The sequence below is a fragment of the Cryptomeria japonica genome, chromosome 1, assembly GCF_030272615.1.
Source record: "Cryptomeria japonica chromosome 1, Sugi_1.0, whole genome shotgun sequence".
Classification (NCBI taxonomy): domain Eukaryota; kingdom Viridiplantae; phylum Streptophyta; class Pinopsida; order Cupressales; family Cupressaceae; genus Cryptomeria; species Cryptomeria japonica.
This window is the reverse complement of record NC_081405.1, coordinates 210,550,660-210,622,748: the sequence shown is the minus strand read 5'-3', so window position 1 is coordinate 210,622,748 and position 72,089 is coordinate 210,550,660. Positions and strand designations below refer to the sequence as shown.

Sequence of the window (72,089 nt, the reverse complement as noted above, 5' to 3'; positions counted from 1 at the left end):
GTGCCATGCTGATCTAGACAAGATAAACTTGTCAGTGTAACCCTGGACCTATTTGCTGGTAACAACAAATATGCGAATGCTAATGTACCAATAAACAAAACTCCAAAACAAAGTGTTGACACAATGTCTTCGACATAACCAAGTGTTTTCCATATCATTCCAAGTGCCAATGATCATTATATCTTGCCGGTGTACGAGATACCGGTGACTGTGCATGAGTCACTTGCTTGCCGGTGAATGTTGCTGATTCTCCAAAGTGCTAGAGTTGATAAGTGTTTAGTAGGTGTTGACATCAATGACAAAACCATACCAAAATACCAACAATCTCCCCCTTTGGCATTGATAGCAACACAAGATGGAAAAACCATCAAAGTGCCAAAATAGAAATGCCAAATACCAAAAACCAATAATTTCCAAAAAGAGATCATAACCAGAATTCAAAATATAGATACAGAGAGTAATAATCTCTCCCAAACAACAATCTCTCCCCTGGGAGCAACATGTGTTTTCCTTATGTTTTTCAAAGTTTTTCCATACCAATCTCTCCCCCTTTGACATCAAATGCCAAAGTTACAATAAAACCAAGTTCATATACAAAATACCATTCAATTCAATGTACCAACTACTCCCCCTGAGAAGTAGCTTCCCATCAAAGCTGGAAAAATGATTTCTCTGTTAATTTTGTCGGTTGATGACAATCATCAATTGTCTAAGTCTCTACCAGTGGTGGTATGACTCCAAGCTGATCTCTAAGATATTCACAAGTTTCCTTAGGCAAAGGTTTAGTTTTAATATCTGCAATTTGCTCTTAAGTATTCACATAAACTAGTTTTATCTCCTTTGCTTCAACATTTTCCCTTAGAAAATTTAGTTTGATAGAAACATGTTTGGTTTTAGAATGTAATACCAGATTCTTAGATATATCAATTGCTGCAGTGTTATCACAATATGTAGTAATAGGTTCCTTGCATTTTTCCTTTATGTCTTTCAACATTTGCTTAAGCCATAGTACCTATGTACAGTTAGTTGCTGCTGCAACATATTCTGATTCTGCTGTTGATAAAGATGTACAATTTTGTTTCTTACTCAACCAAGAAACTAATCTGTTTCCAAGAAAGAATGCTCCGCTAGTGGTGCTTTTTCTATCATCCACATCTCCTGCCCAATTTGTATTTGTGTATGCACATAATTCAAAGTTTTCATCTCTGGGGTACCATAATCCAAGATTTATAGTGCCTTGTAAGTACCGGAAAATCCTTTTTATTGCTGATTCATGATTTTCTCTAGGATTACTTTGAAATCTTGAAACAATACATACTGCATTCATAATATCAGGTCTGGTTTGTGTCAAATATAGTAAACCTCCTATCATAGATTTGTATCTAGTTGGATTAACAGGTGTAGATTCATCACTTAGTGATAATTTGTCATTTGTTGGCATAGGTGTGCTTACCGGTTTAGAGTTTTTCATCCCAAATTTCTTTAGTAACTCTTTTAAGTATTTGGATTGACTCAAGAATATACCTTTATGAGTCTGTGAAATCTACAATCCTAAAAAGAATTTTATTTCTCCAATCATAGACATTTCAAATTCTTGCTGCATTTTAATAGAAAATTCTTTACATAATCCATCTTCTCCTCCAAAGATTATATTATCAACAAATACTTCTATGATCAAGATGTCATCATTACTTACTTTATAATATAAATTGATGTCCGCATTTCCTTTAGTAAAACCAATCTTTAAAAGATACTTATCCAATCTTGCATACCAAGCTCTTGGAGCTTGTTTCAATCCATACAAAGTTTTTCTTAACCTACAAACCATATCATTGTCATCTGTCAAAGAAAATCCATCAGGTTGTTCAATGTACACTTCGTCTTCAAGGTCTCCATTTAAAAATGCATATTTAATATCCATTTGAAAAACTTTGTAGTTCTTGTGTGCTGTAAAAGCCAAAAATAATCTGACTGCCTCAATTCTATCTACCATTGCAAAGGTTTCATTGTAATCAACTCCTTCCTTCTGAGAATATCCCTTACACACTAGTCTTGCTTTATTTCTGACAACCTTACCATCTTCATTAAGTTTTTTTCTAAAGACCCATTTGGTTCCAATTACATTTTTATCTTTAGGCCGGGGAACTAATGTCCAAGTGTTATTTTTCTGAATTTGTTCTAATTCTTCTTCCATAGCTTTAATCCAAAATTTATCTTCACATGCCTCATTAACAGATGATGGTTCAATTTGAGAAATAAGACATACCTCTTCATTTTCCAATCTTCCTCTTGTCATAACCCCTTTAAACTTGTTTCCAATTATCTGATCTTCAGAATGATTTAGTCTTACATACCGGGGTGTCTTTGTTAACTATTGTTCCTCAGTTACTGTGGAATCCTCAGATGATACCGAGGTAACTGGATCTTCATTCTGTATTGGTGGATTCAGTGTAGGTTCATTTTTCAAAATTTCTGTTGACGGTTCAGAGTCTATATACCTTGAAGTTCCTCTGAATTGTTCATCAATCTTTGCATTTGTACTTTCAACAATTTTCTGCAATCTTTTGTTAAAACATCTATATGCCTTGCTCTTAGATGAATAACCAAGAAATATTCCTTCATCACTTCTAGGATCAAATTTTCCAATATACTCATCTCTTCTGATATAACATTTACTTCCAAAAATTCTGAAATACTTAAGAGTAGGAGTATTACCAAACCATAGTTCATGAGGAGTCTTACCAGTTTCTCCTTTGATGTGAACTTTGTTGAATGTATAGACCACTGTACTGACTGCCTCTCTCCAATATACATGTGGTAGGTTTGCTTTTGATAACATACTTCTTGCTGCATCTAAGATAGTTCTATTTTTCCTTTCAACAACTCCATTCTGCTATGGTGTCCAAGGTGCTGATAGTTGTCTTCTGATTCCATTCACTTCACAAAATGTATTAAATTCCTTAGATGTAAATTCACCTCCTTGATCTAATCTTAAACATTTGATTTTCTTACCGGTTTCATTTTCAACCATTGCTTTGAACAGTTTGAACTTTCCCAATGCTTCAGATTTTTCTTTGAGAAAAGTAACCCAACACATTCTAGAATAGTCATCAATGATTAGCATGAAATATCTATCACCTTGTAAAATTTTAGTTCTAGCTGGACCACATAAATCAGTGTGAATTAAATCAAGAGCGTTATTGGATTTTTCTAGAATACTTTTGAAACTAGCTCTAACTTGTTTTCCAAATTGACATTCCTTACATACTGTATTATGAGGTTTGACAATTTTAGATAAATCTCTAACTGCCTTAGTAGTATTGATCTTCACCATGCAATCAAAGTTTAAATGACAGAGTCTCTTATGCCATAACCAACTTTCATATATATGTGCAATTAAGCATGTCTTTTCACTGTTATTCAAATGAAAGATATTACCTCTAGTCTGATTATCGGTTGCAATTTTCAAACCAGTTCTATTCATGATTTTGCATTTTCCATTTTTGAATTGTAATTGAAATCCTTTCACAACTAATTGACCAACACACAAAAGATTATGCTTTAATCCTTCAACATAGTAAACATTGTCAGTGTTATGCTTACTATCAAGAGATATTGTACCCTTACCTTTGATCAAACAAGCTTTGTCATCTCCAAATCTCACTAAGCCTCCATTGTATTCTTGAAAGTTCAAGAATTTAACTGTCCCCTATCATATGATGTGAGCATCCTGAATCAATGATCCATTCATCCTTTACTTCAACTTTAGCTACCAAGGCCTATTCTACTGGTTGAGTAGTAGGTGCTGATGGATCTTCTGTTATAGCAACAAAAACCCATCCATTATCTGTTGGATCCTCATTAGGATCATTAGTCACACCTTCATCAACAATGTAACAGGATTTTTCTTTATTCTTCTTAAATTTGTAGCTCTGATATTCAGGGTTAGGCTTGTATGTTCTTCTAGCTTCTTCTCTTAGTCTAGCATGTCTATCAGGAGATCTTGAAGCCATATGACCAATCTTATTGTAGTTAAAACATTTAAAGGGTTCTTTACCTTCATACTTACTTCCAACTGGACCTTTAGGCATTTTCCTTGCAAATAGTGCTTCAAGTTCTTCAGTTTCTTTCCTACTTTCTTCAAGTTCTCTTGCATAAAAGGCTTTCCAATCAGATTTGTCAAATGATGGAGTAGATGATGTTGATGCTTTAAAGGCCAAATATGTCTTTATAGTAGCAACAGGACCAAATTCTTCAATTTCAAAAGCTGAAAGTTTCCCAATTAATGTATCCCTAGTAACTAATGTATTAGGCATTGTTCTTAACTCATTTATAGCGGTGACTTTGATTTTATATGCCGGTGGCAATCCTCTTAAAATTTTTGAAACAATTTCATCCTCACTTAAGGTTCCTCCACAACATTTAATACCCAAAACAATTTCATTTACTCTTTCCATAAAAGCAGAAATCCTTTCATCTTCTTCCATTTTCAGATGTTCATACTTGACCCGGAAGCTTTCAAGTTTTGCAATTTTGACTATGGATCTCCTTCATTCAGTGTTTCCAAATGATCCCAAATAGCTTTAGCAGTAGACCTATCTGATAGTCCCATGATTTGTTGATCTGATAATGCGCTCAAAAGTGCTTCTCTTGCTTTGCAACCATTTTCTTCATCTTTAGTCAAGTTGGGTGGAGTGGGCTGACTCTGAGTAGGAGTAGTATAGCCATTCTTTGTAACATCCCAGATGTCTTTTCCAATGAAATTTAGATGTGTCTCCATTCTGATTTTCCATATGCCATAGTTGGTTCCATCAAGTTTAGGACTGTCCTTCCTAAAATAGTTAGTAGACATTGGATCTCTTCAAGCTGTTAAACTTCTACAAAAGAGGACTAGGCTCTGATATCAATTGTTAGGTCTTGGAGACAACTGAGGTGGGGGGGGGGTGAATCAGTTGTTAAATAAATTCAAACCCAAAACAACTTAGCCAACTTAATATTTAATACCGGTAAACTAGTTCAATATGCTAGTAGATAGTTTTAACAGTTAATTGCTATACCGGTAAGGATTAGTGCAAGAAACATAAACACAAAGTCATCCACAACACATAACACCAATATTTGTACATGGAAACCCTGTAAGGGGAAAAACCATGGTGGGAAACCTTACCCACAATCAGATGATACTACTGTAGATAGTAAGTGTACAAAAATGGGGTCTGCACATGCAGAAAGGACAAGCACCTAGAGCTCACTGCTCAATCACAAAATGGGAGTCACACTGACTACAGTTGGATGGTTAAATCCAATAAGAATGTTCTGCACAAAATAGCATCTTCATATGTTGGATTCAGTACTAGTGTAGTTTTGATTGTCTTCACAAAAACCCTTCTTCAATCTTCAAATGATGTATGCGTGTATACCTTTGCTTATTCTCACATATACCTTCACACAATCCTTTTTCACATTCCCCACTTGATCTTACAAATAAGATCTTACATTTATACCATAACCTAAGACCAATTTTAGTAGGTCAGCTCTACAAGATATTACAATAAAACATTTTACAAACAATATAATGTCTGATGCAATAACTGATTGAACATGTCAGATTAATGCATTTACAACAATAATTAATCATCTCCATAGCGTGCCATTCTGATCTGGAAAAGATAAACCTACCGGTGTAACCCTGGACCTATTTGCCAGTAACAACAAATATGCGAATGCTAATGTACCAATAAGCAAAACTCCAAAACAAAGTGTTGACACAATGTCTTCGACATAACCAAGTGTTTTCCATATCATTCCAAGTGTCGGTGATCATTATATCTTGCCGGTGTACCAGATACCAGTGACTGTGCATGAGTCACTTGCTTGCCGGTGAATGTTGTTGATTCTCCAAAGTGCTAGAGTTAATAAGTGTTTAGTAGGTGTTGACATCAATGACAAAACCATACCAAAATACCAACAGATTGTACTCATTCGTCAGAGTTTGTGCAAGGATGCTTTGAATTTTTCTATGACAATTTTAAGGAAATAAACATATGATACAACCAAAACATAATATGGTCAGATAATTGCACCTCACAATTGAAGAATGCAAGGATGTTCTATTGGTTGACTATGATGCATGTGACAAGCGGTGTACAACTTTTTTGGAATTTTACTAAGGCTAGACATGGAAAGGGGGAGCACGATGGTGTAGGAGCATGCATGAAAAGATCCCTAGCTAGAGAAGAATTGAAGTACGAAGGTAGGTGTTGACATCAATGACAAAACCATACCAAAATACCAATTTATTGTACTCATTCGTCAGAGTTTGTGCAAGGATGCTTTGAATTTTTCTATGACAATTTTAAGGAAAGAAACATACGATACAACCAAAACATAATATGGTCAGATAATTGCACCTCACAATTGAAGAATGCAAGGATGTTCTATTGGTTGACTATGATGCATGTGACAAGTGGTGCACAACTTTTTTGGAATTTTACTGAGGCTAGACATGGAAAGGGGGAGCATGATGGTGTAGGAGCATGCATAAAAAGATCCCTAGCTAGAGAAGAATTGAAGTACGAAGGTGGTGCTGAGTTGATAGATATAGCAATAATTGTGTGATGGTGTAACTCTACAATGGGACCAGGTAATGCAAGTATATCAATGGTTCATAGATATTTTTGGTTTATCAGTGAATCTAATATTGAAAACTATCAAGATTGTTGTACAGTTGCAAGATTGAGTGAAATGTACTCATTTAGGAGTTCAAATGCAAGTTCACTAGTAATTTATACTAGACAAATTGTATGTTTTTTTTTTCATGTATGTATTTTTTGTGGGAAGAATGTGAATCACAAGAGTGGGTTGACAAATGGTCTTGTACACTGTTGGTTCCAATTGAACCAGATGGAAGCATCAGTGGATTTCGACCATGTATTTGACCTAGTGGAACCAAGTGATTTTTTTGGTTAATTTTTTTGCAAGATTTTTCTTGGCTCATTTATTTACATGACACATTATTTTTGGTATTAATTATCACTCTATAAAATGCATGTCATGTGTACGCAGTTGTTGTAGAAGAGAACAATAAAGAATGAACAAATTACTTTTTGTGTCGTTGTATTGAGCCTAAAAGAAAATTGACAACCACAATCATTGATGGAGAGGGTATTAAGTACCCAATACGGTCTATTGTTGTGACAGGCACCTGGCTTAGGAGATACCCTATCAAGAATTTGGATGTTTGGTTGTTCGAGGACTTTGAAACACACAGACATATTCTTCATTTCTCCAACCTTCTTGTTGCAACAAATTTTCAATTGATTAAGTATCGTGGTAGACCTCATAACAAGAATTTATGGAAAGTTCGTGAATCCAACCATGAGACAATACTTGACACAATACAGGTTAGAGCTGATCTAGAAGGCTCACTTGATTGATTTTGGGTCATCTACAAGTGTTCAATTATTGGAGCATTACAACGATTTTACAGTTTAGGGCAAAATGATTTTGAGAATTTTGTATATATCATCGACGAATTGTTCTATATTCAATTTTTGTATATATAAATGCCCATGAGCTAATTTATTCATATTTAGAGGCAAAAATTAGTATATTTAAATGGCCATGAGCTGATTTGTATAGATTTAAATGCCAAATTTTGTATATTTAGACGACCATAAGTTAGATTTTGCATATTTAAATGCCAAATTATATATAAATTCCCATGAGATGATTTGTAAATAATTTTTTTTAATATTTAAATAGCCAAGAGCTGATTTGTCCATTTTTAGAGGCAAATTTTTGAATAGATGTCAATTTCTGTATATGTAAATTCTTGTATATGCAAATTTTTGTATATGTAAATTTGTGCATAAATGGAATTTTGTGATGCATTTGTATTTTTGATTATACTTGAAATTTTGTATGATAATTTATGAGTACATGGGTATGCCTACCATATGGCTCTAGATGTTCTAGCGAGCTGGGAGTCACAACCAGAGCATGCTTGTTGTAAACCTACCCACCCGGACGTGCTCGTATTGTTGGTTCATTCCCACAATGAACCGAATCAAATTTAGCCTATCTCGCAACCCTGCATTGCATGCATCTAACGATTTTCACACCAACTGAAAAAATGCTACCATGTGAAAATGCCCCCGAGTCTTCAAAAACCAAGATAGGTCATTGTAGACTAGCCTCACATGACCCTATAGGTTCAAACAAATCAATCATATGCATCATGGATTGCAAGAAACAATCCATCAAAGTTTGACAATTTTTTGGACTTAGGGCACTTGATAGATTGCACTGGTGGGGTATGGCTCTGGATGTTCCAGCAAGATGGGGGTACAACAAGAACATGCCTACTATAAACCTTCCCACCTAGACACGGTCGTGATGTTGGTTCGTGCCCATGATGAACAAAATAAAATTTAGCCTATCTTGCAACCTTACATTGCATGCATCTAATGATTTTCGCACCAACTGAAAAAATGCTACCATGTGAAAATGGCTCTGAGTCTTCAAAAAATGAGATAGGTCATTATAGATGGGACTCACATGGCCCTATAGGTTAAAATAGATCAATCATGTTTATCCTGGATTGCAAGAAATAGTTCGTCAAAGTTTGACAAATTTTTTGGACTTAGGGCACTTAAGAGATCGCGTCATTAGGGTATGGCTCTAGATGTTCGAGCGAGCTTGGAGGAACAACAAGTGCATTCCTATCGTAAACCTATCCACTTGGATGCACTCGTGTTGCTGGTTCATGCCCATGATGAACAAAACCAAATTTAGCTTATCTTGCAACCTTGAGAACAACTAAGTAACTTTGACAACAATTGAGCAACTTTACATCTTTTATCCAAATGATCCCAAACTTTCACAAATGACTCCAAATGATCATTAATGGTCCCAAATGACCTTATTTAGATGAAACAACATAAAACAAGACAAAAACCCAAATTTGACTATTCCAAGCATGAGGGTGCTCCCACACCACTCACATTGACAGATATAAAGGAAAGGAATAAAATACATCTAGTGATCATTACCATTGAATTTCATTGTGATTGAGGCAAGGAGTTTTATAGGGTTAATTCAATTTTTTAGAAAGTGGTGCAGGAGCACCTACTCACCTAGATGCCTCATGAAGGATTTTTACATTTGTTTTTGGTTTATAATAATTTTTCTAGGTTATGTAAGGTCCTAAGGACCATTTTGAGTCAATTAAAATCATTTTATAAGGCTATTAAAGCCATTATGCTCTTGCTGACCTATAAGGTCCTGATAAGGTCAAAGTTGGTCAAAGCATGTAAAAGTGCCCAATATGGGTTGAGATGATGCAATAAGGCCATTTAAGCATGTATAGAGGGTAATTAGATGATTTTGAGTAAATAGGACAATTTATGGAGTCATGTTGTCAAGTTTGGCAAAAAGTTGCAAAGTTGTCACAATGCAAAATTACAAAATTTACAAAAAAGATGTAACCAATGTGCAAATCAGTTTAAAGGTGGTTGGAGTAGGTTTCAAGTTTGTTTTTGGTGTAGTTAGCATATATATGTATAGGGGAGGTTTAATGGATGTTGGTTGGGTGATGTAAGAGTGCACGTTTAATGAAAAGTGAAGTTTTACCTTGCATATTCGTTGTTTCCCAGGCGTAATAGTCTGATATGATACAAATTCATCTATGGAAACATGTATCTTGACATTTGAAACCTTTTGATAATGAAAGAGGAGTTAATCCTATAAAATTTGGCTTTTTTTATATTTGATTTTATTATGTTTTGAAGAAGTTATATCAAATTTAATAAAAACAGTCACAAACCCTTGCTAGGGTATCTAGTGACTTGAAATAATGTAATTTTTGGTCATCCATGTTAGGATAACCAGTGAACAATTGAAAGGGCGGGGTGAATTAGTTGTTACCAGATTATATCCTTTAATCCACTTAATAACCTTAAACCAGATCAAGTACCGGTAAAGCAAAAATAGATATCAGTAAACAACACAACTTAATAATTAAACATATAATCAATGCAAAGCAATCATACCACATAACACCATGATTTGTACGTGGAAAACCCGGAAAGGGAAAAACCATGATGGGGAGCCTACCCACAGTTAGATGATACTTCTACAGAAAGTATGTGATACAATGAGGGGCCTACACATGCGGGAAGGCACACTACCTAGAGCGTACTTCTCATTACAAAAGAGTCTCACTAACTACAGTGAGGCAACAACCATCTCAAGATAAATGGACAACAATCTAATAGAGTGAACTGCTAGAGATAGCATCTACCATGCCTGATTACAATCCTGGTTAAACTCAATACCAGAGGCCTTTGACCTCTTCCTTAAACCGAATTCGAGAACCTATGATCGACCAAATCTCCTTCGCATACGATATTGCATTCCAAGACCACAACACACTTTACTATAATGATATCTTACATCATTTATATCAATCCTAAGACCTAAACCAATTAGGTCGGCCACCTAAAAGATATTACAATAATATGCCATGCCGGCTTAAGACCAAAACAACAATAACCAATCCATAAATCATCCCAAAACATCCTGGTAATGTGTAGAGTACACGTTAACATGGTACCAGTCCATAACCTAGATAGGCACCAAACCTATTCTGGGTCCACCACGTCAAAGCAATATCTGCAAGTAGTTGAAGCATGATCAAAGAACATCTTCAACTTCTTTAAATCCATCTAGAAGCTGCATCAACACCAATAATGCATCCTATCAAATTCCTCAGTGAAAGCTCTATCGGTTAAACCTTAAACCAATGCTGGTAAGGGTTTACAAGAGTGTATGATAGCATCTTCTTACCAAGTCAATACCAACTGACCAAAACATGCTCAAGGAACATGTAACATATAAAATCAAACATACTCCATTGATCCAAACATGTCAGAAGTGTCCAACAGATAGTCTCTTCTGTTGGTAACACTAGATCTTCTACCAGTAACCAAAACCTGTCTATCGTAACCAACCATAACAACTAGTATTGACATCAATGACAAAACATCAATGCAACACATAATCAATTCATCTATAATGCCAACAATCTCCCCCTTTGGCATTGATGGCAACACTAGATGTGAAAAACATATAAGTACCAAAAAAAATGCCAAACAAGTCTCCCCCTGTGGAAGACAACCAACAATCTCGTGAATAACTCTCCCCCTATGAATGATATCTCTATAAAGTTTTGAAATTATTTTTCACATAACTATCTCTCCCCCTTTGACATCAATGCCATAAATCTGACACAAATATCAAAGCAAGAATATAAACCTTTGTATCTCAAAGTTGACTACTCCCCCTGAGTAGTAGCACCACTCATCAATGCCAAAATGAATAGTATCTCTGATAATGCATGCAGGATTGATGACAAACTACATCAATCAAGTCTCTTCCAGAGGGGCAGAAACCCCTAATCTATCTCTCAAATACTCAAATGATTCCTTAGATAGTGGTTTAGTGAATATATCTGCAATCTTTTCTTTAGTGTTCACATAAACCAATTTGACTTCCTTTCCTTCTACCTTGTCCTTCAGAAAGTTATACTTTATTGATATATGCTTGGTCTTAGAGTAAAATACCAGATTCTTACACATTTAAATAGCTGTAGAGTTATCACAATAGATAAATACTAGTTCACTACAATTTACCTTGATATCCTTCAACATTTGCTTCATCAATAAGACTTGAGTGCAATTAGTTGCCACTGCAACATATTCAGCTTCTGCAGTAGATAAATAAATGCATGACTAATTTTCTTGATCCATGAAACTAGTTTCTTTCCAAGAAAGAAATCTCCACCAGAAGTGCTCTTCCTGTCATCGGTATCTCTTGCCCAATCTGAGTCAGTATATGCACATAAAGTGAAATCATCATTTTTAGAATACCACAAGCCATATTCTGTTGTTCCTTGCAAATATCAGAATATCCTTTTTACCGCACATTCATGATTTTCTTTAGGATTACTTTGATATCTTGAAACAATACTTATTGCATTCATAATATTTGGTCTAGTCTGAGTTAGATATAACAGACCACCAGTCATAGACTTATACCTTGTCGGATTTACTGGTGTAGAAGTATCCTTGATAGATAATTTCTCACTTGTCACCGTAGGAGTACTTACCAGTTTTACCTTTGATGTGAACTCTATTGAATGTGTAGACTATTGTACTCACTGCTTCTCTCCAGTAGATGTGAGGCAATTTGGCTTCCATCATCATAGATCTTGCTGCATCCAAAATGGTTCTATTCTTTCTTTCCACTACTCCATTTTGCTGAGGAGTCCGAGGTGTAGATAACTGTCTCCTGATTTCATTTATCTCACAATAACTATTAAATTCATGAGAAGTGAACTCACCGCCTTGATCTGATCTTAGACATTTAATTTTTAATCCAGTTTCTATTTCAACCTTTTCTTTAAAGATCTTGAATTTCTCAAAGGCTTCAAACTTCTCCCTAAGAAAAATCACCCACATCATCCTAGAATAGTCATCAATAATCAGCATGAAATACCTATCACCTTGAAAGCTTCTAGTCCTTGCTGGACCACATAAGTCAGTGTGAATCAAATCAAGTACATCATTAGATTTATCATGTATGCTCTTAAAATAACTTCTAACTTTCTTTCCCAATTGACATTCCTTACATACCGGATTATGAGGCTTCATAATCTTAGGTATATCTCTAATTGCCTTAGTTGAAATGATCTTAACAATAAAATCAAAATTAACATGACACAACCTCTTATACCATAACCAACTCTCATCAATATGAGCAATCAAACATGTCTTACTACCAGTGTTCAAGTGAAAGATATTACCTCCAGTCTTAATACTGGTTGTAATCTCCAAACCAGTTTTGTTAATGATTTTGCATTTTCTATCTTTAAAATGAAGCTGGAAACCCTTGTCCACCAATTGACCAACACTTAAAAGATTATGCTTTAAACCTTCTACATAATAGACATTATCAGTATTATGCTTACCATCTAGAGAAATAGTACCTCTACCTTTGATCATACATGCTTTGTCATCTCCAAATCTGAATTGACCGCCATTGTATTCTTCCAGGGACATAAATTTTCTTTTATCTCCAGTCATATGATGTGAGTATCCACTATCAATTACCCATTCATCCTTATCTTCAAATTTTGTTGCCAGGGCCTTTTCTTCATTCATGATAGCCAGTTCTAGTTCATCTTCCTTTAAAGCATAGAACACCCATTCCTTTCTATTGTTGAATCCACTAGCATAGTCTTCTACTGGTTCATCCCCAGAGTCATCACTTACTCCTTCCTCATCCGCTATGTAGCATTGTTTTCTTTTCTTGAATCTATATCTGTTATGGTTAGGCTTAAATGATTTCTTAACTCTTTCCTCAAATCTTGCATTCCTTTCAGGACATCTAGATGCAAAATGACCAATATTATTACATGCAAAACATTTAAAAGGTGCTTTTCCTTCATACTTACTTCGTGCTAGTCCTTTAGGTACTCTTCTAGCAAATAAGGCTTCAAGTTGCTCAAATTCTTCATCTTCTTTCTTCATGTCTTCAAACTGTTTTGCATATAGAACTTTCCAATCACTTTTGCCGGTAGATGATGATGATGATGCATGAAAAGTAGGTTCAAACTTTATAGCTCCCAAAGATCCAAATTCTTCAAGTTCAAAAGAAGATAATTTCCCAATCAAAATGTCTCTGTTAACTAAAGAGTTAGACATTGTTCTCAACTCATTAATTGCAGTTGCCTTCATCTTGTAAGCCAGTGGAAGGGCTCTCAAGACTTTGGAAACTATTTCATCTTCACTCAAAAATCCTCCACAACATTGAATTCCCATAACAATCTCATTTACTCTTTCCATAAACACAACAATTCTTTCATTATCTTCCATCTTTAAGTTTTCATATCTTACCCGGTAACCATCAAGTTTAGAAATTTTGACAATAGGATCACCTTCATTCAAAGTCTGCAATTTACCCCATATAACATTTACCAATTATTTCTTAGTCAATCCCATGATCTGCTGATCAGTAAGTGCACACAAGAGGGCTTCTCTATCTCTACAATCATTTTCAATGTTCTTATCCAAGTTTGTAGGAGTAGGATTTCCAAATGACGAATCATAAGGTGTGTATCCTTTCTCAGTGATCTCCCAAATATCCTTGCCAAGACATCTAAGATGAGTCTCCATTCAAATTTTCCATATCCCATGATTTGTTCCATCAAGCTTAGGGATTTCTCTTCTAAAAATAGTTGTCGGTGGATTGAAGTGTTAGCTACCATAGGATCTACCTCAAGTGGTTAAGCTTCTACAAAAGAGGACCAAAGCTCTGATACTAATTGTTAGGATAACTAGTGAACAACTGAGAGGGGGGGTGAATCAGTTGTTAATAGATTATATCATTTAATCCACTTAATAACCTTAAAACAAATTAAGTACCGACAAAGCAGAAATAGATACTGGTAAACAACAAAAGTTAATAATTAAATATATAATCAATGCAAAGCAACCATACCACATAACACCATGATTTGTACATGGAAAACCCAAAAAGGGAAACACCATGGTGGGAAGCCTACCCACAGTCAGATGATACTTCTATAGAAAGTATGTGATACAATGAGGGTCCTGCACATGCAGGAAGGCACACTGCCTAGAGCGTACTGCTCATTACAAAAGAGCCTCACTGACTACAAAGAGGCAACAACCATCTCAAGATAAATGGACAACAATCTAATAGAATGAACTACCTGAGATAGCATCTACCATGCTTGATTACAGTCTCAGTTAAGCTCAATATCAGAGGCCTTTGACCTCTTCCTTAAACCCAATTTGATTGCCTATGATCAAATAATTCTCCTTCGCATGTGATATTGCATTTCAAGACCATGACACACTTTACTACAATGAGATCTTACATCATTTATATCAACCCTAAGGCCTAAACTAATTAGGTCAGCCACTTAAAAGATATTACAATAAATCATTATATAAATCCATATTAAAATGATATGCCATGCCGGCTTAAGACCAAAACAAAAATAACCAATCCATAAATCATCCCAAGACATCATGTTAACGTGTAGAGTACACGTTAACATGATACTGGTCCATAACCTAGATAGGCACCGGTCCTATTCTGGGTCCACCATATCAAAGCAATGTCTTCAAGAAGTTGAAGCATGATCAAAGAACATCTTCAACATCCTTAAATCCATCTAGAAGCCACACCAACACCAATTATGCATCTTGTCAAGATTCCTCAATGAAAGCTCTTTTGGTTAAACCTTAAACCAATGCCGGTATGGGTTTACAAGAGTGTATGATAGCATTCGATTACTAAGTCAATACCAACTGACCAAAACATGCTCAAGGAACATGTAACACATAAAATCAAACACACTCCATTAATCCAAACATGTCAGAAGTGTCCAACAGATAGTCTCTTCTGCCAGTAACACTAGATCTTTTGTCGGTAACCAACCATAACAACTAGTATTGACATCAATGACAAAACATCAATGCAACACATAATTAATTCATCCATAATGCCAAATATCCCATCATAAAAAACCCATTCCAATGGATGGGATGACCCTTGTAAATGTATCATTATATTTTATTTTTCATGCAAGGTTCCATGGTGAGAATGGCAAGTGCTAAGAGTGACACAAAATCTGATTTTTGTGTCTCAGACTGAAAATGACAAGTTGGTGATGTGTGGGTTGATATAAGTGCAATGTTGGGCTTCAAAATGTTGGGTGAAGTCTTGGATAGGGGTGAGGGGTTAGTTCAAACCCTAATCAAGTATTTGTGGCCCTTCATTGGTCAAAATACTCACCATTTTAATGATTGTCCCAAAACTGGGTATGTTGTTGTCCTAAGGAACTAGTGGACTAAGATTTTGAGATTATGATGTAATGAGTGAGTTTGATGAGTGAAGGGAAATTGGGGAAGGTGAGTGGGATTCCTTAGTAACCCTTGGAAGTGTTAGGAATCCCTAGAGAGAGGTGTTGGCTTAGGCCATTATGATTGTCCTAAAGAAAGTTGTGGCTACCATAGTGAACCAATGATATAGCAACAAGTTCTCTTTATGGTATTTAGCATGGATGGGAGGGTGAAGAATGGTGGTTTGTCTATGTGAAGGACTCTCTTCAGGGGTTTCATGAAATCCCTTGGGTTGATGAGTATCTACTTGTCAAAGTGAGTTGTGCCCATGGACAATTTGGAGTCCTAATTGGAGTTGAGTTTGTGTGAGTGGGATGTGTTACAAACCTTTAGTTGAAAGTGTTGTGATGATCCAAGTCCTAAACTATGTTCATGCCTTGTGTTTAGTGTTGTTTACCAATGCCTCCATGTAAGTGCAAACCCATGTGTAAGGGCTCAAGTCTTTTGAAGACCAAAGTGATGCTTATGATCTATTGAAGCATGACACCTTTTGAGGGTATTTTGAAGGTTGATAAGAGTGATAGGATGAGTTGAGCCCATTATTGTGAAATATGTCCAAAGTGAGTTTTGGTGTGAACCCTTAGCCTCTACATCAAAAATCTTATCAAATCAATTTATTTCATTGTAACCCATGATTGTAGAAAATAGATTGTTGTTGTTTACATTCATATTGATGATTACATAGGTGAATATTCATTTAACTTTATAAAAGGGCAGTCACCAAATATTGCTGATATCAAAATTTATCAGACAAGGATCCAACTATTGTTAGGAATTTAGTAAAAGTGGAAGCTATTTTGAAGTGATAAAAGACTTTCATTATGATTGAGACATGGAGTTTTCTAGGGGTAGTTCAATATATGAAAAATCTTATCAAATCATATTCCATGGTTGCAATGCTTCATATTCCATGATGGAAATTGTTAAAACTTTTATATGGGGTAGAATTCAACAAAAGGCATTTGTTTAGCTGAAGTAATTGATTAGCAAGCCACTAGTTTTGGCAATACCTATCTTGCAACTACTATTTTAGATAGAGACAAATTTCAATAATTATGTGTTGGAGGCTCTTTTATTACAATTTTGTAAGCTTGTTTGTTGTCATTAAAACTTATTTCATTGAGTGCTTTGGATATATTTCTCAAATAATGAATTTTATGTCTTTGTTTGAGAAAAAATTATCTATACCATTTAAAAAAAATAAATTATATATATCAAAATGCACAATAATGAACACAATGAACAAATTGTGTATGTACCAAATATCAAATCAATATAAACAAAATGCATAATAATGAACACAATGCACATTTATTGGATCAAATATCAATATTTATATATATCAAAATGCACTATATTTGTCTATGTATACAAAAAATGGCATATATGCCAAGTCAATAATTTTTTTACAAAAATATGGTATATGCCATGTCCAGATCAATATACAATAAAAATGTAGACTATATCTAGATCTATTGGTCCTTAGATGACCACAACTAACACTAAATGATCCTATAGTTGTGGTGGATCATCAAAATGGAGCCTCTTTGATGCAGTACGTGGCTTTGTAGATGGCTGCACAACCACAATTCAAAAGCCAAGTTAGAATCATTTTGTACAAAATAGTTCACAATTATCAATGTAACTATACATTCAACTATAATTTATTTGTAATTAAATTGTAGATTACCTCATCTTCTGATCTGGGATCTACTGCCTTTTCTTTCCTTACCTTGTTAGACTTAGGAGTCTTCTTAAAATGGAACTTGAGAGGATCCACGTTATGCCCAAACCAAGAAGGGGCATATTGTAGGTTAAATACAATTAATACAAGGTAATAATATATATAGATCAAAAACACTAAAAATCTACAATATATAGAACAAAAGTGTATCGGAGCCTGAGATACTTCTCCAATAGACTTAGGAGGGCTCATCATTGATGAAGCAACTATGGTTATTTCCTGTACGAAAAATGATAAGATTAAATAAAATTAATACAATGATACGTATTGTAGGTTAAAAACAATTAATACAAGGTAACGACCTATATAGATCAAAAACAGTAAAAATATACAATATATAGAATAAAAGTGTACCAGAGCTTGGGATGCTTCTCTAGTAGACTTAGGAGGGCTCGCCATTGATGAAGCAACTATGGCTATTTCCTATATGAAAAATGATAAGATTACAATTTATCTAAATTTCACATGTACATTTGCATATAAACATCAAATCAAGAAAATAAAGTAGAGATACATACCTCTCCCATGTCTTGATCCTCTAGCGTATCAGGTGCATTCATCAATTCTACAAATTCGAATTGCCATTGTATATAAAAGAGACAAAAAAGACTAATCAATCTACAAGTTCCAGTTAAGATAATTTCAACCTTTTCAAACAATTGTCTCAATTAAAAATGCATTCAATTACCTTTTGACGTTAAGGCGTCCTTGAGGATTTCTTTCGCCGAGGAGGTGTCTTAGATAAGTGTGGGATACCCTAAAGAAACAAAATTAACACAAGAGATATTAGTACATAATATTAAATATAATTTAACAAATCCAAATTTAAATGACTTGCATATTCAATCAAAAGAATACATAAAAATAGGTGTGCAAAATATGATACCACATAGCTTTCTAGGCCAAAATTAATGGCTGAGAGCATGACATTATCAATCTAGGACATTTGATCCCCTAAAAACACGTATAAAATGCAAAATAAATAAGCATTAAAGAGAGTTAGTATATCTTATATTTTTCTATTTTAACATGTTACAAAATTTATACCTCAGGCGTCGAAGTTGTAGCTACAACAAGTGTGGGAAGAATATCAGATGGTGTATTAACACTCACTACTGTATCCTGAAATGTATATTTTTTGTATCAATTTAAATCGATCTATAAAAGAAAATTCATTTACATTTACAAGTTTTAAGAGATTGATAAATAAAATGTTATCAATTTAAATCAACACACCTGTGTCTGCATGTGACCACCATACACCATATCCATCAAATCATCAGTCAGTGCCACATCCTCTATGGTGGTAGTTTTACATCTTCTCCTACAAATTGTACATAGATGGGACATGGAACTATCTGCACTGGCCTTGACATCGATCCCAGAGCATATACTTGAACAACTAGGACATACATGTTGAATGGGCTCACCAAGGATAGATAGCTCAACTATTGGATCATCATCCAGGCCAAGAGGGTGTGATAACTGTGTGCCATGTTAAATGATGACATTGTTCAATGCAGTGGCTGCCTGAAGAGTCTGTAGCTCCATCGACTCTTTCAGGGCTACTGGGATCATGACATGAACCATAGGTTTTGGTGCTAGGGGGATGCAACTTTGGGGGTTTAGTACCCTCTGAGATCCAAGTCTATCTTGGGTAGAGCCTCCACCTCTACCCTAGAACTCTCTCATATCAAAATAGTTCAGCTGCTCAGTGAGGATAAACTCACAATATAGTTTCCTAAAAAAATATAATGGAACCTCAAAATTATTACAAGGTGATTGGTCAAAGACCATCCACCACCTGTTCCAAAAATTATTTTTCATCTGCAAATGGTTACACCAGTGTATCAGAAACCTCTTTGAATTAAGAGGTAAGGTATCACCTATTGGGATCTATAAAAAGAGCACATATTTGTGCTTTACTTATGTTTTTTTTTTCACTTCATTATATGACAACCCACTAGCATAAAAAGAATGACATCGATCCCTATAGCTTCACCATTTTATAATTTGATTGGAAACTTCATTTGCACTACTAGCCAATGATTCTAGGGTTGTGGCAAGGGATGCATGATGCTTATGCTCATATATCTTTAGTCTATTCAGCAGTCTAGTTATTTTGGCAGTGTTTTGTGTTAACTGGTTTATTATATCCTCTTGTGTAGCTTGTGAATGGTCTACTAGAGGAGCTAGAGGGTTTGCATCTTCAAGGTTTGGTTGTGGGTTCTCCTATGGGTTTTTCACTAAGTTTTCAAGAGGTGTGTCTTGCTAGGGGCATTATTTTCCAAATCTGATATGCATTCATAACAAAAAATTTAAAAAATAATTAAAAATGATGAATTTACATTCTAATTGCGAATATAGTTTATCAAATGCATAGAATAAATGAAAAAATTAATTCTCCTACCTCTTTCCATTGTGTATGTGTTTGATTTTTAAAAACCCCATTCACGTATCGTTTAGCTTGAAACCCTTAAAGTGTTTTTTCTTGTGGCCGCGGGTGAAAATGACCTAGCGATCGTAGTAAAAAAATTATTGATAGAAAAATGCGTATGAGGTTTTGAAAACTAAACTTCATACACATTTAGTATAAGAAAAACCTCGTACATGGTTTTTCTTTGGTTAGGCTCGACAAAACGAGTCAAAACATGTATAGGGTTTTTAAAATTTCAAATAACCCATGTGCGTTTTGTGTTTTTTCATTTTTTTGGGGGCCTGTCCACTTTTTTACACACCATCTTGGTGCACACAACCATTAAAAAATTGCAAGGATCAATAGTTGTACTTAGGAGAATATTTCTACAACACAACTCACCACATGCCCATTGGTATGCCACCCTTTCAAGGTATGAGGTAAATATTAGTCAGTTCTAATACCGAGAGAAAACTGAGAGGGGGGGGCGAATCAGTTTTCTACAAGTATAACAATTAATGCAGATTATAAACTTTATACTGGAGCACAAAGAAACCAACACAATGAAAGATAAAGCATGAAAGCAAAGTACACACAACACCAATATTTTGATGTGGAAAACCCGGTGGGAAACCCTACCCACAATCAGATAATACTTCTATAACAATATGTAAAATAATTACAATGGGGATTGCACTTGCACTTAGGCCAACTGTATAGAGTGCACTGCTCATCACAAAAGGGAAGTCTCACTGACTTACAAACACATCAGACTACAATCTGGAAAGAATGAACTGTGGAAGTAGCATCTCCTAATGCTTGATAGAGTTCTGGTTAAGCACATATGTCTACCCTGCAACACCAAATCCTTTACAACCTTTCACTGAATGATATAAAATTATTCACACATAAACCTTTATTTGATAATGCAGACATAACCATCAATCCCGACCTATAAATACAATTCATCAACCTTAATGATAAGGTCGACTAAACCCTAAACCTATAATTACAAAAGTTACATCACGTGATATCACTAGAGAAATATTATGATTTACATTACATAGCATGGACCTAATTCAAATTCCCAAACAATTACATCCACCAAAAATCATGCTAAGGCCAATCTCCAACACATTTCACCAATCGGTAGAAACCCTTAGTGCAATAACACAGAATAATTAACCGAATCCATATAGGACCACCAAATCAGCATGCCAAACAATGCAAAACCACCAAACAATTAGAACATGATCAAGAACACCTTCAGCATGATAAGAAACCATTTCCATAAGCCAAACCAAAATCACTTAACCAAATCATCAAGTATCCCCAACCCGTAAAGCTAACTGGTACCAAGAAATATCATCCGGGAACATAAATGATAACTTCCAAAACAACAAATCATGAACCAATAAAATATGACAAGCATATAGAAAACCTTAATAACCATCCAAAACCGAATCCAAGGATCAGATCATACCGGATCAGAATCACAACCAAAACCAAGACAAACACCAAGTCTAACCGAGATAGGTCTAACCAGGATATTGTGTTGACATCAATGACAAAACTTAACCAAATCCAGCATATTGCCAACAATAAATTCATTTGTTAATTTATTATTTTCAAATAGTAGAGTACCTACAACAAGTTTTCTTCTTAGTCAAAGTCAAGATATATTAATGTCACTAAAAGAGAACTTAAGGAAAGAACAAAATCAATAGAAGACCTATGTAGATAGGAAAATAACAAAGAGGACATTTTAAGGTGGGAGATTTAGTTTTCCTAAGATTATAGTCATATAGATAACTCTCCAAAGAAGAGTGGGGCTAAAAATTTGAAGCCTAATTTCAATGGACCATGTAGGATCATTATAAGAATAGGTGAGGTGGCATATAAGTTAGAGCTCTCTCCAAATAGTTAGATCTACACCATGTTTTGTGTTTCTTGTTTGAATAAAGTTCTTGGATAGTATATTGTGCCTTCACTTTATTTTCCACCCTTGTTGGATGATGAAAGGAATTTGATCTTGATTCCTAAAGAGGTTATGTAAACTAGAGAGAAAAGATTGAGAAATAGGAGCATTATTGAATACTTGATTAAATAGAATAATTTACCCACAATGGATGAAACTTAGGAAGGTCCATAAGTTATTGATCATCCAAATTTGTATTGCTTAAGGACAAGAAATTTCTAGAAGGGAGTGATGGATAGGGTCATTGTATGTCACAATTCATGCATCATTTACTCTTTAAATATTGATTTAGGGTGTGTATAAGGCTATATGTGGTAAGAGGTCATTTGGGGGTTTTATTGAAAATGATTTTCTTTAGATATTTTTAGTTTGAAGCTACTTGGAGAGGTTAAAAATATTACCTAGTATTTACTTGTTGATTCTGATTCCTACTTATCTTAAACCATACTGATAGAAATCAACTACCAAAATGATCACCTTGACCTTATTTAGAATTCATACTTGAAATAATGGAGTTACTAACTAACTTGCAAGGTTTTAAACATAACTCTTTTACATAAATTAAACCTATGCTGCAACAATAGAAATCAAAAACTAAATTACATTTGCATGAATAAAAAAATTTAGTTAATTTTGCAAGAAATAAATTCTAAATTATCATGCAAAAAGTAAATCACACCATTCAAAAATTAAAATAAACTCCATCTTTCAGTATTCATTCAAATTTAAGCCAAGATCAACCATTGCATAGTCCTAATGATTTTTTTAATGAATAAAATAAAGTAAATTGTACTAAAGCACATATACAATTACAAAAAATAAGTGATAACAACTTAAAACATCTCAACATAATCTAATATTAACAACTATTGGTGTAAACAAGAAAAACAAACAATTCAACTAAACTTTAACAACATAAAAGGAAATTAACTCAACACCAATAACAGTACATAGATCACCTCCCTTCTGTTGGTCGGGCCCTGCTCTTCCTCTTGGAGAGATTTATGACCTCCCCTATTGGATCAGAGCTTCAAATTTTCATTCAAATTGGCCCAAAGGAGGGTGAATTAAAAAGTTCTTCAACAATGAGGGAAAAATAAAAAAAGACTAAATTAAAATTACATAGATTGAGTGACTAGCCTAAAGAATAACTAGTCATTGAATATATTGACCTTATTTTGAAATTGAAATAATAAATGAAACTAATTTTATGACTCAAAAAAATTGAGTCTAAATAAATGATCAAACTACATGTGCAACATGCACTTGGTGACATTCAAAATATTTGTAGAAAATATTAAAATGATTGGTAGAATAAGGGATTCCTATATACATTGAAAATGAGAGACTATCCTACATCCTCAATGACTTAGAATAAGGGATTCCTATATACATTGAAAATGAGAGACTATCCTACATCCTCAATGACTTAGAGTAGTATCCAAATCTTTAGCAACATTCATGAACAAGCATTTGAATTGAAATTTTATGTGTAGCAAAATAAGAACTACCAGCATTCAAAACTCCTCAAAACATTGAATGCAAAAATGATTCAAAAATAAAGCATGCATTTATTTATCAACAAGATATTCTTTCAAAAAGTAAACATTTACGTCAATTCATTATCTTTAAATCATTTTATAATTACATTAAATAAGTATAAAAAAGTTATCAAAATATCAAAATATAAAAGAAGTCTTTGGTTAAATCATATAATCAAAATGGCATTATTTATACATCATCATTTCCTCCTCCTCTTGGTGTCAACCATGTCCTCTATTGGCATTTGGAGGAATTTATTATGTGTTGCATTGATGTTTTGTCATTAATGGCAACATCTGTTGTTTTGTATTTTTACCGGTTTCCGGTTGGTTCCGGTAGAGTGGTTGGATTATGATATTGATCCGATATGGTCTGGTATGATTTGGTTTGTGGAATTGGTTTGGATCTGTCATTCATGCTATTCAAATATGTATCATGATTAGTTGGTTCGGGATTTGATGACTCAGACACTATCATTTATTCTAGTAAGCCTTTTGGTCACCGGTAAGGGTTTTACCGGTAGAGCTTTGTGTATACACATAAAAATGGTCTGAAGATAATTAATTGAATAAGAAATTATTTAATTAATCCCCCTTCTCAATTTAATTGAATTCATCAACAATTTGATAAAATTCTCCCTTTTCATCTACTTATTAATAAATCTAAGGATTTATTTAATAGGTTCATTTCAATAATCCCCTTCGATTAATTAATTCAAATTAATTAATCTCTCCCCAATTAAAATCATTTATTCTAATCCCTAATTAATTAAAACAAATCAAATTATGAGTTTTTGAGAATTAATAAGTCTTTTCCTATTATTTAAATTTTTAAATTCAAATTACCCACATGCCTCCTAACTTCTAAACCTAACCCATTCCATCTAACCTTGGGTTTAATTAAACCTACCTTAGCTTGCACATCCTAACCTCCTATGGTGTGGATACTCTCCTCTTGAGACACATGGAATTCTTGGGCCACATGTCCCCTCTCTTGGAAGCCTCTTGACACTTGTCACCATAGAGATGACAAATGTTCCCTTTCATCCAACCTCTCTTGGAAGCTTCTTGACACTTGTCACCATGGAGATGACAAATGTTCCCTTTCATCCAACCTCTTTTCCAACTTCCTCTAATTTCACCATTGATATCTTCAGACTCAATCTTGACCATTGATTCCTACCAGCTCACCCCTGGCCTTGGAAATCCTATAAATAGACCGCATTTTGGAGCAATAATCATCCCATCTCATTTGCATCTTATGCATTGTTACTATAGGCATAACATCTCTTAGCATATCATTTGAGCATTGTTATTATAGGCAATTACATTCTTAGATCTAGCTTATTTTCTAGCATAATTGTTGAATCGTGTATCTTAATCATTCTCTTTTCTAGCTTAAATGCATCATTATCATCTTAAATCCTCCATCTAGGTGTAGTCAAGTCACTGGAAATTTCTTATCCAGATCTAAGAGAAAATCTCTACTCGCATTCATTAGGAGGTGATAGATCTATTAGCCATGGTTTTATCTTTATTTGTTTTAAATTTGCTAACCATGCTTGTAATGATCTATTGAGTGTTTTGTGTTGCAACTTCAGGTATCACACTTCATAGGCATGACACTTTGTTGAAGATATTTTAATGCACATTATAAGTGGTGTTGGTGCGGCTTCTAGATGGCTTTTGGGATGTTGTTGGTTATCTTGTTCATGTTACTGTTGATCAGTGGTGCTGGATTTAGTTTATGGTGACCTAATTTGGGTCTGGTGTTATCTAGGTTAAGGACCATTTTATGTAACATGTTGGAGGATGTTCTTGATGCGTTACCGATGGGATTTAATGATTGGTTTATAATGTTTTTAGCCTAAGCCAAGTTGGTTGATCAATGAATTGTGGGTTTATGTTATGAATTTATTGTATTATCTTTTAGGTGGCCGACCTAATTGTTTAGGTCCCAGGATGGTATAAATATGAAGTAAGACCTCTTTGTAGATCATGGTAATGGTTATGGGATGTTTATGCAATTACCTGTGTGTGAATAATGCTATAATCATATGTAGGAGTTTTGGTCAATCATAGGTGATCTAATTGGGTTGGTAAGAGAGGTTTAAGACCTTTGGTACCGAGCTTAACTGAAACTATTCTTAGGCATAGGAGATGTTATCTTTGTAGTTCACTCTTGTTTTTGGATTGTAGTCTGGATTTATTTTGTAGTCAGTGAGGCTCCTTTTTATGATGAGAAGTGCGCTCTAGGATGTTGGCCTTCCTGCATGTGCAAGCCCCTCATATTGTAATCAGATACTTATTGCAAAAGTATTATCTGACTGTGGGTAGGCTTCCCATCATGGATTTTTCCTTTACCGGGTTTTCCACGTACAAATGTTGGTGTCATGTGTTCTAGATGGATGGTAACTATTTTGTGATTTATGTTTATGTTTAATTTATATATCAGTCATTCTAGTATTTGGTTTATGCATTCTAGTATTGAGTGTATGTGTTCTGATAATAAGGATTTGAATGCTTAAAGTTCTGTAATATGTTGACAAATGATTGACCCCCCCTCTCAGTTGTCCTCTAGTTATCTGAGTTGTCTAACAATTCTTATCAGAGCTTGGTCCTCTCTGTAGAAGCTTAACTACTTGAGGAAGATCCTATGGCATCTAGTAGTTCAAGTTCATCAAATGCATCTGCAGTTGTTTTTTCGAAGAGAAATTCCTAGGCTTGATGGAACAAATTACAGGGTATGGAAGATTCAGATGGAGACTCATTTGAGATGTCTTGGAAATGAAATTTGGGAGATCACTAAGAAAGGTGTTACACCATTTAATCCCACATCTGGCAATCCTCCTCCGTCGGCTCTAGATAAGGAGCTTGAGAATGATTGTAGAGCTAGAGAAGCCCTTTTGTGTGCACTTTCTGATCAGCAAATAATGGGACTCACTGACAAATCAACTGCAAAGGTTATATGGGATAAATTGGAGACTTTGAATGAAGGTGACCCTACTGTTAAAATTTCTAAACTTGATGGTTACCGGGTGAGGTATGAGAACCTAAAGATGGAAGAAGATGAAAGGATTACTGCTTTTATGAAGAGAGTTAATGAGATTGTTTTGGGAATTCAATTTTGTGGTGGATCTCTGAGTGAAGATGAAATAGTTTCTAAAGTACTGAGAGATTTTCCACCAGCTTATAAGATGAAGGCTATTGCAATTAATGAGTAGAGAACTATGACAAACACTTCTGTTAATAGGGATACCTTGGTTGGAAAATTATCTTCTTTTTAGCTTGAGGAATTTGGACCTTTTGGAGATGTAAATTTTGAACCTGCTTTTCATGCATCTACATCATCTACTGGCAAGAGTGATTGGAAAGCTTTATATGCGAAGGAACTAGAGGATACGAAGAAAGAAGATGAAGAGTTTGAGAAAATTGAAGCCTTATTTTCTAGAAGAGTACCTAAAAGACCGACATGAAGTAAGTATGAAGGAAAATCACCTTTTAAATGCTTTGCATGTAATAAGATATGTCATTTTGCATCTAGATGTCCTAAAAGGAATTCAAGGTTTGAAGAAAGAGCTAGAAGATCTTTTAGGACTAACCATGATAATCAGAACAATCATAAGTATAGGAGAAACAAAGACAAATCATGCTACTATGCTGATGAGGAAGGTGATTTTCTAATCAGCAAATAATGGGACTAACTAACAAACCTACTACAAAGGTTATATGGGATAAATTGGAGACTTTGGATGAAGGTGACCCTACTGTTAAAATTGCTAAACTTGATGGTTACCGGGTGAGGTATGAGAACCTAAAGATGGAAGAAGATGAAAGGATTACTGCTTTTATGGAGAGAGTTAATGAGATTGTTTTGAGAAATTCAATTTTGTGGTGGATCTCTGAGCGAAGATGAAATAGTTTCTAAAGTATCGAGAGCTTTTCCACCAACTTATAAGATGAAGGCTATTGCAATTAATGAGTAGAGAACTATGAAAAACACCTATGTTAATAGGGATACCTTGGTTAGAAAATTATCTTCTTTTTAGCTTGAGGAATTAGGACCTTTTGGAGATGTAAAATTTGAACCTGCTTTTCATGCATCTACATCATCTACTGGCAAGAGTGATTGGAAAGCTTTATATGCGAAGGAACTAGAGGATACGAAGAAAGAAGATGAAGAGTTTGAGCAAATTGAAGCCTTATTTTCTAGAAGAGTACCTAAAGGACCGACATGAAGTAAGTATGAAGGAAAATCACCTTTTAAATGCTTTGCATGTAATAAGATATGTCATTTTGCATCTAGATGTCTTGAAAGGAATTCAAGGTTTGAAGATAGAGTTAAAAGATCTTTTAGGCCTAACCATGATCATCAGAACAAGCATACATACAGGAGAAACAAAGACAAATCATGCTACTATGCTGATGAGGAAGGTGTGACTGATTTTGATGATGAATCAATACAAGATTTAGCTAGTGGATCCGACAAAAGGAATGGGTATTTTTGGCTATCAAGGAAGATGATCTGGTACCTAAAGAGAAGGCCCTTGCTGCTAAAATTGAAGACAAGTATGAATAGGTAATTGATAGTGGATGTTCACATCATATGATTGGAGATAAAAGGAAGTTCTTATCTATGCAAGAATTTGATGGTGGTCTGGTTAGATTTGGAGATGGCAAAGAATGCATGATCAAGGAAAGAGGAACAATATAATTGGATGGTAAGCATAACACTAATAAAGTTTATTATGATGAAGGTTTAAGGCATAATATTTTGAGTGTAGGACAATTGGTGGATAAGGGATTTCAATTACAATTAAAGGATGGAAAATGCAATATTATCAATAGATCTGGATTGGAGATTGCAACCGATACACAAAATAAAGGTAATATCTTTCATTTGAACTCTGGTGAGAAGACATGTTTGATTGCACAAATTTATGAGAGTTGGCTATGGCATAAGAGGTCGTGTCATGTGAATTTTGATTGTATTGTGAAAATCAGTTCTACTAAGGCAGTTGGAGATATACCTAAGATTGTAAAGCCCTATAATCCGGTATGTAAGGAATGTCAAATGGGAAAGAAAGTCAGAAATTCTTTTAAGAGTATACAAGAAAAATCTAATGATGTTCTTGATCTTATTCATATTGATTTATGTGGTCTTTCTAGAATCAGGGTGATAGATATTTTATGCTAATCATTGATGAATATTCAAGAATGATGTGGGTTTCTTTTCTAAGGGAGAAGTCTGAAGCATTTGCAAAGTTTAAAATCTTTAAAGATAAAGTTGAGACAATGACATGATTGAAGATTAAGTGCTTAAGGTCATATCAGAGTGGAGAATTCACATCCAGTGAAATTAACAACTATTGTGAGATGAATGGTATAAGGAGATAGTTGTCTGCACCCTGGACACCTCAACATAATGGAGTTGTGGAAAGGAAGAACAAAACTATCTTGGATGCAACTAGAACGATGATTATGGAAGCTAATCTGCCTCATGTCTATTGGAGAGAAGCTATAAGAATGATAGTATACACATTCAACAAAGTTCAAATCAAAGGAGATACCAGTAATGTAATGCCCCACAAGGAAACCCTAAAGGGATAAAGCTAAAACACAAGAATAGAGTGCAAATATTTAAAAAAAGAAGATAAATACAACATAATGATGCAATGCTATATCATAAGTTCAGATAACACAACGGAAGACTAAAATAACCCCTAAATAATTTCCCAACGTGATTACTTGATTCAAAACATAACTCAACTTACACTAATTAATCCAATTAAGATGGCTAACTTAATGAGAAGATAATACTTAAACAAAGGATAAATTCTTTCAGTAAATTAAAAATATAGATAACATGATTAAGTTCATCCATTACAATTTAACCATATATTTCGACCAATCATACATTAGAACACATGTCATGCATCTACTTTCCATGCATACTTTAATTGCATTATAAACTAATGAATACATTCCATTATTCAAATCTACATTCTTCATGATCCAAATTACTGCATGTAATAATATGACTACATACATGCATTTAAGATCAACATCATCTAATCCAAATTATACATTTTAACCATAATTCCATTCATACATGCTAAATGAAAAAAGGAAGCAGAAGAACATAAACACCACATAACACCGAAATGATATCAAAGTTCACCCCTAGTGGGCTACATCTTTGGGTCTTATCAACTACAGGACCCCTCTGATAAAATAATAGGGTGAAGAATACATAAGGTTCACATCATTTACATCTTGCCATCAAGGCGTACATAAACCAATAATACATACGACCACATCGGTCCAATAGATACATGAATGATCCCTGAATAGGAAAAAGATCCAACTGAACATAATAAGAAACAAATACAAAGATCAACTAGAGCACCCATGAAACTAAGTCTTCGCAACCCATTATAAGCAACCTATGGTCTTACATGAATATCAGGTTCTCATAATGGCATAAACAACAAGACGACTCTACAACAGTGCTCCTATCAAAGACAACACAACAACACACTAGCAAACATAAGGGACAAATGTCATCACATAACTTGGGATGGCTACCATGGTAGGTCTTCATAGGTTCCGACCCCATCTATTGGGTTACCCTGGCAACCTATCCCAAGCCTCTGACCCATTCAAGTCTCATGTGGACCCACACATCCTTTCGTGAAGACAAGGTTGTTGGTTTTCCATTTCAGGCCTTCTCACTGCATGTCGAGTTTGCACTAGCATGCATCCCATGCATGAGGAACAATTATCTTACTTAGTGTTTTCATTAACTAAACTCTCTAATATTCTATTAGGTTATCACTTATTTAGACACACTTTCGATGGGTTGCCCTACAACCACTTTGGGCGCGGCCCCCACTCGAAAGCCACTTTCCCATATGACACTAGACCATAAACCAATGAACTCCTAAAACCTAGGTATACACCATGACAAGCATACAAAGTTCAATATGGTAGGAATACCCACTTGGTCAAACAAGACTTCATACGAGGTGCACTGATTGACGGTACTCTAACTAGAGACCTGACCAACTATGGTCAACCACATAACACACCTAACACTCGCATAAAGGATATGACTAGATACAAAACCATCACATGAAAATAGTAAATATTCGAGATCAAGGACATAAGCAGTATCCAAAATAAACATATCACAATAAAGGGATTGCCATTTCTTAAGCAAATGCGAATACAGAAAAATTAAACATGCATAGGCATAAATCAGAAAAGACAATCTTTTTCCATATTGTTTAAACATTAAAATTGTTCTAGTTTTCTAATCGATCTAAGATAGATTGCAATCTATCTACCTTGTCTAGGTAAATGTCACTCATGGTTTACTAACTCACTAAAGTTCGTTTTGCATCATACAATAACATAAATACATCATCATGAGTCTTCAAACCAAATTCACATGAATATAAATAAATAAACATTAATCAACTAAAATGTGATATTTATTCTTCAAAATAAAACATCATTCTCATACTAGTCGGAAACAATAATCTAATCTCATCTCTTGCAACACAAATATACACTTTCCAAAAATGGAAATATACATTTAAAGAAACCAAAAATAAATAAACATTTCCCAATTAACAAAATATTTCCTTGCGTATATTTAAACAAATATACAAACCTAAGATATTAATTAGTATATATATCTCTCTCTATATATACCTTAATTAATAAATTAATAGCAATTAATATATATTTCAGAATATACATTAATTAAAAATGGCAATTAATATATAATTAATAATACACATTAATATATAAATTACAATAATTAATATATATATTTTATAATATACATTAATTAGTAATTCTAAATTAATATATTATCTATAATATACATTAATTAAAAATAAATAATAATAAAAAAAAATTAAAAAAAACTTTTTTATAAGAAAAAGAAACTATTTTTTTAAAACTAATTTGGGGAAAACCCACGAGCCCCACCACGTGGAAGCCCACGTGGTTCCCCTTTCCTCTAGGAAGGGTTGTGGGGACCATGACATGGTCTCCCCACAACCATGGCTATGTGGAGAGCATGCCATGGCCTCCACGCCATGGCTCTCCCCATGGCTTGGGGAAGCCATGACACTCCCCAACCATGGTTCCCCAATCTGCCCCAAATAAAAATAACAATAATATTTTATTATAATTTTTTTTTGTTTTATTAAAAACAAAACCTCCAATCTGCAGTCTCAATTGAGACAATATTATGATTAAGTTTCCAGAATATGAATGATATATATATATATATATATATATATATATATATATATATATATATATATATATATATATATATAACAATGCATTTCTAAACCATATAACCCAGAAAATGGCAGGGAGGATGAAAAATAAATAATCTTTTGGAAATAAGCAATCCCAACAAGCTAAAATTGGGGAAAGATTAACCAGCATACCCAAAATGCTCAAATTTGAATTTTTTAGACAAAATTAAAATGTGAATAGCCAACCCCCAATTTTAATTTGTAAACAATTTGAGCAACCAACATTTAATCTAATCTCGAGGTTGGGAAGGAAGGCAAGGAGGGTTTGAGTTTGTGATTTAAGTACCACTCTTCCATTTTCCACAAATATAAGAAATTAACCACAAACACAACCAAATTTCTTCCAAAACCCAAACAATCTCTTTGAAACAAAGAAATCAAAGGGATAAACAAGATTCCTACCTCATTTAGCAATCCTGGGAAAGATTCGATGAAGAGCCCAACTTGCAAGCTGAAGAAATCCTTCTTTCCCCAAAATGCCCAAAATTTCTCCAAAACATCATTCTCCAAAAATATTTTTCCAAAAATAACTCTCCAAAAATAATCCTCCAAAAATGTTTTCCAAACCTAGGTTAAATGGAAAATGTTGACCAAATTTTTTTTTTTTAGAATTTAAAATACTTTCTTTTAAATCAAATGAAAAATCATTCTTTTCAAACTATTTCAATATGCTAAACTTGCTTTTCTTTTTAAAAAAATTGATTTTCTCAATTAATTGAAACTAACATTTCTATTTCCAAAATGCTGAGGATAAAATATTTCTATTTCGGATAAAATTTAATCTTTCCTTTCAAAATGCATAAATTGAATAAATTAACCATTTAATCGAACTTGCTACAAACATGAATAGAGCAATTATAATTAATGATTAATCACATAAAGGGGTCCTAAATACTAATGCGTAAAAGAACACATTAAATCAAATTAAATACTAAAGATTAAATACTCAATTTTACCACACGCAAAACATGCAACCTAATAAAGCCAGCTAGATACACGACCCACATACCCACTTGAGCACGACTAGGGTAAAATGAGGGTCTTACGACCACCTAATCCAATCTCTAAGGACCACATAGGTACACTCAAACCTACAAATCCAGGTGGAGAGACCTCGTACCTATGCAGTATTGTACCTACAATCTCTTGCAACCATGAGTCACACATGCATACATATATATATTTAATGAAAGTGTTAGCCCGAGATTAATAACATGAATAAGGAGAACAAATAAACTTACATAAGAATTGAAGTGAAAACCACATTAATAGGTACACACAATAATCATAACATTTGACTATAACATTATAACATGGTAAACTAACCAAGGTCAAACCAAGATTAGAATCTGATTAGGGAAGGGGTACTACATCCTCCCCCTAGGTTCCGACTTACTCCTGGAAGTCGTAAGGCTATATGGAAAACATGTAGCACGCATTAGCCCTAAAACTCATTTAACAAATATTAAATTGCACATATGAATCTTTTCATAAATAATTGAAACATTATTGCTAAATCCTCTACGAATGCCATTATCCATTGACAAGATACATCTAAATCTATACCTTTTAAAACATTCTACGAACTATCTACAATCATAGTAGAGAAACAAGAATTTTCTTCCTTCCATTACACCAAATTAAAGCATTAAAAAGAGGTAAACAACAATTACCATACTCATCTACCAAATACAACAAGGCAACATGCCATCATGGTCAATTTCTTTTACCAATCCATCCTCTTCATAAAATTTTATCGCATAGAACTAGCTTCAAATATCAAACTCTATAACCAAGTTAACTTTCATGAAATAAGAGAAACATATATAATTCAATTGTTTGCACTTTCCATGCATATAAAAAAAAAACCCTTTCCAATGAGTATGTCCCATAACATTGTAACAAGATAACACAATTTACTCCATGATTACACATGATAACCATCCACATAACTGGAATGTATAACTCAAAAGACCACATGTGAGCATGTCTAATGCTCTGTCACAAATAACATGCACGATCAACATCTCTATGCATGATCTCAGAACAAAATAACATGATCATAGATATCCAACATCGCACTCAAGGGCTTTATGGTGCTAGGGCACACCATAGTGGTGCTACCTTCCATACAAGACCCTCGTGAACATCCCTTGTTGCATAAGGTAGTTAGCCTCCAAGAGATAGTCACCACACATAGGTAGGTAGTGGATCCTAGTTGCCTCACAGCCTCACATACCCCCATCCTCAAGGTTCCCTACATCTACTTCCTCGTACACACTCAACCAAGACCGTCTCATATGTCCTTGGAGAGGAATTCACATTTCAACACAAGACCAACATATGAAAACAATAAGGATAAACTAGTTTAGCCACCAAAGTACAGATGAATAAAGATAATAAATCATCAATTCCAACATTAAGGCAAGAAAATAATCCGGAATTTGGAACACCAAATCAAGTAAGAAAAAGATCTCAAGATCGTGGCTAAACCTTCAAAGTCAAAATAGAATAAATTTCTGGTCCACAAAGAGATAAATAAGAATATCATAATTGCACATAACACCACTATGTGACTAGCATCTAGCCACCAATGAGGAAGGAGAGAACAATTGTCTATCTATCATAGTAGCTCATCATGTGGTGCAACCTAGTCACACATCCACACGACATGGCGGTGTCCACCTCAACATCACCCTGCATCACGTTGTCATGCGGCATGGCAATACTCCAAGTGGAGAAGGCACATAATGAACATATCCTGCATGGTAGTGTACCTCGTGGAAGAAGGCACACGCAGGTCACTTCCAGCATAGCGACGTACCTCTCAAGATACTCATCGTAAGCCAATGGTATACATGGCTAAGGTCCACCCACATGTCTACCAAAACCTGCTAACTGGCACTTCATCTGGACAAAACCTACCTTTCATGAAGACAAGGCAAAAGATCCTCCAAGATACATCATCAATATGCTCAAGAATTGCCATCATAATGCTCAAATAAAAGAGAGGAATAGGATGGCACACATAAACCTTATAAATTTGTTCATCAAAAGGGAAAGTATTGAGTACGCCTTTAATACAGTTTCATTATATAACTATATTTTTCCTCAAAATAGAGAAGCTAAAGTCACTTCACGCTGACATTAATCGTACGTCGATCCATACTATTCAAGGAACGGTGACTTCTACTACTACACCTTAACATACTAAATTACCAACAACCCGAGGTTTGGTACTCAGTAGGGTAACATATAAGCAACATCACATAAAAAGTATGGTTTTCCCATACTCATAAGAAAACATATCCTCCATGGTTGATTACTTCCCCATCCCATGGGCACATAGAGAAAGCCCAGGTTTCTTACAATACACAATGAAAGCACTAGTATTGGTTTGTTGACATTTACGGGGAGTACTTTTTTAGTACACTATCATCTACTAAAGGAAGGTTTTAATTATGCTTCCCACATGAATAACTGAATAAAATTTATTCTAGGTACAAACACTAAAATTCTTTACAATTCAAAATTACATAAAGGAAGTAACGTCCTTCCTATATATTTCACTAATTCCACTAAGCATTCATATTCATATTACTAACCATGTAAATTTTCTTTCCAAAGCGTAAAACTTCCATCTTTCAATATGAAGCCAAAAGAAAAATTACAATTTCATATGCTTTATAAACATTCTATTTAAATCAATGCATTCTTTAGTAGCATTTCTAAAAAAAATCTTATAATCAGGTAAAGAGAAGGGGGAAAGAGAGTTTGATAGTCAACTCATTCATACATATGCACCAAATCAACAAGATCACACAACATGATAAAATTTCTCACTATAAGCCTATCATCTTAATTGTATGGTTTTCATTTCACTACTGTTTAGAAGAATGCCAATTGGCCTAACATGACATCTCCAAATATTATGGTTGCAACATAATATCCTAATTTTCCAAACAAAAGAAATCAAGATAGACAATCTTTTCATTCATGCAAGACCTCTTGCGAACACTCACTACTCTTAATTAATACGAAACATATCATAATCCGCAACTTTCATCGAAAATCAAAGTACGATAAGAAGGTAAAGGAGGAGCTATCAACTAAATAATACATATTTGTGCATGCACATCAAACAAGATTTTTATTTGCACTTTCTATTCATGCTAAGTCAATAATATATATACCCAAAAGCAAGTTCAATGTAGCATTGTTCAAATAGGTCCTCAATTGAGTCGGTATCATGAAACACATAAAGAAATCTTTCATGGAACGCATCAACACACTCTTAGCCAAAATGAAATGTTCCCTTTTTATACATCTTTTACAAACAAGGCAGTCTCACATAACCGCTATTCGCATATTAATGCTTATTACTTAAAATAGAAATTTTATTATGTTACTCCTACAATACACATGGAGAATTCTTTACAAAAAAACTTACAATTTCCCTGCCAATAACCATTATGATCTTTTAAACCCATAGCCCTCTTATTATCTAGAAGCACAAAAGCATCATACGGTTCACACAAGGGTTCAAGAAGTCACAACCTTTCTCTTACAATAAGAAAAATCACATAAGAGATAATACACATATAATAAACATTTTAATTTCTATAGAGAAAAAGGAGGAAGGATGGTAAACATGCAATTCGCTACACCATAAGCATTAAACATTTACCATACAAGTCCTTCAAGTGAACAACACTAAGCTAGATCATAATCTTAATACAAGCACATTTCATACTATCAGATTCAAAACAAGCACTGACCAACCCAATGGATTAGTCTTAAGAGTACAACAATCAATAAGGGAGGTACATACAACTCTCTCTCAGAATAAGAGTAATTGTAGACCAAGATATCTAATAAGCAACAAAGCACATATAATCACTCAAAACCACCAACATCAAGAAGGTGAAAGCAAGGTGTGAACACACACGTTACACACAATTAAGGTTTGCTTGAAAGAATACGCTAAAATTGGGGAAATATTAACCGACATACCCAAAATGCGCAAATATGAATTGTTTTAGACAAAATTAAACTGTGAACAACCAACCCCCAATTTTAATTTTGTAAAAAATCTGAGAAACCAACATTTAATCTAATCTAGAGGTTGGGAAGGAAGGCAAGGAGGATTTGAGTTTGTGATTTAACTACCACTCTTCCATTTTTCACAAATATAAGAAATTAACCACAAACACAACCAAATTTCTTCCAAAACCCAAACAATCTCTTTTAAACAAAGAAATCAAAGGGATAAACAAGATTCCTACCTCATTTAGCAATCCTAGGAAATATTTGATGAAGAGCCCAACCTGCAAGCTGAAGAAATCCTTCTTTCACCAAAATGCCCAAAATTTCTCCAAAACATCATTCTCCAAAAATATTTTTCCAAAAATAACTCTCCAAAAATAATCCTCCAAAAATATTTTCCAAACCTAGGTTAAATGAAAAATGCTGAACAATTTTTTTTTTTTTAGAATTTAAAATATTTTCTTTTAAATCAAATGAAAAATCATTCTTTTCAAACTATTTCAATATGCTAAACTTGCTTTTCTTTTTAAAAAAAATGATTTTCTCAATTAATTGAAACTAGCATTTCTATTTCCAAAATGTTGAGGATAAAATATTTCTATTTCAGATAAAATTTAATCTTTCCTTTCAAAATGCATAAACTGAATAAATTCATCATTTAAAATTAACCATTTAACCGAACTTGCTACAAACATGAATAGAGAAATTCTAATTAATGATTAATTTCACAAAGGGGTCCTATTTAATTTAGTCCCTTAAATACTAATGCATAAAAGAACATATTAAATCAAATTAAATACTAAGGATTAAATACTCAATTTTACCACACGCAAAACACACAACCCAAGAAAGCCAACCAGATACACGACCCGCATACCCAACCAAAGGGGAAACTGATGGATGACTGATGATGCTCACTTGAGCATGACTAGGGTAAAACAAAGGTCTTATGACCACCTAATCCAATCTTTAAGGACCAAAGAGGTACAATCAAACCTGTGGATCTAGGTGGAGAAGAACCTTGTACCTATGCGGTACTATACCTGCAATCTTCTACAACCATGAGTCACACATGCATACATATATATATTTAATAAAAGTGTTAGCCTGATATTAATAACACTAATCAAGAGAACAAATAAAATTACATAAGAATTGATGCAAAAACCACATTAATAGGTATGCACAATAATCATAACATCTGACTATAACATTATAACATGGTAAACTAACCAAGGTCAAACCGAGATTAGAATTTGATTAGGGCAGGGGTACTACACACTTTATGAGTTATGGTTTGGTCATACACCGTGTTAGGACCCGGAGGCAACTAAGAGGGGGGGGGGTTGAATCAGTTGTTTATTTATTTCAACCCAAATATAACTTAATCAAACTTGATACATAATACCGATAAATAAAACTTAATGTCGGTTAACAGATTAACAGTTAATATCAATACTAGTGAAACTTAATGCATGAAACAGAAAGAGAAACAACATCCACAACACATAACACAAATATTTTTACATGGAAACCCTGTAAGGGGAAAAACCATGGTGGGAAACCTTACCCAAAATCAGATGATACTATTGTAGATAATATGTGTGTATAGATGGGGTCTGCACATGCAGAAAGGCCAACTACCTAGAGCTCACTGCTCAATCACAAGATGTGAGTCTCACTGACTACAATTTGATGATTAAATCCAATGATAATTTACTGCTCAAAGTAGCATCTCTAATGTTGGATTCAATATTCGCACATACCATAACCTTACATGTCACGTCTCTTCATCTCACAATTGAGATCTTGCATATATACCAAAACCTAAGACCAAATGTGTAGGTAGGCTCACTAAGAATATTATAATTAAATCAATTACAAATAAGTCAAGACGTGATGCATCATGTCAGCTCAACAACAATACCAATTGATTAAACCATCTCCATAATGTGTCGTGCTGATCTGGAATAGATAGCGCATGCCAGTACATAACCTAGACCAATTTGTTGGTAACAGAAAATATGTCAACTCAATTAGAACAATAACCAAATCACCAAAACCAAGTGTCCAAACCATGTCTTCGACATAACCAAGTGATCTCCAGAAGATAACAAGTCATCCTAAGTGTCGATGAACAATATAACCTGTCAGTAAACCAAATACCGGTGAACATAACCAAAGATCTCCAGAAGGATAAGTGTTGATAAGTGTTGACATCAATGACAAAACCAATGCAACATATCCATAATACCAACACACCAACAATTAAGTATTTTAGAATCTTTGGTAGTAAATGCTATATCAAAAGAGATGATTCCATTGGAAATTTTGATCCTAGATGTGATGAAGGAATAATTCTTTGTTATTTTAATGAGAGAAAAACATATAGATGTTATAACAAATGATTACACATAATTGTGGAGAGTACAAATGTCAAGGTGGATGAGCAAAACAAAAGTCAAATCAAAACTTATGATAGAGAATCGACAGTAGAAATGATCATAACTGAATTGGTAGCACCTACACCGGAACAAAATGTTGAACTAGTTACTCTTGTAATATCAGAAAATTCAACAGTAACTGAAGATCAGGATAGAGGAACAAAAAAATAGAAGACTCCTAGATATGTAAGGTTGAATCATTCAGAAGATCAGATCATTGGAGACAAAAACAAAGGAGTGATGACAAGAAGAAGGTTGGCAGCTGATGAGGTATGTTTTATTTCTCAAGTTGAACCGACATCAGTAATTGAAGCTTATAAAGATAAATATTGGACGAAAGCTATGGAAGAAGAATTAGACCAGATAGAAAAGAATAACACATGGAATTTAGTTCCCCGACATAAAAATAAGAATGTTATTGGAACTAAATGGGATTTTAGGAATAAATTGAATGAAGATGGACAAGTTGTGAGGAATAAAGCTAGATTAGTTTGTAAAGAATATTCTTAGAAGGAAGGAATTGATTATGGTGAAACATTTGCACCGATAGCTAAGATTGAATCTATGAGATTATTTCTTTCTTATGCTGCATATAAGAACTACAAGGTTTATCAGATGGATGTGTGGGGGCGAGAAAAGCGAGATTGGGTGACTAGGTCCTAATCCCACTTTTTCCAACACATTAGGGAATACGAAAGAGCCTAGGGAGATAGATCACTTTGGTTACTTCTTGTGAGAAAGAGAGAGCCAAATATTACCTCTTAGGTTTTCTATTCCTCTTGTTGCAAATGATGAGAAAAACTAGGGTTTGAATGATCAACTAGATTAGGAGATAAAGAATGAAGCACAAATGAACTCGGAATTGCACAAACTTGCAAATATGAAACTAAGCTACTGAAATCATGAAAGGGGGGGGATTTTGGATGTGTACCTGATGTTGCAAAATAAGCCAAACTGACAAGGACCAGGGTGCCACGCCACTCTCCCTGAGAATCTAACAAAGAGCTGCAACTGAAAGACTGCAAATTTGATGACCTGAAGCTGCAACCTGTCAAATTTCACTACAAAGTGGAGGGACCACAGTGCCACACCACTTTCTTGGGTAGGACTAGGGCACCATGCCCTTTTCCTAGGTAGATTAGGGCAAATATGAATATTCTGGACTGTTCTTGTGCCTTTTCCTGATCCAAAACTACCTTTGGATGTCTGTTTCTGCACCTGGAACTGAAAAGGAAGGGTTTGGGTGGCTATATAGGGTTTTTCCTCAGTCAAAACCATGTTTTGGTGATTTCCACCTCCACAAATAGCTGCTAATGTACTAAAAATGTGTGTGCTAGAACATTGTGTGTATGCAAGATCCTAAATGATAAGAAACTAGAGCTACCCTACACATGAGAGTAAAACCTAGATGTAAATGTGAATGTAAATGATAATGCTTCAAACCAAATATTCTAAATGATCTAAAACATGAATGTAAATGTGTAAATTGATGTAAAGAAGCACATAAAAATACATGAAAATAACATGAAATCATACCAATCCCCAAGGGAGAGATATTGCCACTAGATCTCCTATTGCTCTTCAATGTCTTCAAGGCTCCTAATTGATGATGAATGCTTGAGGGAATGTTTTTGAATGTTGTTGAATTTTGTTGAAGACTCCACATAGGCTTCTCTTTCACTACATAGAAGGCTCCTTGTGCTCCAAAAACCTGCCCTTAGATTCTTAGAAAGATAGATCTTTTCAAATGAAGAAAGAGAACTCTTATGTATGAAACCCTAGATCTTAATTTCGACTTAATTCCACCTTTAGGATGACCTAGGAATTGAATTTCCCGCCAATATTTTGGGGTTAAGCATTATAATATTATAGAATTGTGCTCCCAAAATTTTGGGAAAAAAGTCGAGGACCATGTGCACTCCCGTCATAGTCCAACCAACTTTTCACCAAATTTTTAGGGTCATTAGATATGATGATAGTAGAGAGAATCCAAAAGTTACATATGATTTCGAGGTGTTTTGATAATGTGAAATCGAGCCTTAAAGGTCGAAATAGGACATAATTAAGGTTTATGATTAAATGATTTATGGAGGAATAAAATAAAAAGGGGCACACTTAGGGTAAAGGGCCCAATTTTATAATGTATGAAGTGATAAAATAGGACTTTAGATTTAATTTAATTAAGTAATTAAATGATTAAAGGGATATTAGAAATGCAAGATGCAAGACACACTAAGGTGAGTGTTAACATAAGTGTGAAATTGTACCACCCTAGCAAGGGTGTACAATTTACGACACTACATGATGTTAAGTGTGCATTTCTAAATGGAGATCTTGAAGAGGAAGTTTATATTGAGCAACCTGATGGATTTTCACTTTCAGATGACAAAAACATGGTTTGCAGGTTAAAGAAAGCTTTATATGGATTGAAACAAGCCCCTAGAGCCTGGTATGAAAGACTAGATAAATATGTTTTGAAGCTTGATTTCACTAAAGGTAATGCTGATAGTAATTTATATTATAAGATCACTAATGATGACATATTTATTATTCAAGTCTTTGTTGATGATATCATTTTTGGAGGTGAAGATAAGTTGTGTATGAAATTATAACAATATGAAGAATGAATTTGAGATGTCTATGATTGGGGAGATGAAATTTTTCTTAGGTTTGCAGATTACTCAAACTGATAAAGGTATTTTCATTTGTCAAACTAAGTATTCTAGAGAGCTCTTGAAGAAATTTGGTATGAAAAATTCTAAGTACTTCGATGGTTACAAGTGAGAAATTGACAAAGAAAGATACATCTACGCTGGTAAATCCTATGAGGTATAAGTCTATGATTGATGGTTTGTTATATCTGACTCAGACTAGACCTGATATAATGAATGTAGTTTGTATTGTATCAAGATATTAGAGTGATCCTAGAGAAAATCATGAGAGTGTGGTGAAAAGGATTTTTCAAGCATTTGCAGGGAATAACTGAATATGGTTTGTGGTATCCTAAAAATGATGACTTTACATTATGTGCATATATAGATGTAGATTGGGCTAGATATGTTGATGACTGGAAGAGCACATCCGGTGTATCTTTCTTTCTTGGAAAGAAATTTTTTTCATGGATCAGCAAAAAGTAGTCATGCACCTCTTTATCTACTGTTGAAGCTGAGTATGTTGTTGCTGCTACTAACAGTACACAGTTCTATGGATGAAGCAAATGTTGAAGGATATAAAGGTGGATTGTAATGAATCCAGTAGTTATTCACCGTGATAACTCTATTGCTATTGATATATCAAAGAATCTGATATTTCATTCTAAAACAAAGCACATATCTATCAAGTATAACTTTTTGAAGGAGAAGGTGAAAGCAAATAAAGTCAGACTGGTTTATGTGAACACTAAAGAGTAGATTGCACACATCTTCACTAAACCTTTACCTAAAGAATCATTTGAGTACTTCAGAGACAGATTGGGGGTTTCTGCCCCTCCAGTAGAGACCCGAGTGATGCTTATTGGCATCAGTCCAATATGCATTATCAGAGCTATTACTCATTCTGGATTGATGTGGTGGTGTTACTACTCAGGGGGAGTAGTCAGTTGTAAGATTCAGAGGATTTATGATTTTTCTTTGATGTTTAAGTCATATTTCTGGCATTGATGTCAAAGGGGGAGAGTTATTTTGGTGAAAAACATAAGGGAGAGATGTATTCATTAGGGGAGTTTGGTTCAGAGCTTCATTGCTATATCATTTTATGGTAGATTGTTGGTTGTCTTCCATAGGGGGGACTTGTTTGGCATTTCTTGGCACTTGAATGTTTTTCACATGTAGTGTTGCCATCAATGCCAAAGGGGGAGATTGTTGGTATTTGGAGGAATTGATTATGTGTTACATTGATGTTTTGTCATTGATGGCAACACTGGTTGTTTGGGTTGTTTACCAATTTCCAATTGGTTCTTGTAGAGTGGTTGGATTATGATATTGATCCACTATGCTCCGGTATGCTTTGGTTTGTGGAATTGGTTTGGATCTATCATTCATGCTATTCAGATGTGTATCATGATCAGTTGGTTTGGGATTTGATGACTCAGACACTATCATTTATTCTAGTAAGCCTTTTGGTCACCGGTAAGGGTTTTACCGACAGAGCTTTGTTGAAGATATTTTGATGCATGTGATAAGTGGTGTTGGTGCAGCTTCTAGATGCCTTTCAGGATGGTGTTGGTTATCTTGTTCATGTTCCTATTGATCAGTGGTGCTGGATTTGGTTTATGGCGACCTATTTTGGGTCCGGTGTTATCTAGGTTATGGACCTGTTTATTTAACATTTTGGAGGATGTTCCTGATGCGTTACCGACAAGATTTAATGATTGGTTTATATTATTTTTAGCCTAAGATGACTTGGTTGATCATTGGATTGAGGGTTTATGTTATGAATGTATTGTATTATCTTTTAGGTGGATGACCTAATTGTTTAGGTCTCAGAATGGTATAAATATGATGTAAGATCTCTTTGTAGATCATGGTAATGGTTATGGGATGGTTATGCAATTACCTGTGTGTGAATAATGTTGTAATCATATGTAGGAGTTTTGGTCAAACATAGGTGATCAAATTAGGCTGGTAAGAGAGGTTTAAGACCTCTGGTACTAAGCTTAACTGGAATTGTTATCAAGCATAGGAGATGCTATCTTTGCAGTTCACTCTTCTTTTTAGATTGTAGTCTGGATTTATTTTGTAGTCAGTGAGGCTCCTTTTTCTGATGATCAGTGCGCTCTAGGGTTTTGGCCTTCCTACATGTACAAGCCCCTCATATTTTAATCACATAGTTACTACAAAAGTATTATCTAATTGTGGGTAGGCTTTCCACCATGGTTTTTCCCTTTATCGGGTTTTCCACATACAAATCTTGGTGTTGTGTTCTGGATGGATGGTAACTATTATGTGATTTATGTTTATGTTTAATTTCTATATCAGTCATTTTGGTATTTGGTTTATGCATTCTAGTATTGAGTTTATGTGTTCCGGTAATAAGGATTTGAATGCTTAAAGTTTTGTAATCTATTGACAACTGATTCACCCCCACCCTCTTAGTTGTCCTTTAGTTATCTGAGTTGTCTAACATTCCTCATGATTGATAATCTTTTAAATATCTATTAATTTGTTTCATCCATATGACTAGATCAAATCTTTGTTGCATATACTCTATATACTTTATTGGTGTTGCATAGTCCATATTCTCATGTACCCTTTCAACCAATGACTCTAATACATTGTTTGGTAAATTATCTGGAGCATTCAATCTTAGAGTCAACATAATGATAAGAGGTGGTCTAAATGTCATCCATATCCACTACTCTTTGTATTCTTCTATTAGTAAAACAACTACCCTCACTCTTCTAAAACTCTAATTAATATTAGTAGGGTAAATCAACATTCATCTCCTTAGTGGTATAGGTATGGAACCAAACCTCTCCCTACAATCTGAAAGAGCTCTTCTCACCAATTACAATTCATTATTTATATAGGAGTCAATGATAGGCTAAAGGTATCTCCTATATATGGCAACAAATCTTTTAGTCTAAGCTATGGATTTGAAATCTCTTTAAAGAACTTGTCTTAGGCTATTTATCCCTCATTGGCAACCCTATTCTATTTTGTGTTTCTCTATATTGTTTCAATTGGGTTGAACATTCAATTTAATTTCTTAACAAAGAAACAAATGACCTAATTTGAAGTTTTCCCACATATATATTTAATAAAGATTGTGGATAGTGACACAATCAACAAGCCATTTTGGAAAAATTCACACAATTGATTCTGGATAGAAGACTCACTATGTAAAAAATTATCTACAAACTCCATATTATTTTCAAAATCAATGGGTATTTTTAAAATCAACTAATTTAATTTCCATTTGAGGATTTTTTTCTCACAAGAATAAAGAGTACATACCAGCTAGTTTTCTGTAGCTTCTAAAGTGAAAGAAATTTCCACAACCTCATCCACTTTATGTTCAACTTCTTCTTTCTCTTTCTTAGCTACTTGCAACTCAACTTTCAATCAGGAGTAGCCTCTTTTTTGTACTTGAGTCTATCAAATGACAAATATCTCGATGGAGTTGTGGATGTAGAAGCTTCATGATCATAGGATTTGGGAAGAGGTCTTGTAGCAAGCTCTTTGGCTTTAACTAGTTCCTTTGTTAACTTATCTCATTCTTCTGCATTTTTAAATGCGTGGTGGCTAGCTTGAGATAGAGCCTCTTTAGTTTGGGCTATCTACCTTGATTATTCCTCATTTCTTTATTGTACTTATATCTCATGTCTTCTCTTTATGTTGTAGGTTGGACAATCTCCTCTTCCTTTCTTTGAAGTAGTTCATATTGTTCTTGTCTTACCCTAATTATCTCATCCTCCTTTTGTTTCTTTGGTTTCTCATAAAAGGATACATTTATCCTATGTTCCTCCATGTTAAGAGAAGGCCTAAAAAAAGAGGGTCTAAAGGAGATAAGAATGGGCCTAAGGACAAGTCTAAGGGTAGATCTTGAAAATCCTAGTAAAAATAATAGAGTGAAGTGTTGGAAACATCGAAAGAGGGGACATATTAAGAAGGAATGAAAGAATCCAAAGAAACAATTTGATTCCTCTATAGATAAACATTTAAACTCAAGTTATGATGCTTTGATTTTTTCTCTTCATATTATGACTAAAGAACATTGGTTAATTTGTTTAGGATGCTCATACCATATGAATCCTCATAAGGAATGGTTTTCAACATATGCAAATTATGATGGAGGATAAATATACCTTGGTGATAACTCTTCATATTATATTCTTGAAAGGGAGAAGATTCAGATGTGTTTCAGTGTTGGGAGAATAAAATCTCTTTTAGTTGTTTTGCATGGGGTGAATTCACAAAGCTAGTTCCCACTTTTGCCAACGAAAGAATTTGGCGAAAGTGGGAACTTCGATTTTCTAGGTGTTCGAGCGAAATAGTGGTATTCACTCGATCTACCCCTGGGAGTTTGAGCGAACCACGTTGCGGACCTGGGTTCGCTCGAACCGCAGGTGACTTTGTACAGGCTGAAATCAAGCCTATTGGTTTGAGCGAATGGGGGTTCGCTCGAACCATAATCGATTCGAGCAAACCCCATTCGCTCGAAGTATTGTTCATTCGAACCCTCTAATTTGAGGTTTCTCCCAAAAATTTTCAAAATTCTGAAGAATTAATGACTTTGGAGCTCTAGTTCAAAGCACGAATGAAATAGTATTGATAACCCAAAAATATTAGATTGTAGTACTCAGAGCAAGCTTTCCAACGAGTATAATTTTGTTATATTTTGAATTTATTATGTTCATATTTTTTTAATTTTATGGAAAATTGGTTTTTCATCGAACATGAACTTCTCTGTTCAATGCATTGGGAAAAATAAGAAACTAATTCAAAAAAATTCTAAAAAATATCTATGCCCCTGGTATTGATGTCTTCTTTCTAACAAAAAAAATAAAATTGAATTTCGATTTATATAGAACAAGTTATGTGTTCAAACATAAACCTATGTCTAAATTATGACTAGTCGGACTTCAAAACTTTATAAAATGAAAAATATTGAACATATCACTATAAAACCAAATGCAAGCCCTGGATATTGATGTTACAAAGAAAAATTCAAAAGAATTGAGTTTTAATCATTTATAGAAAAAAAGTTATACGTTTCGGGAGGCACCTCACTCTTAAAAAATGTAGTTTGTTGTAAAAAACTACTTTTCGAGGGAGATGGAAATTTTTTTTAAAAATCCTTCAAAAAAATTTGAAAAAAATGTATATAGAATCTACAAACAAAATTCTAGAAATCACTAATTTACATCATCTTCAAATTTTTAATAGTTTAAAAGTTATAGTTCTCGGAAGTTGAAGATTATTTTAAAAATGTACGTCTTAGTGTCAAAAGTGGCAAAAAAGTGGGAACCATTATTGTGAGTTCACCCCATGTCCCAAGTTTAGAATGATTTTTAATTTCAATTTCTACATTGAATGATATGGGATTGCATGTAACACTTGACAAGCATGATTGTAGATTAGTAAGAGGAAACTTGAAGGTAGCAAGAGGGACAAGGAACAGTACTCTGTTTAAGCTTGAAGCCACTATTATTGTTAAATCTTAAAATGTAATTGAATTTGAAAACATGTGTATGTTGTGTTATCGTAGATTGGACCAAACCAGTGATAATGGTTTAAAAATATTTTGAATATAAATTTGCTAGATAATTTTCCCTATTCTGGTGAGTTTTTTGAATTTTGTGAACATTGTATGTTTGGCAAACAAAATATTAAATCATTTTCTTCAAGTAGCATTAAATCTAAGATTAAATTGGAAATTATTCACTAAGATGTTTTTAGAATAGTGGATGTTGAATTAATTAGGAGATCTAGATATCTTGTCTTCTTCATTGATGATGTTTCTAGATACACTTATCTATGTTTTATAAGCATAAATATGAATTCTTCACTAACTTTAAAAAATTTAAGGCCTTAATTAAAAGGAAACTATACATTAAAGGATTTCATCCAAATGGTAACTTGAAGGTTTATGAAATTTTAGTTTATTAGAGAAAAGATTTTAAAAAAGATCAATTTTAACTTCCAACCCATCACATTTAACTATACTAATAGAAAAAAAAACTCTAAGTAGAGAATGTGATCATAGAAGAAGATATTGAAGATGAAAAAGTAATGAGGAAACGAAATAAAAAAGGTATAGTTCAATATAAAAGTAATATGGTAAGTGAGAACATTGTAATAAAAAATATAAGATAGAGCATACCACAAAGGAACAAGAGAAAACAAGAGCTGCAAGCAATGAAGTTCTTGCCAGTGTACTGGCAGGAAAGTGGTTGTTTTGACAATTTTTAGATGAATTTTCCCTGCTCTGTTTTTAACTCAAGAATTTATGCATTTGATCAAAATTTAGGACATAGTTTTAATGAGGAAAGGTAATGAGACTACTTCTGCTAATTACCATATAGCGCAATTTGGGATTTTGGGTGCAAATGTAGTTTTCCTATTTTCAGAGGTGCTATTTAACTTACACTGTAATGACCAGTCTGCATAGATAATACCCCACCTAGCTAGCCACTAGCAGACAAAGCCAAAGTAGCCATAAAGCTAGAAAGCATGGCCATGCAGTTTATCTAGTGCTAGCAAATCTCTTTGTCGTTGATAGCTATTTGGGTAGGCAGATCCATTGAGACAAACTTATATGAATATGAAGCCGATTTTAGGAAAATAAATAAATTGAAAAGAGCTATACAGTCCAAAATGAAATGGCCAGTCTGTCAGGAGAACCACCCACACTACAAAATCAGAAGTATCACCCATCCACACACATACGAAAGATCTAGTGAAGAAATACCCCATAAGGATCCCAAATGAACCAAGGGCATATTATCGTACATTGCTTTATTTCCTCATGCTCATTACTGCAGTTCAACACCTTATAGTTACTCCTTCCGTAGTTCAGCCCCTTCTTGAATTTCAATCAATAGATTTACTGCTAGTAATAAGCAAGGCATTTGTTTAGACACTCCCACTTGACTATGTTCATAGAGTACTTAGAGGGAGACAGGGAGACATACTCTTTTTCATAAGCAAGCCCACTCCGCCTACGCTGCTCATTAGTGGGTTGTTCCAAGGAACGAGAGATTCACACTGGCTGAGACATCAGATTAGTTTCCCACCTTCCCCATACTTATGGGACAAGGGTTTCCTACTTATGCTCGGCTTTAGTGGGAATATGGCTTAAAAACAAGAAGTTTTGTTGTTTGCGTGCATAGTAGTACCTTCATTACAAGGAAGCACATTCAAAGCCATTGTCTCGAGTTACCCAGATTAGTTACAACAAAGGATTTTATAGAATCTATACTTTATAGTAAGTAATAGTTCAAATAGTTTTAGGATACTTACTCCTTAGTTGAAAGCGTCATAGTATCCAGTGTCGCTCGCTCCAGTTACTCTATAGGTCACAGCAAAACACGGCACTAGTCAGTACCCAACTAGAGGCTGCTAACTAACTACATCAGATCCCCATTAGTACCACTCGCTCCAGTTACTCTAAAGTACATAGCTTGGGGATTTTTATAAAGTTCAGTGCTAAAATAACTTGTAAAATATCAACTTCAGAAATATCTAACTGACCTCTTTTCTGAACTAATGTCAAGACAAGCAATAGTACTCAACTTTAAGAATTCTTATAAAGTTTAGTACTAAAATAATTTATGAATTATCAAATCTAGAAATGTCTAATTGATAGTTTTATGAACCAATGTAAGACAAACAAGTGATTTGGGCGAACTATAGCTTGGCTAGAATCCAGATGTCAAAACTGTCACACATAATTCTATTCCAAAACATGGATGAAGAGGATTCTGACTCAGATATTACTCATAATCTGATTGTTTTCATTGTCAATGTCCATTTTATTTGTAAATTGTCTTCCACACTCAAACCTCGGCTTAGCTAACTTGTGACAGCCAAAAAAAGAAAATGTACTTCTTGATAAGTTTGCTGAATTATTTTTCTCGCACTTTAACTTGTGACAGCCAAAAGGAGAAAACGTATTTGCCAAATGGCTGGAGAATCGAAAGCATACAAAAAGGACTAGAAAAAATAAGACGATAATTTAGCACAAGGGCAACAATAGATTACAGGGAAAAGACAAACTTACAGCACAGATTTACCAAACACTTATAGGACTGTAACAGTATTATCGTTTTGACATGGATAACAGATTGGCATTCTCAATTAGTTGTTTTATCTATAGCTGTTGCACTCTGCAAAATTGTCAACTATCTAACCATTTACTACCTGTATCGTTGCATGCCAACCACACATTTTTCTCATCAAGTTGCTTAGCGGTACAATTTTGCAATTTTGAAGATTTTCTATGTCATACCTGCGTGCAATACCTCGTCTGCGATGGAGAACACAGAATAGAACACAAAATAGAAAGACATCGACAAGAGGCTCCAAAAGAGAACACGACTCTCCATTTTCTCAGCATTCGCCATGTTTAAATGAGTATGTAAGATGTCGAAGCACAGTCGAGGCATCTGGACTGAATGAATGCCACCTGCCGCTGGAAACCACTTATTCAATTATTGTCAGCTATCATAATAATAATAATAACACTGACAGGTCAAGCTCAAAACTGTATTTTTTTCTCGTATCTACAACCGTATATCAATTATTGTGCGTTCACTCTTATTGAAATCTGCGTGAAAGAACTGAAAACTCCCTGCAAGAACTGACAGGTCAATTGAAATTAGACACTTTATGTAATGCCCCGCTAGGAAACCTCGAAGGGACAAAGCTAAAACACACGAATGGAGTGCAATAATTTTAAAAAAAAATAAGACACAACATAAAGATACAATAAAATATCAAAGTACAGATTACACAGTGGAAGACATCAACTAACATCTAAAGAGTTTCCCAACATGATTACTTAATTCCACATTTAACTTAACTTACGCTAATTAATCCAATAAGCCGATTGTCTAAATAACGAGAAAATTCTTAAACAAGGATAATTTCTTTCAGCAAGACAAAATATAGATCATGAGATAAAGTTCATCCATTAAGGTTTATTCATACCCTTCGTCCATACTTTTCATTAAAATTTTAGTCATGCATCCAATTAATAACACACTTGAATTTCATCATAAACTAATGAGATCTTTCCATGCATACTTAATTTCCTTAACAATTATAGAATACATTCTGCAAATCAACTATACTCTTTTTTGAACCACATTATTGCATAAAGAGACGACTGAAAACATACATTACAATTAATTTCATCTAATCCACTTACACATTCTATCAAAACACCATCCATACATGCTAACACTAAAACATGAAATATAAGAACAAAAGCAACACATAACACCAAAATGATCTCGGAGTTCACCCATAGAGGGCTACATCTCCGGGTCTACTCAACTACAAGACCCCTCTGATAATTAAATAAGTTAAGGGTACATAAGTTTCATATCATTTACATTCCTGCCATCAAGGCGAATCATACCAACAAACAACCAACCACATCGGTCAATAATTACATAAATGATCCCTACAAAGAAACGAATCTAACTAAACATATCAAAAGCTAATACAAGGTCCATTTCCCAACAGTACTCTAACTAGAGACCTGACCCGCTATGGCCAACCACAAATCACCACTTGACACCCGCATAAAGGACAAGACCAGTTAAAACACCATCACAAGGCAACAACCAAATTAGAAACTGAAGACATAAACAGGTACCCCAAATCAACCAAATGGCAGGGTCCAAACAAACATATCAAGGCCTTGCCATTACTTCAAACAAAAGCGAATACAAAAATTAAACTTGCATAGGCAATAACCAAAAAAGGACAATCTTCTTTCCTATTGGTTTAAACAATAAAAGTCGATCACATTTTCTAAATGATCTAAGTTTTCAAAATATATTAACAGAAAAATCACCATAACGAGGAGAATACAATACCACAATTGCAATAGTCCATTTGTCTATGTCTCAATACAGAGGAAAAATATAAACTAACCATTTATTTTACTAAATGAAAATCTCATTAACTTACCAATTTTCCAAATGATACATTATTAAATTTCCAGTAATTCCAATAGCATATCGTATAATATATTCCTGAATAAAATATTATTTAAAAATTATCAATTTAATAAATATATTTCATTTCAACAATTTTCCAAATAAAATAATATTTTATCTTTTTCCCAAAAAGATACTTCCTCAATAAAACAGATACCAAATTTAAATATTAATTATTATATATTTATTTATCCCAAAAAATATTTACAATTAATAATTTAATAATACACAATATTAACGAATTAAGTATTAATTAATATATATATATATTAATATATAAATTATCATGATTAACATATATTTAAAATATATATTAATTAATATTTAATAAAACAATTAAACATTTTAAAACCCACTTTAAATTTAATATGTTATAATATGTTTTATTATTATTATTATTTATTTTTTAATTTTTTTAAATTTTTTAAAAAATTCTTATTATTATTATTTTTAAAAAACATGTAAATAATTTCCAAATTCATTAAAACCCCTTTGACAGAATTTACATAGAAATAAAATTCCCAACTCAATAAAATTCATTCACAGAATTTTATTCCAATTACTTTTTCTTTAAACTAGATAAACCAATAAATTTAATTCACAATTAAATTTATTTCTAAAGAAATCAACTAATTTCACAGAGATTTATTTAAAGGACTATCAGAACAAATCAACAAGAGATAATAATTTTTTTCATAATAATTTCCCTAATTTTCTCAAAATTAAATTACTCCCATAAATTAGAAAATTAACATCAGGCAAGAATTTTAAATCAAAACCTAAATTAACCAGAAGAGGGTTTTGGATTTGACAAATAATTTACACACACCATTCAGAGATAAATAGAATTATTTTCTTAAAAACCAACAAATCAAAGAAGCCACCCAACCTGGTATAGCTTAAGCTTCCAATAAATTTCTTCACCTAAACTCCTGACCTGTTTCATGTGTATCTAAAATAAAGACCTATTCCCTATTTAAACTAAAATTCTAGGTTCAATAGCTTTTTCTCAAAAAACCTAAATTTAGAATAAAAGTAATTTTATTTTATTTTCTAATTTTATAACAAAAGATAAGCTAACATGCAATAATTAAAAATCATTATTCTTTCTTTTCTTTTCTCATGCAAATTAATTAATTTTCTAAATAAAGAATTAAAACAATACTTTAATTTCAATTAATTGTTTTATTCATTTTTTTTTAATTAATTAATTTATTCTTTTATTTATTTATTTAAAATTACAGGAACAATAAATATAATTAATCTAATTTATTTTTCCACTAAATTTAAATAAAAATATATTTCTAATATCATGCAGCTTGCAACTTAATTTAATTAATTAATTAATTAAGTTTATGGAATTATCTCATAGTTAATTTGTTTATGCATTGAGATTATAAATTTAGTTAATTAAAAGAAATGCTTTTCTCCCTCATTTAATTTTTAATTAACAAAGCTAATAGTTGCATTTCACAATATTAATGAGGGTAAAATATTTTTAATTAAATTAAATTTTCAAAATCAATCTTACACACTATATAAAATAAATATGAATAAAACTCACTTTTCTAATCAAAATTGATTTTCTTAAATAATTAAAATTAATCTTTCTATTCCAAAAAGCAAAAGAGATTAAATTATTTCTATTTCCAATAAATTTAAATCTTTCCTTTTTAAAATGCATAAACTGAATAAATTCGTTATTTAAAATTAACCATTAAATTAAACTCACTACAAACAAAAATAGGGCGATCTTTTTAATTAATGATTAATCACATAAAAGAAACCTATTTATTTTAATTCCTCAATTACTAATGCGTAAATGAACACATTAAATCAAAATAAATACTTAGGGTTAAATACTCTATTTACCACACACCAAGCACACAAACCAAGTAAGCCAACCAATTACTCGACCCACAAACCCAAATGAAAAGAAAACTGACAGAACACAAGCGACGCTCATTTGAGTATGACTAGGGTAAACTGAAGGTTTTATGACCACCTAACCCAAATTCTAAGGACGAAAGAAGTATACTCAACCCTGCGAATCCAAGTGAAGACGAACCTTACACCTAGGCGGTACTGTACTTGCAATCTCCTGCAACCAAGAGTCAGACAAGCACACACACACACACACACACACACACACACACACACACACACACACACACACACACACACACACACACACACACACACACACATATTTAATGAAGAATTTATCTCGAGATTAATAACAAGAATCAGGAGGACAGTTTAAACTTACATAAGAATCAATGTGAAAGCATATTAATAGATACACACAATAATCATAATATCTGACTAAACATTACCTCATCCATTCAAGATTGCCACATAAAAAAAGTCAACCAAGGTCAAACTAGTTTTACAAAGGTGGCTAGGGTAGGGGTACTACACTTTAATTTTTTTTATTGTCATGAATTAAAATTTGAGCATGTTGTCCTTAAGACATATACGGAAATAAATTTAGGGAAAGAAATAGTGAAGTTTGATTGGCTGCCTCAATGTAGATTATTCACTAGTTAAGAGAATAGCCCTCCACTATAGTCCCTGCCTGCAGGAACTAATAATGAATTCATGGACAAGGAGAAATAGAGAGAATACACTATGTACAAGATAAAACTGACACAATGATAATATATATATAATGTTGTATACCAAATATGTTATAGATTAGATAAAAGAGTTTATGACAATGCAAAATAAAACTACTCTTGTAGTATTATTATCCCCAAACATCGTTCTTAAAATCTTTATCTATACAACTTATCATGCTTTAAAATATGTTGATTATATTTTCAAATGATGAGAATGTCATAGAATGATTATTATGGTCTGGATCATAAGTGCAAAGCTATGTTAATGGTGGATCACCTACTTTTATTTCTCATTGATATTGCATGTTAGTTTAAAAAATATGCACCAACGAGTCCATGCTTAATTATCATATCAAGTTCCACATCCTATATTGTTTAAGAATAAATATATGATTGATATATGCATGCCTTCAAATGATCCTTGTAAGGAATAAATTACTCACATACTGAAGAAATCAATTATAGAATAACAATGATATAATATATATGAAAAAACCATATATTTCATCCTAAAGTCATTTCTTTTTCATAGTTACCTTTAAAAGATTTATTTTTATTAAAAAATCTAAAATAGCCCACCACCTCTAATGAAAGAATATATATATATATATATATATATATATATATATATATATAATCTTTAAACTAAGAGAAATAGATGTTACATTTTGAGATGAGATTAAAATATTTGAATGTGATATGTCTAATGGAATACTAGTTAAAACTTGATCATTCTTATAGTTTACTTATTTAGTTACTTATTTTTAGCTTAAATTTCTTATATGGATATCCTTTCATGATCTTAGTTACCATTTTCTCTTTTCTTTTCATGAGTTCTTAAATTTTATCCTTTTTATTTATGCCATGTTTTGTTTCGTTCACCTCTAGGTAAAATTATAAAGTTGTGTCACACTTTTATAAAGGAAATGGTCAATGTTGATTCAACATTTTAAATTAAATCAATAGAAAGTGAAATATATGTTTTGAATTTTGAAATGATGTAAACTAATAAAATTTAAATTCTTTTGTCTATTTTATGTTTGTAATTTTAACAAAAATTAAAAAAATTAATTATTGTAGTTTTTTTATAAAGTAAACATTATAATTTAGTTGTTGATAAAATGCTGAAATTGAAGTTACAGAATCCACCACACTTTATTTAGTAAATTTTACCTAGGTTTTTTCAATTTTTTTGTGTACATTGATAACTTGAAACTTTAGTGCATGGATATATTTTTTACTATTTTTAATTAATATATTTTTTTCAATAAATTTGACAAGTTGTGTGTGCTGAGATATAACTCTTTCCAATTCCCATCACCTTTATTCTTAATTATTTATCCAAATTAGAAAATAATTATATCATCTTGACATAGATTCTATTCTCTACTGCATCATACTTTTTCAAAAAATTTAAATAAATTTTAGTATTTTTCCTTGACAAGATAATCAACTTTATATTTTAGTGTTGATGACCTACTTTCAATAAAAATAAAATATAAAATATAAAAACTAATTAAAATATTAAAAGATATATATTTTAGAAAATTCACTTATAGATCTATAAAAGGGTATTTTCATATTGAAAAAAAAAATTATTTATAAGAGTAGGATTTGTTGAAGCATTGAGTTTTTTTTAATTTTAATTTCTTTTTGGTTATTAGACCCAAAAGTGGTATAAAATATACATTTAGTAGACACTTCTAATTGGAAAAGTTGTGTCCCATATATAGCTTAGCTATAATGAATCTATATAGACCATATATTTGACTAAAATTAAGTTTTAGTTAGAATTACTTAAATTCACTTGTGCTAATAAGTTGGCTTGAAACGTGACACAATTTTGTGCTTTTACCCCTCTCTGTCCTATGGTTTCTTATATTAAACACAATTTGGCTTGAAACATAAGTTGGCTTGAAACGTGACACAATTTTGTGCTAAATTCACTTGTGCATGTCTCCCTTGTCTCCTGCCATTTTTGAGTGTGATTCATTTGGACACTAGTGTGCTACATATATGTCCATGCATCACGCATTCCTGTGAAATCTTAATGTTCAAATGTCGGTTCTGAGCGTGCCTTTCCAATTGTCACCTACACATGTAGGTGGAAACGGTCCTGAATCTTTCAAATGGCTCACAACCCTCTCTTTCCCTCCTATTATCTCATTTTAAATCTATCTTTTCTCTTCTTTCAATCTCTCTAGCTTCTCCAAGCAATTTCTCTTGGCTCTTGGCTCCCTTGGTTATTCAACCTCTCTAATTGGCTCTTGCTACAACAGTTTCTAGTTTGCTACAATGCTCTCAAGTTCTCACAATAAGCTTTTGCAACTCTCTTGGCTTTCTCAAGCCTCTTTGGTAATATCTATATATTTATCCTATCTTTGAGCATCTTAGGATTTATCACATCCCTCTTCTATCATTTATCATTAATCTTATCTTGCCTTTATCTTATTTATCTATCTATCTATTTGGGTTGTCTGTGGAGGTGGAAACACCAAAACGGGGGTCCGACTGAGGCAGACTCCAAAACACAACCCCCAACATTTTCCTTCTTGCTTGTGTGCAAATTTATAATCATAAGAAGGAGATCATTTAGTAGGAGGCTTCAATCATGGACTAGTTGTGAGCTTCCTTCTTTTCCCTCTTCTTAAGTCATTCTAATATTTCTCATTCTGTGTTATTATCTTATCTTTTTTTCCACATTTGTATAATATTACCCCTGTACGGTTTCTATGTTATGTTCATATTGGATGACAGCACGTCACGCTATTGTCCCAACTCCGCACACTTTCCCCGAGGACAAAGACTCAACAGAGTCATTTGGGAGTCTCGTTTGCAGTCTATTAGCTTAGTTGTTCATTTTTATCCCCTGGCTCATCCTTAGCACCAATTTGAGTGAGGTAGCGGCTGATCAATTTGTCCTTTGAGATTCATCATCGTGGAGGTGACAAATCTGCACCTCTACATTTTTGTGAACCTGATGTGAACACTTCTTCTATATTATTTTCAAAAGCATTCTTTATCATTCCTTCAGTCATGCATTGCTTCTTTAAATTAGTTAACTATGTCTAAAATGCATTTGTTATCTTCTTTTATTAATTCTATTTCTAATTTTATTCAAAGTGCTAATGATGTTCCTTTTTATGCTTGTGATGGTGACTTAGCTCTACCTATGTCACTCTATGCCTTTGATCCCTCTCGTAATATATCTTCTGTTTCAGAGGATGTTTTGTTACAAGAGGATGAAATCATTGACACCTTTCTTCTAGAGATGATGCATTAGTAAATGATGAGTCTCGACTCATATCCAATTTTCCAAAGGTCGATGTTGAACAAATTCCTTCATCTTAATATTCTACACATCATAATGAGTCTGTGAATGTTATTTATGTCTCTACCACCCCTAAAAGGCCTAAGAGACCAATCATTCATGTGATTGCAGCTAGTCCTTCTCCAAAGAAGGTAAAATATATTCATGGCGTTCCTTTTGAAAGTGAATCACCTAATCTTTTTAAGACATATGCACAATCTAAGGTTCCATCTCCTTCAAATCCATCTTCTTCTCAATTAAATGCATTTATTGGTGATGATTGAGGCTCCTTAGACTTTACAAGCTCCTTCATTGGAGAATATAAAGTCAACCCTATCCACCTTAACTTTCCAAAAGTATCATTCACACCTGCTATCAAAGATGACTATTCTTTTGTATCGTGGGATAATGTGAACACCATTGTCTACACCATTAAAGGTGATCTTCTTCACTTACTGTGGTAACTATCCTTTTATCGCTTTTTCATGTTTGCCTAGGTGGGGGCCAAACCACTTGATCTTTTTCTTTATCATTTTCTTTGCCTAGATGGGGGCTAAACCATTTGATTTATTGCTTTTTCTCACCTTTGTAGGGGTCAATCTACTACTTACCAAATCTATCCTTGGTCACCCAATCACATGGCTATCTAGTGTATCGCTACCCATGCGATCAAATCTATCCTTAATCACCCAATCACATGGCTATCTAATGTATCACTACCCATGTCAACAAATCTATTTATCTAATTCCCCTATTGTATGGATAAATATCATAACACACCTTTCTATCCATATTGGTGTATATCATACCAATGATGGCTGCTTATCTTGTATCTTTTTGTAACAAGGGGCTTCCCTCCAAAGAGAGGCTCATTTATGTTACACTATCTTATCTATCATTTATCTCTATCATTTTTCTTATCATTCGACATGGTAGTCTGTAGCTAGCATGTTTGTGATGTATTGAGTAATAATATCTATTTCAAATCTTAGCTTCATCTCACTAGGGGCAACCTCATCAGATCAATGAAAATCTGCCTCCCTATTGCGACTATCTTATTTATCTTATCTTTTGGTAGTGGCCTTCCTTCAGAGCAAGGTTGGTGCTACTTATCTTTGATCATCTGGAATAACACAACTTGCTAGATCTATCTATTTTATCATCACCATGACTGCTAGTGATGCATCAAGCTAGTGTTTGGGTCACATACTATCTCTTCGACATTGGTTGCTTCCTTGACTTCTGGGTGCATTATTCTTTGAAGTGATCGATTCTTACTTTCTTCTCTTCATTTTAGAATTCCTCTCTTTGTTGTTTCTTGTTATTTTGGGGATGATGCATGGTACTAAGACAACCTTTTACATCAAGGTCTCTTTCACTTTGCTGACTCAAGATCGTAGTTTCTTTGTCGTGTGCTTTCGTGTGTATGTTAACTTTTTTTTAATCATGTTCTAACCCTATTATCTTGGGATTTTCTTATTCTCTAACCCTGTTCTCTCGTGCAGGTTTTTCTATCTAATGTGTTTGTTTTGTAGGTCTTCAGCTTTAGGGCATGCTTCCTTGGCTTGGAGATTCATCTACTTCCTTTACAATATCCTTTTGGTATCATGATGTTATTTCTTGTTCAATATATTTCCTTTAGTGCATATATTCATGTTAATTCATAAGACCACTAAAGTGGGGGCAAAATGGAGTGTCAAAAATTGCATACCCCTTTGTAATTTGACCTACATCTTTTGTAACCATTTTGGTGTCTATTCACCTAGCACTTGAGTAGGCTCACTTCAGCCCTTGCTGCCTTTTCCCTCTTAGGATGCTCGAGACTTTCCTTTCTGGTAGCTCCCTTGTAGCATTATTCTTGTTAGCTGCATGTCTCCCTTGTCTCCTACCATTTTTGAGTGTGATTCATTTCAACACTAGTGTGCCACGCAGATGTCTGCCCATTGCACATTTATGCTGTGAAATCTCAACGTTTGAATGTCAGTTCTGAGCATGCCTTTTCACTTGTCACCTGTACATGTTGGTGGAAATAGTCCCGAATCTTTCAAACAACTTGTGACCCTCTCTTTCTCTCATACTCTCTCATTTTAAATCTCTTTTCTCTTCTTTCAATCTCTCTAGCTTCTCCAAGCAATTTCTCATGTCTCTTGGCTCTCTTGTTTATTCAACCTCTCTTGGCTCTTGCTACAACAGTTTCTAGTTTGCTACAATGCTCTCAATTTCTCACAATAACGTTTTGCAACTCTCTTGTCTTTCTCAAGCCTCTTTGGTAATATCTCATCCTTAGTCCTAGTTTGAGTGAGATAGAAGAGGGTCAATTTGTCATCTTCTATTCATCATCTTGGAGGTGACAAATCCCCACCTCTACAGTTTCCACTTATTTAGATATCTTACCATTTTTCAGGGGTAGACATAATATCTTACTCTTCTCTTTATCACTTTCACTATTTTTAAAGATAGCTTTCAAGATTGCTATTTGCTAAATTTATTTAAAATGTGTGAATATAGCATAGTCATTACATTCTTTTCTTACTTGTAGGTTTTTGATGGAGCGTTCATTGCAAAGAAAGTATAAGAATCATTATTCATATAATTATTCACCAGGTGTTTGAAATATTCATACTAATCCACTTCTTATTCATGAGAAATAATTTTGATGCACACCGAGAACATGATATTTATATAAAATGATTTAATTGAAAAAAACATGATTTATAGTTCAATGAAGAAACAAATCTTTCTAAGAAGGGAATACACATTTGAAATTGATATTCCTTTCAAGAACCAAGAAATGGAGGAAGTAGCCACTAAGTTAAACTTCTCACCAAAAACTTTGAGTTAGGCTCAAAAACTTTTGAGACTAAGAACTAATCTAACAATTTATAAATTGTACACAAATTGATGGGTAACTTATCAGATGATAAGTTGAAAAAGAAAATATACATTCAAGGATTTCATCCAAATGGTGTAAAAAGGTTTATGAAACATTGGTTTATGAGAGAATATGAGTTGAATCCACCAAATATACTTTCAAAATAGTAGATGTCATAATAAAGATCATACTTTTGGAAATAGGAAATTAGGACAAGTAGAGAGAATACATATGAGGGATTATATTCTTATTGATTATGAGGCAAAAAAGACAATGTAGATTGCAACAAAAATGTAGAAATTGTTTATGGTAAAAATGGAATAACAATATTGAAAGACTAAAATAGATTCAACCACAAAACCCTAGCCTAACAACAACAAAGATCCACCATAACATATGAAGATTACCTAAGACAATGCAAATCAACAAAATCACAAAGATTATACCATCACATGTCCAATAGGGTTTGGATCTCCATTCTTCCTATCTCCATTGATCTTGCTTGATATATTTTCTCTCAGATTTTATGTGTGCACAAGAGCTCAACAAAGAACATAAATGTGGTTGCAAGTAGGTTTGATCACATATGAAAGTACAAATGCTAGAATTCTTGAAAGATTGATTAGGATTGATAATGAAGGAAGCATCTCCTTATATAGAAGACACTATAAGAAATGGAGGGATAAGATTGAGAGGTGTAAAAGATAAATGGTCGGCTAGGATTAGAGGGTAGGTAGCGTAGGAATTAAGAGATGAATGATATGTGTCATGGGTAGAAAAGGTTAATGAATTAATTAAATAAATAAAGATTCATTTAATTAATAGAGGAAGTGGGATCAATTAAATAAATAAAATATTTATTTAATTTAGAAAAAGGATAATTTAAATAAATAAAAGTATTTATTTAAATGAGGAAAGGCTAGAAGAGGATAAATGAATTAATTAAATAAACAAATATTTATTTAATTAATAGAAGACTTAGGATAAAATAATTAAATAAATAAAAATATTTATTTAATTAGACAGGACAATTTTAGGTGTCTAGATTTTGCCCCTCTTTGAGACAATGCAGCTTGTCGCATTATTTCAAAGAAGATAAGATGAACTAATACAAAGTTGCCCGAAGATGGGAATGATATATCCCCTCGAGAGATTGGATTAAAATTTCTAAAAAGATCACAGACAGTCTCTGGATAAGAAAGAAAGGCTAGAAAGGACTGACAAGATAGGATAGAGTGACAGAGTCATGAGACAAAGAAGACTCACTCAGGAGACTAGGGCTAAGGTAGTCTATAAGATAGACTATGAGGGAAAACATCCTCATTTTCATCCACATAACTAAGAGATCAGAGTGCAGAGAGCAGAGCGCAGTCAATAGTCAATAACAATGGTATTGGTGCACAGATTTGATCGCGTTCACCAATATTGGATGCCAGCAGATGCAGGAGAGTCGGTAAGTACCACAAAACCTCCTTGTACTTTGTTGCATTAATTATTGTCATAAATGCACGCTAGTTAGTGTAATAAATGCGCATTAGGTTGGTTGCAAAAAGTGTCAAGCGGGGGGGGGAAAATGCCAAGGCACGTCTGTGTTGGTGCTAGGCGCATCTATGTTTGTGCCAGGTGTGTCTATGATTTCAGTAGTGTCTATGTTCAATGTGAGTGTGTCTGTGTATTTCAGGCATGTCTATGCAGGGTAGGCATATTTATGAAGTATGCAAGCACGTTTGTGTCATGAATGCATGTTTATGTCTTCAAGGTGGAATCAACAGTTCTGTGATAAACATACATTGTCGACTGGATAAGATGCTGAGAGGATACACTCAAGAAGGTCCTCTAGGGAAGACTAGGATAACAGATAGGGATGGGATTGACAATTCTATGATAGAACATACGTTGCCAATCAAGAAACTACTCAAGAGGATACACTCAAGAAAAGGCCCTAGGATAGGATATAGTGAGGCACTTTGTGATGAACAAGGAGTACCATAGAAATTGACAATTTTGTGATAGAACATACGTTGCCAATTGGATTAGGCTAAAATTGACAATTTTGTGATATAACATATGTTGTCAATTGGATAAGCTACTCAAGAGGATACACTCAAGTAGGTTCCCTACAAGATAGAAGCAACACTTTGTGGTAAACAAGGAATTCTACTAGGATAGAGTGCCATATGATAGGTATAAGCACTAGGATAGAAAAGAAGCACTTTGTGATGAATAGGAAGTACTACTAGGATTGAGTGCCATATGATAGATATAAGAACTAGGATAAAAAGAAACACTTTGTGATGAATAGGGAGTACTACTAGGATTGACATAGTTGATTTGCTTGACTGCAGGAGGACCTACCTATGCTGGAGTCACGGGAGAGATACCCTTCGACTCAGGGGTTATGCGTAGAGCTCACATTCAAGGATAGAGTAGTAGTTGGGGCTATGGGATTGCGATACATTATGTATGTGCCTAAGTTTTGGGTGAACATGGGATTGCTGACTACATTAGCTGAGAGATGGCACTCAGAGACATGTACGTTTCATTTGCTAATGGGTAAGGTGATAGTCACCTTAGAGGATGTATACAGGATACTGAGGATACCAATTGTTGGGGAGTTAATTCCTTACGATCGAGATGGAGACAAGGATGCACTGAGATGAGTGTTTCAAGATCTAGGACTGGAGATGAGGGTGGGACATGTGGCTTGGGTAACCATGACAGCAACAGGATTGGTGCTACCAATGGTGTTGGTAGGAGTGATTAGTGGATTCCTTTGTCCGGACAAGATGACATGAGGGTTGGCTATGGGATGGGGGAGGACTCTGGAGACATTGGTGACTGAGAACACTAGGTTTTCATGGGGATCATGTCTACTGGCACATGTATACTATGAGTTGCATTAGTTTGTATATCATGGATCAACAAGATTAGGATGCAGAGTGACATTGTTGCAGGTATGGGCATATGAGCATTTGTCGGTTACACGTCCAATACACTTTAGAGGCAGAGGACATGGGCACAACTATGTACACCTGTATGATATGATTACTTCTCAACAACAGATTGGGAGGCTAGAGTATTGGCGTAGGGTTGTTGATGAGGTAGATAGTGTGGTATGGAGGCCTTACTTAGACTATGAGGAGTGGGAGGATGATGCAGTCGAGCTGCCCTATGTATTCAGGAGCAGGTATCTGATAGGGAGGACACCATATATTATTGAGAGGTAGTTGATTGACTAGGTATGCAGGTAGTTCGATAGGATACAATGAATGCCACGAGGATCAGGGATGTATATGTAGACAGTGAGGGATCGGGTGCATTTAGGTCCATTATTGTCATATGATCAGGCAATGACACAGATGCAAGAGATGGTTCCCATTCCTTGGGACATAGGGGCAGATGTGGAGGATGTAGGGATGGATGCAGAGTATGTTGCATATTGGACAGAGCATCCATTTCCATGGCTAATGGATCCAGGGGAGTTGATAGAGGGTGGTGGTGGGGATGGTGGAGATGATAGTGGGGATGGTGGAGGTGATGGAGATGATAGTGGGGGGTGCAATGGTAGAGAGGAGAGTGGCTCAGAGGAGAGAGGGCGGAGAGGAGAGATAGGTGGATTTTTGATATAGGTGCAAGCAACACAAGTTCCCAGACAGGTACAGGTTCCTAGATAAGTATAGGGATAGGGACAGGGATAGGGACAAGAGTGGCCACAGGGATAGGGTGAGGGGAGAGAGGACAAGGATGAGCTACTATCCTTGAGGGAGATCTGCCAAGGACATGCAGATGAGATCTAGGATCTAGAGAGGGATATAGCTAGACTAAGGAGATAGCTGAGGGATTAGGCTATTCAGCACTATACAGAGGCTGAGACAGCACTGAGGGCAGGAAGGCAGGAAACAGAGGACACAGGGGCTACATACACCTATATTCTGCAGGTAGGGGAGGAGATAGCCTATTGGAGAGACTTGTACTATGGAGTGGTGCCATCAGATCAGTAGGCTAGGAGCTTCTAAAGACCATCGCAAATTGCGATGACCACTGGAGGGAGAGACAGGGGATAGGTATCTAGAGGTGGGGTCACAGGTCTTCCACCACCACTAGATAGAGGGGGTAGGAGAGATGATCCTGGGGTGGGTCCTTCCAGGGCTCAAACTTCATTGAGGCCAGTTGGCTCTGAGGGAGGGAGTTCATCATAGCCTTAGAGGGCTCCCTATGTATTAGTTTTGTACCATTTTGTATGATGACACATTCTGGTGATTGTAGCCATATAATTTTGACATCATTGTATCATGAAACTTATGATTTTGATATATATATGAGATGATTCATCTTTACAGTAGCTATATGCATGTGTACCTATGTGATGCATGTTTCTATATGATGCTTATGATGTGGATGCAAATATGTACATGATGAAATACAATATATTTTTGTTCTTTTATGTTTTTAAATGTTATGCATATGTGAATGTGAATATATGAAATGCAAATGAATATGATAATGCAAATAACTATATACATGAAAATGTAAAATGTGCTAACATGTGTTGTGTGCAAGATATGGTGCAATGTTGATATGGATATGTATGTATGAAATGCTAATATGTGGTAATGCAGGTGCAAACTACATGAAATGCAAATATTTTTGGCGTGTCATTACAGTCAATCATGTGATAGCAGGCTACGCAGACTCAAGAAGGATGATGGAGGTCAATCAAGAAAGGGGGATGGAAGATAGAAGATATGGAAGTGAAAGAGATTTATGTGCTTTTATCATCATTGAGCTTTATTATGCCAAAGAGGTTATGACAATCCAGGTATATGTTCGACCCATAAATTCATTGTACCTGTTTGCATGGAGATTAGACAGTTGCAAACAAGGAATTCCCCGGTTCATACTAGACTCATAATGTCCTCATATCCTTGGACAAGTCATAGCATTACTAAGAGGGAATCCATAGACAGCAAAGAAAAACAAGCAATGATACCCCATCCTCACCTTTCTAGTCAAAGACATCCTGGAAATAAAATCTCTAGTCAAAGACATCCCGGAAAAGCTAAAAGACATGTCACCAAAAGATAAAATTAAAAAAAAACCAAGACTTGACACCAACATTCACTATAGTCCTCAAGTTTAGTGTCTCTTGTCACTTGTATAAGTCTATTTGATTGTGGTCACAATGTTTTCGTTCACAAAAGGATAGATAGCACTGAACCATAATGTTGTATGAGTCTATTGAAAGATTTGATTTGTTGAAGCTCATTGTTGTTATTGTGTCTCATCTGAAACTGACTGAATCCATGAACCTGATACTTTATTGCGAAGCTGTGATGCAAGTACTGCTTTATTGTGGATTATGCATAGATAGACTGAAGAAAACTAGAAGAAACTATGCTCCTCAAACATGTGATTCTCTTAGTTCCACGCCTGTCACTAGACGTAGGATTTGCCTTAGCCATAGATAAAAGCTAATTTATTATGGATGGAAAGGGGTGAAAAGGAGGGATTATTATGAATGGCTAACAAATCTTAGGTAGATCAATAACAAGCCATGATGGGAATGGGTAAGTTTATTATGGATGGATGGGCTATGAGTGTGTGTAAAAGTGAAAGGATGAAAGTGAATCCTGAAGGAGGGAGGAGCAATGTCTCTACACATGGCACCAGTAACTTGGTTTTCACCATGGTACTTGCCTAGGGCACCACCAAAGTGGTTTTCACCATTGGAAAAATTTATGTCTCTTTACTTTATTCAATTTTTCAATTTTTTTGTGTCACAAGGCACCTATTTGCCAAGTTTTCACCAAGTAACGATTTTTTATGTTTATGATTTTTTTAATTTTTATTTTTGATATTTTATGATTTTTTTTTGTATTTTTGAATTAGGATATTCCAAAGAGCTATGTGTAAAACCTGCGAAGGTTCATGTTGTTGATAAGATCCTCCAAAGATTCACCCTCTATGGTTGAGAGTTGATATGCACCGGATCCATAGGCTGCTATGATGATGTAAGGACCAAGCCAATTTCGTTCAAACTTGCCCTTCTTCTCTCTGTCTTGCTGATTTTTAGGATTTTCTCTGAGAACTAAGTCACCTACCTCAAATGTGCGAGGCTTTACCTTATGATTGTAGTTGCAGTGTTCCTTGACTGAATGATGTGTAGCTTGAGTGACTGTCTTCCTTGATAAAGGAACTGAGATAGAAGTACTAGTGTGTGAACTATGTAGGCCCATATACGTGTCACCTAAAGAAGTTTGGGCATCACTGACAACAAATTACTTCAAGGAAGCTCTATTAAAAGTCCATGATGTATCGCCATAAGGGAATGGATGTTTGGAACATGTGGATGAGGAATGAAGGCTTATGATTGTGAAAATAAGTGAAAATACGATAGCATGATGGAGACTTAGGATCAACAAGTATGTTTTTTGACTTAAAATTGTAGAACTTTTGCCCCCAGTTATTTTGATATTAGGGGAGATCATCTCTTGCTCTTTTTCTTTCATAGGATTTTTATTCTTGATCTTGATTTTTTCAGAGTCCACTAGCTTTTGATTTTGATTTGGACTAAAGGACTTTTCTTTATTTTTAACTTTTAGATTTTTCTATTCAAAGCTTGATTTGTGATCCCCAATGAGTAAGGGCTTTTGTAATTCTTGTTGAACCAAGTCTGGGAGAGGAATGGAAATGGAATGAGTGGATGAAATGGTAGAGCTATATGAGCTATCGAGAGGGTTGGCGATACACTCAATAGATTCTTCACTGGAACCACTCTTAGGACTATTGATATCAAGAGCTGCTTGCACCACTAGAGGAGATTTGCATTTAGACTTAGCAGCCACAACACTAGGTGATTCACACCTAATTCCTTGCAAATTGTTTATAGATTGTTCCTATCCACTGAATACCTTAGGAGATAGTGGGAGTTGATCAACATGAAAGATATACTCACCACATCCCATGTCTTTAATCTTGAATTTTTCTTTGATCTCTACTTGCTTTGATGTAGAAGGTTTCAAGGATTCTGGATCCATATATGCTAATGAAGGAATAGCTTCTCGATTGACTGGGATTGTTATTTATGATCTAGGTCATATATTGTTGCAATATATGAATGGTTTTGGATCAGCTTTGATGGTCACTTCAACTCCATTATGTGGGAACTTGATACATCAATGATATGTAGATGGGATTGCACTCATCTCATGGATCCATGGACGTCCTAGCAATATGTTGTATGTGAGATCAAGGTCTAGGACTTGACAAACCACATCCTTTGTAACTGGCCCTACTCTGAGAGGTAAAGAGATTGTGCCCTTGGATGGATGCTCTTCATCATCATATGCCTTGATGGTAATTTTTTTTGTAGCATTCACAGCTTTATCAGAATATCCCAATTGCTTAAGAGTGTTCAATGTACAAATGTTCATACCTACTCCTCCATCTATCTAGACTCATTTTATTCGATGTTTGTGTAGGAAGGCTTCAATGTGTAAAGGTGCATTATGAGGTTGGGTTATGGAGGTGTCGTTAGATTTGGTCAATGTAAGAGAATATGGAATGGAAAGGTATCCCACCATGGCTTGAAACTAGTCCATGTTTAGATCAGTGGGTACAAAAGTTTCTCTCAAATTTTTATCAAGGATGGCTTTATGTATGGAGAATATGCGTAAAATATGAAGGATGGAGATAAGTGTGGGCGTTCTCTCTAACTGTTCTACTAGGTTGTACTCGGGTTTGGTTGTTGAGGAAGCGATGATTTTAGTTGGAGCACCTTGCAAAGTGACCTTACCTCGATGAGTTGTGACATTACATTTAGAGGTAGATTTAGAAGAAGGTCCAATTCCTTTTAGGACAACTTTGGGTCTTTGGGTAGAATTTTCAAGCGTTTTGTCCTTTATGATAATAGTAGAGACATAATTGTCCATCGAAATGTCATTAACAGTTGAATCATAGTTATAGGATGCTTTGGTATAGTTGGCCTACTCATCTGTGGCTTTGGCTTTTCCCTTGTCATGTTTAGGGAATGGTTCCTTAAAAATCTCATGTTCTTGATTGGATGAATGTTCTTTGATCTCAATGTCATCTCTATCAATACAATCTTGTATAATGATCTTCAACTAATGACAATTTCTTGTTTTATGCCCCTTGCTCTTGTGATATTCACAGTACTCATCATCATTCCACCAATTTGGTTTGAGTTTTGGCTTATATGGAGGATTTTATGGAATTGTTATTATCTTGTTTGCCACTAGCTTCTTGAAAGTTAATTCAAGTGGTTCTCCCAATGGGGTGTATTTCCTTCATGGTTTTGAATTTGTTTGAGTATTCACTTGATTGTTTGTAGAACTTGATCTAGAAAGGATGATTTTGGGTCTCACTATCTTAGCATCGACAACACCATCATTTATTGTGTTCTTTTTCTTGTTCCAAAATCATGGCTTGTCTTTTGCTTTAAAGTCCTGTTTGCTTTTATTGAATATCTTAATGACTCCTTGCTCAATTAGGACCTTCTCTATTCCTAAGCCTTTTTCAATGACGTCCTTGAAAGTGGACAAGCAAGCTTTCCTCAAATCATAACCAATTTATCTGTGGACATTCTGTGTGAACATCTCTACCATTTGTTTTTGTGGAATTTCACAAGAGCATCTACATGATAAATTCCTCCATCTTTGTAAGAATGATGAAAATGAATCCCCATCCTTTTGCTTGGTGTTGCACAAAGTGGTGACTGATGTGTCTATCTCTATGTTATATGAGAAATGTTGTATGCAAGCTTCTGCTAGATTACCCCATGACTTGATTCCAGGTGGAAGTTGAGAGAACCGTTCCATAGCTTGATCACCTAAGCTTTGTGGGAACAATCTCATCAAGTATGTTTCTTCTTCTATTTCAATGCAAGCTGTGAAAAACTATCTTATATGTGTCTTAGGGTCTCCGTTTCCTCTGTATTTATCAAACTTTAGTGTCACAAAATGTGTAGGAAAAGGAGGCATTGGAATGATTTTTTCAAATGGATAGGGAAATATGTCTCTCATTGTGTAAGCTAGCTTCGGTGTATTAATGTCCTCCATTTTCTTTTCCAAGTCCTTTATTTGCTATTCCAAATTGTTCCTGGGTGGAGACTGACTTCTTGGACCATATCCAATGCCTGAGACTCTGGGTGGAGGAAGAGGATACTGCATATATGGATGGTATTGATCATAAAAATGTTCATATGGAGGAGGTCTATAATGATACTGCGTATAAGAACCAATTGGTATAAAGTCATAATGAGGAGTGGAATGTCTGATTTGTTCATGTATATCATATTCTATAGGCATGTCATGAGTTTGTTCTTGTGTGTTGCCCCCAAATTTGACACATGGTTTTCTTGTGTCCAAATTTTGAGCATGCCTCTGGATATCCAATTGCTTTTGAGGTTGGTCCTTAGCATTGGTATGCAACTGAGTGTATTTATCTGCATAAGACTTTCATAATGGTCTACATAGACAGAGATGTTCATGACATGTTCTTTCGTGAGTATCATAAGCTTGACCATGTGTATTTGGGACCTTATGTTTTTGAAACAAGGATGAGGGTAACTCAGGCACGAAATGTGGTCCTCTAGTACCTCCACTGTTAGGCCTCCTTTGATCCATGTTGAGTTGAGTTTCTTGCATAGGTCGATTTTTCAATATTTCAAACATGTCAAAAGCATGAGGTATCTTAGCTCCACTTTGTGCCATCACTTCTAAGAAATATTGTCTCTCTTCTCATGATTTCCTCAACCAATCTATTAAAATGGGGATCCATAATAGAATCTTCCACTTTTGTTGAATGTACTGAAATGTTGTCCATATTGTCATTGTGTGTATCATTGTTGTTTGTATTATCCATGTTCTCAACATTCTAAATGTTTCTATAGATGTCCATGTCAGGTAATGTGGTATGATCAGAATTGAAAAAGATATCATTGTCATACTCATAGCCACTCATGTTTGCAGACTCTTGAGCCTCTTTATCTTCCCTCCTAGATTTTTGGGAATGGGTTTCAACCATGACTTAGGTCTTGACCAAGATGTGTGAGACTAGATGAAAATGGAAAGAGTATGGAAGACCAAGAGTTGGATGAAAAGTAAATGAATCTGAGGTTTACTTGCTATGTCCAAAGTGTAAGACTAAGTATGTATGTAGTAGAGTAGGTGTGACTTGCAAAGAGATGATAGTTTCTCTTGATGAGGTAAGTTGACCTTGACTCTAAGTAAGACCAAATGAGACCCAAAGGTAATAGACCTTGATGAAGGACCACTTAGCAAAATGTTGTTGTATGTAGTGTGTTGACAAAGCAAGATGAGGACAACCAAGTGACCTTTTGACTCAAGTTTAGACAAATGTAAATGTAATGAAAAGTGTAAAGAAATAATGGGCTTTGTGAGACGTAGAAATAGGTTCAATGCTAGATGAAAAGCCAGAGAGATAACCTATAAAGCTCAATAAGTCCAAAACTGATTGCTCTTGTTTGTTGGACTGTAAATTTTTCCAATTTGTAAAGTTGTTTGTTGTGACCAAATCTTAATTTTTGACTATTTTTTTGTGACAAGAGGACACAATGTTGATGAGGACTCAATGTTTGCAAGTGTTTGGACTCAAAATGACTCAAAAGAAAGTGTGTTGTCTGATGTAAAAATGTTTTGCATACACTTGAAGACACACAAGACACAATGTTCTGATGTTTGATCTTGAATGTTTGAATGTTTAAAAGAAGACAATCACAATTCTTATGGTTGGCCAGGACAATAGTTGTTGATCTCACATGGGGTTTCCCCTAAGGCTACACTATTCAAAGAGGATACTTAGATGCTTGACTCCACTGGCTCCACCAATGTCACTCACTTCTCTGAGGCAACCAACCATCAGTCCCCATGAAAACTCCCTGGAGTGAACTTTGTATCTCTACTAAGAACCGTATGTGTGTGGGCCACTCCAAAGGTCCGACCTCCTGCGCCAACAACTAGAAGATTTTGGGTTTCTAAAACAAAATGGTGCTAGTAAGGGCATTCACTCATGTGGCCATGCATGCATCACTTTCAGCTCTATAAATACAGAAGGCTCCCAGCCGATGGGG

At 34.3% G+C, this 72,089-nt stretch overlaps 1 protein-coding gene across 3 annotated transcripts; it reads right to left on the bottom strand.

Moving 5' to 3' along the window:
• Window positions 1–17,355: 17,355 nt before the first annotated feature.
• Window positions 17,356–50,538, bottom strand: LOC131030350 (uncharacterized). 3 transcript variants are annotated; one of them, XM_057961117.2, is made up of 8 exons: window positions 50,457–50,538; window positions 49,469–49,517; window positions 37,302–37,350; window positions 18,428–18,496; window positions 18,258–18,304; window positions 18,094–18,162; window positions 17,686–17,958; window positions 17,356–17,570 (listed from the first exon to the last, which is right to left on the bottom strand). In XM_057961117.2, exons 5-8 carry the CDS (start codon window positions 18,297–18,299, stop codon window positions 17,508–17,510), a joined length of 447 nt encoding a protein of 148 aa, XP_057817100.1. In that variant the 5' UTR covers window positions 18,300–18,304; window positions 18,428–18,496; window positions 37,302–37,350; window positions 49,469–49,517; window positions 50,457–50,538; the 3' UTR covers window positions 17,356–17,507. The 3 variants fall into 3 exon arrangements, with proteins under 3 accessions (XP_057817100.1, XP_057817099.1, XP_057817101.1); XM_057961116.1 differs by having other exon boundaries at window positions 50,369–50,477; XM_057961118.1 differs by lacking the exons at window positions 37,302–37,350; window positions 49,469–49,517; window positions 50,457–50,538 and adding an exon at window positions 18,787–18,974.
• Window positions 50,539–72,089: the final 21,551 nt, after the last annotated feature.

Excerpts from the sequence above, each read along its gene's own strand:
- LOC131030350 (XM_057961117.2), bottom strand. The coding sequence starts at position 18,299 with ATGAATGCACCTGATACGCTAGAGGATCAAGACATGGGAGAG. Across the intron at positions 18,163-18,257 it reads AGGATCAAGACATGGGAGAG|GAAATAGCCATAGTTGCTTC; the intron begins GTATGTATCTCT and ends TTTTTCATATAG. Across the intron at positions 17,571-17,685 it reads ATCCCAGATCAGAAGATGAG|CCATCTACAAAGCCACGTAC; the intron begins GTAATCTACAAT and ends GTGGTTGTGCAG.